The sequence below is a fragment of the Leopardus geoffroyi genome, chromosome C3 (assembly GCF_018350155.1).
Source record: "Leopardus geoffroyi isolate Oge1 chromosome C3, O.geoffroyi_Oge1_pat1.0, whole genome shotgun sequence".
Lineage (NCBI taxonomy): Eukaryota > Metazoa > Chordata > Mammalia > Carnivora > Felidae > Leopardus > Leopardus geoffroyi.
The window spans coordinates 67,313,223-67,382,372 of record NC_059338.1 but is presented as its reverse complement, the minus strand read 5'-3'; the positions used below and the strand labels follow the sequence as shown (position 1 = coordinate 67,382,372).

Here is a 69,150-nt window from a genome sequence, read left to right as displayed (position 1 = left end):
ACTGTGGTTTGGATTTGCATTTCCCTGATGACTAATGAGGCTGAACCCCTTGTCATGTATTTTGGAAAATGTTCTTTGGAAAAAGTGTCTGTTCCGGTCCTCTGCCGTTTTTAATTGGATCATTTGCATTTTTGGTATTGAGTTGTGGGAGTCCTTTATCTACGTGTTGAATATTAACCAATGGGGTGTTTAAAAAAAAAAGAGAGAGAGAGAGAGAGAAACCGGGCAATTCCTCAGGGCATTTACGGAGCTCGGTTCATTGTAATACATAAAAGCACACTTTGTTCTCCATATACCCGCAAAACCTACTTTACCATAAGTGTTTTTTCTGGCTTTTAGCATCGGTGCTGGTGAGCTATCTCGTTCTTTCTGCCTCTGGGGGGACAAGGTAATAACAGAACACAACGGCATTACTTGCCCTCTCCTCCTGCTCGGGAGCAGAGGCCAGCGCGCAGAGGAACTTACGGTGTCGAGAGCTTCTGTATGGTCCCAGCTCCCACCGAAGATTTAGTGGCCCGCCGTGTGAGTTGGTCGCTCAATTCAATTCCACCGCCATTCATTTCTCACCTCCTAAGTGCTGGAGAGGAGAGGTGGGCGGCAAGGGACCGGACGCAGAGACAGCGACATAAACAGGCGAGGGTCTGTGCGCCAGATGCTCCAAATCCGTAACAAATACAAGTATCTTAAACCATCTCAGACCAACTCCGGCTGTGGCGGCGCGCACACGCACACGCACACGCGCACGCACACGCGCACACGCACGGCATCCCGTAGGCATGTAGGAGAGACCGGAGCGGAGATGCCGGGTTTGGGAGGGGTGTGCGTGGATAAGCTGATTGGGGACACACGTTCGCGCACACGCGCTACTTTCTAGAATGGCCCCGAGGAGCAGAGCTCGGGGTTCAGGCAACAGCGCGAAGTCCATCCGACGTTACTGTTAAACGCGTGTGCAGCCAGGGGGCGCCTGGGTGGCTCAGTCGGTTAATCGCCCAACTTCGGCTCAGGGCATGATCTCGCGGTTTGTGGGTTCGAGCCCCGCGTGGGGCGCTGTGCCGACAGCTCGGAGCCTGGAGCCTGCTTCGGACCCTGTGTCTCTCTTTCCCTCCCCCGTTTGCACTCTCTGTCTCTAAATAAATAAATAAACGTTAAACACACACACACACACACACACACACGCAGCCGGGGGTGGGGGGAAGGGGTGGAAGCCGCAGAAGATAACGGCTGGGGAGTCGTTGGGCTTTTTAATGCCAGGCTGAGGCATCCAGACCTCAATCTGCACAGAAGGAGAGACCACAGAAGGCTCTTTCTGTTTCTGTTTGCGTTTCTGTTGAAATACAGCCGCCGCACAACGTTGCACTCGTTTCAGGCGTACAACATAGGGACTGGACAAGTCTACACTGTGTCCCTGTCATGCTGTGACAGGCTGCCACCTGTCACCCTGCAGCGATTACAATACCCCCGAGTCTTTTCCCTGCCTGTGCCTTCTGTCCTCGTGGGCAGAGCAGGTTTCAAACAGAGAAGGGACACGATCAGACGCGTACTTTAGAGCAATGACCCTGGAGACTCCTGGACCCTGGACTCCTCTTTGACTAGTATGGAAACAGGCTCAGAGAGGTTGAGTGGCTTCACCCAAGTCACACAGCAAGGGGGGGGGTCAGAGCCAGGATTTCAGCTCTGGCTCTGATTCTGCAGCATGGAGACCTACAGTGAGTCTGCTGTTCCCAGGGAATGGGGCACCGGCGGGGGTCAGAGAACAGGTTTGGGGCACCGAGGAAGCAGAATGGACAAGCGGCTACCCAGAGAAATCACCGCCTGGAAGAGAGTAGGTCATGGAGCGAGAAAGGAGACGTTTGGCCAGTCGGGCGACTTCTTCCCGCCAGAAACCCCCAAGGTCACTGCCAAGTACTGAGCGGGGCGTGTCCGGGGCTCCCTTCAGTCGTGTCTTTATCATCAGAGACCTTCTTGCCAGATGTGTTTTCTCCACCTTTCCGCGGGTCTGTCTGCACCCCCCTCCCTGCCCCCGCCACAGGCCGCGCCGTGAGTTTGTGTTCGTGATATTCTGCTGTTATCTGCACGAATCTGGAAGACGCTTGTGTGTTTGCGTCACAGACCTGTGCAAAGAGAAAAACCCCAGAAAAAGGCCAGCTGCTGCCATGGACTTTACGGAATGCAGGTGCAGGCGAACACGTGAGGTCCGTGCCCGGCCCAGAATCCCATGACGGGTCTTCGTACCTTGTTTGCACGTTGAAATGGTCATTTGCTGTCCCCGAAGCAGGGGCCCTGTGTGGTCATTTGCACGCCATCTAGGACTTTCTTCAGGGCTTTCTTCAGTGGCTTCCTGGAAACACCATTACCTTTTCTATGAAAGCTCAACACTCACAAGACGTCAAGACCTGTAAGATGTCCAAGCTGCCTGCCCTCAGGGTGTCCCAGTTGCTCTCAGGCCCCACCCCCCTCCCCCCAAAGCTCGTTTAACCTGCTGGATTCCCTAACCCAGTGACCGCCTCACCTCTATCTACCCGTGGCCTCAATTTGTAAAGCCGAGGGTCATCACAGATCCCCGTACTTTGTCATGCCCCAAATCTGATGGCTGTCCAAGGCCTTTACACCTCTCTCCCAGCCCTTCTGCCCCCAGGGCTAACGCCTGGTTTCAGCCCTCCCCACCTGGCCCCCTCCGCAACCCCCACCTGTACTCCACAGCTGCCAAGGACCTCCCTGAAACCGACTTAGTGACGTCAGATAGGGGACAGTCAGGTCCCCAGACTGGCCCTGCCGACCTCCGCCCCTCCCCCACCGGACTCAGCCCTGCTGGCTTCTTCTGCTCCTGTGTCCACCTCCTTATCCACCCCTGCCTGCCTTGCCCCAGCATCCCTCGCTCTCCACCAGCCCTCCATGCTTCTAGCCTCCAGATAGTCGGTGCTCAATACGGATTTGGCCAGGGAACGTTTACTCATTGTCACTAGCTGAGTTGGAAGCTTTATTTTTCCTAACTTCAAGTTCTCGTTTTTGGGTGGGGATCGTGTCCTATTCGCTTCAAAACAGCAGAGTTTAAGCTTTCTCTCCCATCGCCGTTCCCAGCCTAGAAAGGCTCTGACCTTTGGGGGCGCCTGGCTGGCTGAGTCAGAAGAGCGTGGGACTCTTGATCTTGGGGTCGTGAGTTCGAGCCCCACGCTGGGTGTGGAAATTCCCTAAAAATAAAACAAGCCTCTGACCTTCGTTATTCCAAGTGGGAAATAGAGAGGGGTGCTCTCTAGGACTACGGAGGCAGCTGAAACTCTGTTTATACCCAAATCTAATCTCAAATTACGAAAGGTTTAACGTGGGGGTAGAGCTAAAAGCAGCAGGACAGGGGCGCCTGGGTGGCTCAGTCTGTTGAGCATCTGACTTTGGTTCGGGTCATGATCTCGCGGCTCGTGGGTTCGAGCCCCGCCCCGGGCTCTGTGCTGACAGCTTAGAGCCTGGAGCCCGCTTGGGATTCTGTGTCTCCCTCTCTCTCTGCCCTTCCCCGGCTCGTGCTCTCTCTCAAAAATAAGTAAACTTGGGGCGCCTGGGTGGCGCAGTCGGTTAAGCGTCCGACTTCAGCCAGGTCACGATCTCGCGGTCCGTGAGTTCGAGCCCCGCGTCGGGCTCTGGGCTGATGGCTCAGAGCCTGGAGCCCGTTTCCGATTCTGTGTCTCCCTCTCTCTCTGCCCCTCCCCCGTTCATGCTCTGTCTCTCTCTGTCCCAAAAAAAATAAATAAACGTTGAAAAAAAAAATTTTTAAATAAGTAAACTTAAAAAAAAAAATGTTTAAAAAAAGTTACTCAAAAGCAGCAGAATAATCTTGAGTCCTGGAGAGTGCGGAAAACGTAGAGGCACACAAATGTTCTCAGTTTTAATAGAGTCAAATGTATCCGTGTTTCCTTTTGAGTTGAGCGGGTTTTCCTGTCTTAAGAAATGTTTCCAACTCCGAGGTCAGAAAGATTCACGTGTGTTTCCCAGTCGGAGTTTCTTATGTTTTGCTTTGGTATGAAAGTTCTTCACTTGGTGTTGAGTTTTATTATAGACCGAGGGAGGGATTCTGCTTCATCCTTTTTCATGCGGATAATAATTTCATCCAGCTCCATTTATTGAACAGTCTCTCCTTTCCTCACTGTCTTAAATGTCACCTCTGACGTCCGGCAGCTTCGTACCGGCCCGCTCTATTCTGCCGGTCGGTTGGTGCCCCGGCCACGACTGCAGAGCTCTGATTACTATCATTCAAAATAGGCCTCGGTGTCTACAGGGACAGATGCGTCTGGCAAAGCTTTTACAAGCATCTCGTCTCCTGTTCACAGGAGCAAAAACCCAAAACAACCCAAATGCCCCTCAGGACAAGAGTAGCTAGACAAGCTGTGGGTTTCTGTTTTGAGTTTATTTATCTCTTTTGAGGCCGAGGGAGCGTGAGCAGGGGATGGGCAGAGAGAGAGAGAGGGAGAGGGAATCCCAAGCAGGCTCCGTGCTGTCGGCTCCGAGTCCGACGCGGGGCTCGATCTCCCCAACCACGAGATCGCGCCCTGAGCCGAAATCAGGAGTCGACCGCTCGACCGATTGAGCCCCCCGGGCGCCCCCTTGGAGCAGCTGTGTTTTATCCCCACGGTGCAAAATGATTCGACAGTTACGAGAATGAACTACAGCCACCCATGACGATGCGGCTGAACCTCAGCAATCCGTTAAGTGAGAAATTAAATTCCGCAAGATTGCATTCAACACAACATACCCTGTGCGTCAAGTTAAAGATGACCGAAATAGAAACGTACTTTTCCGGAATACACCGGCATGGACTAAAATGGTGTAAAAAGAAAAAAAGCAAGGGACTGAGAGCAGAGGATTTGGGACGAAAGGTTCCTTCAGGTGGAGTCCCCGGTGTCCGCGGGGGCTGGGTTTGGGGGTGCCTGTCGCGTGGTTACAAAGAACTCAATAAACGCATGCATGAATGAGGAGGATGTGTTTAGCCCAATGCTGAGGGCAGAAAGATTAAATAAAATAAAAGCTGTAGAAATGGGCTTTGCGAATGTATGTTGAGTTCTCAATGTGCCAGGACCGGGGGCACCCCGCGGGCCTGGTCGGTACAGCGTGTAGCTCTCGATCACAGGGTCGTGAGTTCAAGCTCCACATTGGACGTAGGGCTTCTTTTAAAATAAATAACTGAGGGGCGCCTGGGTGGCGCAGTCAGTTAAGCGTCCGACTTCAGCCAGGTCACGATCTCGCGGTCCATGAGTTCGAGCCCCGCGTCGGGCTCTGGGCTGATGGCTCAGAGCCTGGAGCCTGTTTCCGATTCTGTGTCTCCCTCTCTCTCTGCCCCTCCCCCGTTCATGCTCTGTCTCTCTCTGTCCCAAAAATAAATAAACGTTGAAAAAAAAAATTTTTTTAAATAAATAACTGATAGGGGGCGCCTGGGGGGGGCTCGGTCAGTTAAGCATCCGACTCTCCGTTTCGGCTCAGGTCATGATCTCACGGTTCCTGGGATCGAGCCCCGCGTCGGGCTCTGCACCGAGGGCATGGAGCCTGCTTGGGATTCTCTCTCTCTCTCTCTCTCTCTCTCTCTCTGTCTCTGCCCCTCCCCCGCGCGTTCTCTCTGTCTCACTGTCTCTCTCTCAAAATGAATACACTTTAAAAATAAATAAACAAACAGATAAACAAGGACCTAAATACCTGCTCGGAAACGGCCTGACAAAGATGTCATAAAAACTGGCAGACCCGTGCGATTTAAAAACAATACAAAAACATCACGCTGTCCTGCGTGCGTAGACAGCACGCTCCTGGTGGGTAATACAGGGTTCTCTGCCCAGTGTCCCTGTCTATCGCTTCCTCTCCCTACGGCCCCAGTTAGCAGGGGAAAGAATTTCTAGTTTCCCCATGAAGACACGGAGTTGGGAGGGTTGTTAGTGCGAGCTTGGGGTCCACTCGAGGTAGACCATAGCACATCCTTCCCCACCTGTCTCCCTCTATCCTTGCGTGCCCTTCCTACGGACCAGCGGTTCTCGAACCTCCGCGCCATCCAGAGGAGGTGTTCGAACGGAGTGCTGGGCCCCATCCCCAGGGTTTCCGATTCTGCAGGCCTGAGAATTTGCATTCCTAACAAGTTCCCGGGGCTGCCCGAGACCACGTTCCAGGGTCCCAGATCGAGGCACTTGGGTCGTGACAGACCCTGGGATCCCTGGACCTCGGGCCTTCTACGAGAAGCCATTAGAAAGTGTGGAGTCCGGGGCGCCCCGGGGGGCTCGGTCGGTTGAGCGTCCGACCGCTGACGTCGGCTCAGGTCGTGAGTTCGAGCCCCGCGTCGGCCTCTGCGCGGACAGTGTGTCGCCTTCTCGGGACTCTCTCCCTCCCTCTCTCTCTCTGCCCCTCCCCTGCTTGCACACCGTCTCTGGGCCTGTGATCGGGACGCACAGTCAGCTATCCATGGAGGGATTGGGGTCCAGAGGTGATAGGCCAGCCGTGATAGCTCAGGAGGCATTTTCCCGTCAGAGTAACGCAGGGAGGAGGCACGCCTGAGTTATCAGCCGCTCGCGTTTGCCCAGAAGAGACGTCCTCTCACGGAAGCATGGCCTGAATTGGGCTCAAAGGGCATCCAGAGAGTGAGCATCGAGTCCGGGCCTCCTCTGCGGCCTGTTTTCCTAAAGTCTGTGTCAGGAGCCAAGGGCCACGCGCACCGACGCGCAGGGACGAACCCAACAGTGAGCCCTTGAGGCCGGAGCACGAGCCTGGTTCACCGACGCCAGACTCGGGGTCAGGGCCGGCACCTTCTCCCCGAGGGTCTGGAGCGACGTTTTCACCGTGGGCCTCGTCACTGCCGCCACTGCAACCGAACGGCAGGCTTTCCGGCCCACGGGCCCTGGCAGGCCAAGGACTTCTGATCTCACGCGCTAGGCTAACCGAAGTCGCCCCTTGCCAACAGGGAGGTGGCTGGAGCCAGCCTCGCTGCCGAGAAGCCAGGTGGCCCGAGGTGAGGACACTCGACGTTTTCCAACACCTGCGAGGCAAGCTCGAACAGCATCTTGTGGTGATTTACTGCTTAATTATAACCGTACCCACGTCTGCCCGGGCCTGCACCAGCTGGGGACGTCTTTCCCTGTCATCCAGCACGAGGCAGTCACAGCGGCAGCTTCTGAGATGACCGTCGTTTACGGTTCACGAGTTATTTCTAAAGAGGTACCCAGCCAAGTCAACCAAAACAAGGATGCGGGAATAAAGCAAAGAAAAGAGAGAGAGGCAGGTTGTTGCCAAAGGAAACGGAGGCTGGCGGGCGCCTGGGGGGCTCAGTGGGTTAAGCGTCTGACTTCGGCTCAGGTCACGATCTCACGGTTCGTGGGTTCGAGCCCCTCGTCGGGCTCTGTGCGGACAGCTCGGAGCCTGGAGCCTCCTTCGGATTCTGGGTCTCCCTCTCTCTCTGCCCCTCCCCTGCTCATGCTCTGTCTCTCTCTCTCTCAAAAATAAATAAACATAAAAAAACTCAAATTAAAAAACAAACAAACAAGAAAACGGAGGCTGGAGAGGCCCTGAGCTTCGGCGTGATGCAACATTCTCCAAGCTGGGCCACGGATGGGTTTTCGATCGGGATCAAGAGACCCCTGGAGCTGTCCCACGATGGGGTGCAGGAGTGGGGAGGGGGGACAGAGACAGAGAGACAGAGACAAATACATACTTCCTGGAGAGCACAAGTCAGGCCAAAATCTCTACTTCCAAAGTGCCTCTGGGCTTCGATACCCTGAGCACAGAGGATCAGACGCGGGAGAGCCAGGGCGTAAGACTGACCAGGGTGACCCCAGCAGCGAGGGGACAGCTGGCCCTGAGTCCACTGTCTCCCAGCCGGAGCATGAAAAGGAGCATCCGGGTTTCAGTCTTGCTCCAGAAGCCAAGCGTTCGTCACCGGGATTTGGAGTTCCCTCCAGCCTTAAATTCGATTTTCCTGCACGTCCCCAGTGGCGTCGAGAGGTGCCCCCTCGGTGGCTCTGGACCCTCCTCCCGGTCTGGGGAAACCTGAGGCACGCCAGGAAATGTGGTCTGAGGCTTTGAAGGAGTCACGGGAGCCGTTGCCGTCATTCTGGAATCTTCCAAAGTCCCTTTCATCTGAAGATCTCAAAGACCCACGTAAACATTAATTATTCTCACAGGACTGGTTGGAGGTAAACAGATATTACGATCCTATGAGCCTCTCACCGATGCTTCGTCTACACCTGCAGACGTCAGTTCCCATCCTATTATTCACTTCACGAAAAAAGTAACTATTTTCCCGCAATTTGTAGGGAAAACGAACTTGCCTATTAAGTACGTAGCCGTGGGCCAAAGTCTCTGGGCTGTACAAAGAATTCCCCCGCCCTCAGGGAGCTCACAGCCTATTAAAGAGATAAGATAAGTACATACAATGAATAATAACATAAAAATTATTTTAAGACAGGACGCGATTAGTGCGAAACGAGAGGTTTTCCGTGGGAAAGAGCATCATGGCTGCTGGTAGTCCAGGAGAGCTTCACGGAGGAGGATTTGGACTGGACCTTGGATACTCCGTGTGTGTGTGTGTGTGTGTGTGTGTGTGTGTGTGTGTGTGTGTAAGTGAACACGTGCATTCCAGCAGGGGATGAGAGCAGGGACAAAGGGACTGAGGTAGGAACGTGCCTGACTCCTTTAGATGCCAGACGGCTTGATATTGTCACAGCTAGAAGAACAGTGAACAATAAGATGACAGACCCAGGGGGCCCGGGACCAAATAGTGAAGAGCCTTGATAACAAATTCTCAAGATCTCGTGACCCCCCTGGGTGGGTCAGTCGGTTGAGCCTCTGACTCTTAATCTCAGGATCGTGACTTCGAGCCCCATGTTGGGTGTGGAGACTACTTAAAAACATTCTCAAGATCTTGACTCTTATATTGGGGTGCTTGGGTGGCTCAGTTGGTTAAGCATCTGACTTCGGTTCAGGTCACGATCTCGCAGTTCATGGGATTGAGCTCCACATCAGGCTCTATGCTGGGCTCGGAGCCTGCTTGGGGTTCTCTCTCCCTCTCTCTCTCTCTGCCCATCCCCTGTTCTTTTGTGCATGCCTCTCTCTTTCCCTCTCAAAATAAATAAACTCAAAAACGAAAATAAAAAATAAAAATACAGTCAAATATTCTAATACCTTCTAAATAGTCAAATATCCTTAGCTCAGTAAATTTCTAGAGTCAGAAGTAATAATAATAATCGTACACAGTTGTATGGTCCTTTTAAGCACTTTACCTGTATTGACCCATTTAATTTTTTTAAAAAGCTATTAACAAAAGGCCAAACGTGATGCCAAAGTAGCAGGATAGAGAGATATAACCATAGGAAGCTGGTTGACTAAAGGTTCAGGTAATGGGATATGGGATTTTTTTTTTAAGTTGGATTTTCTCAACAAGTCATTTTTTCAAAAAAAAATTATATACATATATATTTTTTTTCCTGTTGTATATGACCTGTCATTTATAAAATGACAGAACCCTTGGGGCACCTGGGTGGCTTAGTTGGTTGAGCGTCTGACTTCAGCTCATGATCTCGAGGTTCACGAGTTTGAGCCCCGGGTCGGGCTCTGTGCTGACAGCTCAGAGCCTGGAGCCTGCTTCGGATTCTGTGTCCCTCTCTCTCTGCTCCTCCCTCGCCCACGCTCTGTCCGTCACCCTCTCTGTCTTTCAAAAATAAATGATTAAAAAAAAAAAAACCTTAAAAGAAACCCCAACAGAAACCTTGATACTTACAAATCGATGAATCTCATTAGTGTATATTTGAAACACGGACATACCGTGTGCATACGGACTTTATATTCTTGCAAATGTAGTTTGAGCCAGATGATGTCACAAAATACAGAGGATAAATCTGGGTCCAAACTGAAGTGAACCACCCCCAGGAAATTCAATACAGACTGCAGATTTTAATTGTTTCACTGTCTTTCCTCAACCTTTTTGGGGGAGGACCCCTCCATCCCTCTGCCCTGTTCCCCCCACCTCCTCACCTGCCTCCTTCCCCCCTGTGTCTCCCTCGGCCATTTCACAAACGCGTCGCTTCGCGGCGTCTCATCAGGATTGCTTTTGTACGTTTGGGTACGAGGTAAGCAAGTGGATAAAACGTCAAGGAGAGTAGACCGTATCGAAGATAAGAGCCATTCCAAAAATAGTTGTCTGCCTCTCAGGGTTTTTTTTTTTTTTTTTTCATGCCAGTAATGAAGCTCGCTGCCTTTAATTATAGTTTGAGACACTGTGTTGAAATATTTAATCTCAGAGTAATGACTGGATTTTAGTTTCCTAATTGGCATCCGTGCGTTCAGCATCTGTGCCAAAGCCCGAATCTGAGAAGCAGCACACAACCCAAGACACGGACTATATACCTAAAACTTTCTGATACCTGGCGCCTTAGCTCGAGGGCAATCATGTCATAACCAAGGAAGGAAGGATACATATCACATATTTTATGATTCCACTTATCTTTTAATCACTAACCAACAACCTGTTCGAGGGTAGGAGTCAAACAGAAAGCCTGTGCGTGATCAGCGTACAATGAAGAGTAATTATAGCCCCGAAGGACCCTTGGCCTCGGAAACAGATCTTGTGCTCATTCTCAAATGGCATCTCAGCTACCTGGGAGTAGTTCCCAGAAGGTACTGCCCCACCCACAACGGGGTGACTTATTTAAGACCTTGTGAAACCAGCTTGAAAGGGCTAGAAGGGGAGGTTGGGTGGAGAAGTCATCGGCTTGAACTCTGCCCACCGAAATTCTTTCCTGCCGCCCTGGGAGGAGAACCACCAGATGCCTCGCTTGAGCCTCTTGCTCCGATCGCTGCTAGCTTCGTAGCATCTGGAGCAAGACACCAGTCTCCGTGCACAACAGCCTCTTTGGAGCGGGCCCGATACTTGCTGTGGGCGTGGGACCTACATGCTCACATTCCCTGAATAATGTATGCTTCCTTCCGCGGTGTTTATCCAGCCTAAAGTTACACACCGTGGGGGTGGAGGTGGAGGCGGAGCTAGAGGTGGAGTCAGCTCGTAGCGCTGCTCTCTCTGCGGCCTAGTCTTGCAAACGTGGGAAAACAAATCCCCGACGGCAGCAGCCCTCTCCACTCAGGACAGGGTCTAACCAGCCACGCTGGGAGCTTTGGCGCTCCGTGTGCTCCCGGAGGCCACGGCCCGCACGTTTCTCTGAAAGTGCAGACCGCGCTCTCTCCTGCCACGCGTGAATAATAGCGCGTGGGACGGACACGAGGCCGGCGTGGGGACACGGTGAGTAACCACGGGAGCCACTCCCAAACACCGAACCATCCTGCTGGTTACTGAATAGGGTCGCCGTGGCAGGCCTCTGGGGGCCACCAGATGCGGGCGGACGCCGGGCGCCCACGCTGACCCCTGCGGCCGCCTGCGTGTCCCCTGCATGTCATACGCCGCATCCTAAGTCCCCCGGGGCAGAGCCCCCAGTCTCAGCTTTTACTCTTTCCACCTTCAGATGAAGGGGCCCGATCACGTTCCGGACGCCGCGCTCCATGCTGCTTCGTGAAACGGGATCTTTCTCCTCGCGTTACAGAGAAGAAACTGACGCTCAGGGGACAGACTGCCGGGAAGAGACGGCGCCAGGAAAGAACCCACGCCCATCTGACTCCAAAGGTGACACTCTTACCACTTCCTCATTTCCATCCCCCCCGCCAGCTCTGGCGGGAGTAGACCAGCAGTGGGGACGCCAGCCCCCAAGAATCACGCGCTCTGCTCAGGTCTGCTCCGGTATCTGGAGGAACACAGCAGCAGCAGGTGGGAAGAGGAGCTGGTTCCTCTCGTTCCGCTTTCTCCACGGCGACACGGGCTGAAAACCCCCCGTGCTTCCCCCTGCACCCACCGCAAGAACCAGCATGGCCTCGGCCCGAACGCAATCGAAGCGGTTGCCAGAAAAACGCGTGCGGTTCGGTTTGGGCCGCTGGGGATGGAGGGCCCAACTTTCAGCAGGATTTTTAATCCCAACCCAGGAAGCGTGGGATCATGGCCTGAGCCGAAGTCAGACCCCTGGCCAACCGAGCCGCTTAGGTGCCTGGAGAGTGTGTTAAGGCACTGTGGCAGGTTTACAGATTTGACAGTGAGAAAACCCACTCTGTTCTCATGGGGTTTACGAGCAAGTGGGAGAGAGGAACATTCAGCAAATAGTAATACAAGTAGGTGTGAGATTCTACGTTGATGATAGAGTGTCATTCACATAATCTAAAAACCCAACAGGAACATCACCGCTCATTTTTATAAACACACGTTGGGGGGCGCCTGGGTGGCTCAGTCGGCTGAGTGTTCAACTCTTGATTTTGGCTCATGATCCCCGGGTCGTGGGATCGAGCCCCATGACGAACTCCACGCTGAGTGTGGAGCCTGCTTAAGATTCTCTCTCTCCCTCTGTCCCTCTTCCCCATGCACTCTCTCTCTCTCTCTAAAATAATAATTAAAAAACAACAACCACACACATTGTATAATAAAAGCATAAAAATATGAATGGCAGAGAAACGCAATGAGATTCTTGATTGCAGTTTCTCTGACAAGGGAAAAGAACAGGATGGGGGAGGGGAACGGTGTTCAAAGTGGATTATAACCATATCCGTTTTGAGTCTGGTTCATCTGCAAAGAGAAGGGAAACATTTGAAAGAAACATTTGTTAACACTCCATTCTGGCTCATGACTGTATAGGTTCCTGATATGGTCTCTGAATTCCTCTCAATTTCTCTTGTCAAAATAAAATACGTTTACAAATGTTGTACGTCACAGCCACGATTGACTGCTGAAAGGGCACTGTGGGAGGCTATGGGGGTCTTGGGGTGGGTTGGAGGCATGGCCAGGAACTCTTCCCAAGGAAGGAGCAGAGCCTGTGGGAGTCGGGAGGGTCTCCCCCAACCCCAGGAGTTCTAGAGTGACACGGGAGATGATTCTGGAAATCCAGATGGCAGGGACGTGGACGGGACAGTCAGTGATGGATATGAAGGGGAACGGACGGACTCAACAGAAACTGAGGAGGTCAAATGGCCGGACCTGGGCGGGGACTGCAGGGGAAGGGAGAAGAGGGAGCCAGACAGGGGCCTTCATGTTCAGCTCTCGCCCTCCTGCGGGTGCCGGCGTCCCTTGAGCTATGGAATGCCGAAACGAGGCCAAGTTCAGCGAGGAGCGCCGTGGATTGGGTTTGGGACTTACCGATGTTTTAATTTTTTTTTTTTAATGTTTATTTTTGAGATAGAGAGAGACAGAGCATGAATGGGGGAGGGTCAGAGAGAGGGAGACACAGACTCCGAAACAGGCTCCAGGCTCTGAGCTGTCCGCACAGAGCCCGACGCGGGGCTCGAACTCACGGAACGTGAGATCATGACCTGAGCCGAAGTCGGACGCTCAACCGACTGAGCCACCCAGGCGCCCCGGGACTTACCGATTTTGAGGTGCCCGTAAGACATGCACAGAAAATCGGGGTACAAGTGAGAAGGAAATGGAGATAGATAGGGGCCACCCCAAAGCCAGCGACACCGCTTGACTGATTGTCAGACGCGCCCAGGCCCGGCCTTTCCTCTGTGACGCGTCCACACGGCCACTCTCAGGTCGGCAGCTGAGCGTGCAAAAACCCGCTTCATTACACCGTGAGGATTCCTGGGCTATTACCCGTCTACACCCCGGCAGCGTAACCCTTCCCAGCTTAGTTCTGCTTGACTAAGGTGTTGAGGATTCTGTCTGGATTTCCGTTTTCCTCCTGTCCACCACCAGGCCCGCTAGGCTCTCTCTCGAATCCTTGCGGGTCCCTTTCAGCTGGACTCCGCTGTGGTCTGAACGTCTGTGTCCCCCTCCCAAATTCTTCTGTTGCAAACCTAACGCCCAAGGAAGTGGGGCCCTGGGGGGCGATTAGGTCCCAAGGGCGGAGCCCTCATGAGTGGGATTAGTGCCCCCCCATAAAAGAGGCCCCGGAGAGCCCCCCACCCCTTCCACCTGGTGGAAGCGGGTCTCCATCAGACACAAAAACCACCTCGGTGGGGACTGCGGCTGGGGCCCAGCCCTGCGGGGGACCCTGGGAGACAACCTCGGACACACCTCCAAATTTTCCTGCCCGAGGGGTGAGGAAGTGAGGGACCCCCCCCCCCGCCACATCCCATCAAGTCCACGGGGGTCAAGTCCAGGCATGTCTGTCCGTCACGTGGAGGGAGAGAATTACACGTGGGTGGAGAATTACATACAGGTGCCTGGGGTAGGGCAGCCTTGAGAACGTCCTGGAATGCCGTATGGGGAGGAGATGCGCCTCCCACGAGGACTGTCACACCCCGGGTGACAAACAGACTCTGAGGTGGCCCCCGTAACCCCCACGTCCCAGGACCCACCCCCTGATGTAAGCCACTTTCCACGAGGGGGGGCGGGACGCACCGTGACCCGTGATCACCGGCAGAATGTGGCAAAGGGGACGAGGTTGCGTTATAAAGCTTCCCGTCCTCGATGGCCTTGCAGAACAAGCTGCCACACTGCAAGACGGCCTGTGGACGGACCCAGGCGGCAAGCCGCTCGTTGGGGAGGAGCGTGGCCTCCAGCCCACCGTCCGCAGAGAGCTGGGCCCCGGGGGTCACGGCGGCGAGGCACGGAGTCCTGCCAACAGCTGAGCCCGGACGCGGGTCCGTTGCCGGTCAAGCCTCCAGAAAAGCGCGGCCCGTGGACACTGGGACCACGGCGTCTTGCGGGACCCGGGCCTGACCGCACCTGCCAGGCCTCCCGATCCCCAGGGCATGAGATAGCCACCAAGCGTGGCTTTGAGGCTCGGGGTTTCTGGTCATTCACTGCACATCACGGGAGCCAAACGCGCTTCCTCCTCCCCTGCGCCTCCCGCCTTCTCCTGGGGCCTTTCCTCCGCGTCCACCGCCAACACCCGTTTTCCTTGAAACCAACGTCTCGCTTTTTTTTTCTTGTTACAGAAATAATACATGTGTATCCTACAACGTTTATAAAATCTCTATAAGCAGGGCGCCTGGTGGGGGGCTCGGTCGGTTGAGCATCCGGCTTCGGCTCGGGTCATGATCTCCCGGTTCGTGAGTTCGAGCCCTGCGTCAGGTTCTGTGCCGGCAGCTCGGAGCCCGGAGCCTGCTTCGGATTCTGGGTCTCCCTCTCTCTCTGCCCCTCCCTCGCTCATGCTCTCTCTCTCTCTCTCTGTCAAAAATAAATAAAACATTAAAAAAAATTTTTTTAATTACTAAAGGGGCGTCTGGGCGGCTCAGTCCATTAAGCACCTGGCTCTTAATTTCAGCTCAGGTCATTCTCACAGTCTGTGAGTTCAAGTGCTCTGTACTGACAACGTGGAGCCTGATTCAGATTCTCTCTCTCTCTCTCTCTCTCTCTCTCTGCCCTTCCTCTGCTAGCACTCTCTCTCTCTCTCTCAAAATAAATAAACTCTAAAAAAAATGAGTAAAAATTAAAATTAAAAGACTATTTTTTTTTAAAAAATCGGTGAGGGGCGCCTGGGTGGCGCAGTCGGTTAAGCGTCCGACTTCAGCCAGGTCACGATCTCGTGGTCCGTGAGTTCGAGCCCCGCGTCGGGCTCTGGGCTGATGGCTCAGAGCCTGGAGCCTGTTTCCGATTCTGTGTCTCCCTCTCTCTCTGCCCCTCCCCCGTTCATGCTCTGTCTCTCTCTGTCCCGAAAATAAATAAACGTTGAAAAAAAAATTTTTTTTTTAAAAATAAAAAAATCGGTGTAAGCCAAAAGAAACTGGCGAAATTCACTCAACCTTTTCGGAGGTAAGTTCAGACGCTCGCACGGGGCTTTCCCTGTGAGTCCCACGTGCATTTATTCCTTTTCACCCCTGCTCTGGATGAACCTTTGCCCAAATATAAGTTTCTAGTTAGAAACGATTGCATGCACATGGATTGTTGCTGGGCTTTCCCGAAGAGGAGCTCACTCCAAACACCCACCTACTTGGAAAGAGAGGGTATTCCCAGAGAGAAGAGCTCCCGAGGGACAGCAGAGCCATCGGTCAACATTTGTTCCGAGGGGGTCTCAGAATGCTCGCAAGAGGACACACGAACCAAGTGTCTAAGGCCGTGGATCCTGGACGCGTTTTCGGTAAATAAAGGGCTCCCGAGCTGGGAATTCAGGGGCGGAATGTAGCAAAGGAGGGACAGCAGGGACAGCGTTGTTTTGTACCCTCCCTTCCCTTTTGTGTTCGGTCTTCACCCCCCGGCAGGGGACAGCACACTCTCCCGCGGGCTCCGGGCTCTGAATCTCCAGGTGGCGGCTCTAAGGCATTTCCTCTTTTCTCTCTTCCTCCCCAGCTGTCCCTCTTTCTGCCGCTCACAAAGCGGTTTCAATTCTACCGGGATGTGGCCTCCGTGAGGCCACCGGCCCATCAGTGAAGCTCCAAGAGCTTAGACCTAGAGGCGAAGCCCCATGCGCTCACCGTGACGTACTGTGTCGTCGTCGCTCTGGGCGCTCTCTGTGTCCCCAGCGCTGCAGGCAGCCAAGAAGAGGATGTGAGGCTGGAGAGGGGCCAAGGGGGAAGCCAGGAGCTCAGCCGCCTAGGGTGGTCGTAATAATAAAGACAGTGACAAACGTCGGGGAGGGTGTGGAGAAATCCCTGTACCACTGGCGGGAACGCAAAACGGTGCAGCCCTTCGGGGAGCAGCCTGGGGGTTCGTCCAGAGTCCCCCCACCCCCAGAGCTACCGCACGACTCAGCAATGCCACTGCTAGGTAGACACCAGAGCGTCTGTTGACAAAAGTCACACGGACACGAATGCACCCAGCAGCCTCGTGCATAACAGCCCAGAAATGGAAACAACCCAAATGTCCGTCAACTGCTGAAAATGGAGAAGCGTATCCCATTCAGTGAAACTGATTTGACCATTAAAAAAACAAAAAACAAAAAACAAATCACAGTCCCGGGGCTCCTGGGGGGCTCAGCCGGTTGAGCGTCCGACTTCGGCTCAGGTCACGATCTCGCGGTCCGTGAGTTCGAGCCCCGCGTCGGGCTCTGTGCGGATTCTGTGTCTCCCTCTCTCTCTGCCCTTCCCCCGTTCATGCTCTGTCTCTCTCTGTCTCAAAAATAAATAAACGTTAAAAAAATAAATAAACATTGGGGCGCCTGGGTGGCGCAGTCGGTTAAGCGTCCGACTTCAGCCAGGTCACGATCTCGCGGTCCGTGAGTTCGAGCCCCGCGTCGGGCTCTGGGCTGACGGCTCAGAGCCTGGAGCCTGTTTCCGATTCTGTGTCTCCCTCTCTCTCTGTCCCTCCCCCGTTCATGCTCTGTCTCTCTCTGTCCCAAAAATAAATAAACGTTGAAAAAAAAAATTTAAAAATAAATAAATAAATAAATAAACATTAAAAAAAATTTGAAAAAAAAGAAAGAAAAGAAACACAGTCCTGATACGTGCTACGATGTGGATGAACCTTGAAAACCGTTATGCCACGTGAAAGAAGCCAGACATCAGAGGCCACTGACTTTATGATTCCATTTCTACGAAATCTCTAGGCCAGACAAATAAATGCTTGGAGACTGAAAGCAGATTGGTGGGTCTGGGGCCACGGATGGGAGGATGGGCGTGGCTACTGATGAGGTCAGGGTTTCTTTCTGGGGTGATGAAAACGTTCTCCAAGCATGTGGTTGTGTGCACAGCTCTGTGAGTATCCTAAGACCCCACAGCTCTGTGAGTATACTAAGACCCCTGAACTGCACGCATTAAAAGGGTGAACCTTTGGGGAGGCGAATCATAGCTCAATCAAACATTTTTTGGTAAACAACTGAATATCAATGTATCAGAATATCCTGCGGTTGTGTTTTTTTGTTTTTTGTCTTTGGGGGTTTTTTAAAATATTGTTTTAGTTTATTGATTTTGAGAGATTGAGCGTGAGCACGACTGGGGGAGGGGCAGAGAGAGGGAATCCCCAGCAGGCTCCGCACCGCCAGCAAAGAGTCCCACGCGGGGCTTGAACCCACTAACCGCGAGATCATGACCCGAGCAGGAGTCAAGAGCCGACCGAGCCACCCAGGTGCCCCTGTCTTGTCGTTTTTTTAAGCGTTACACGGAAAACGTTTATTTTTCATTTACCACTCGCGTTTAAATTACGGGAAGCTCCGGGGCAGAGGCACGTTCCTCTGCCGGCTTAGTTTGATCTCCAGTCACCGCGTTCTGAGCGCGTTCCAATTAACTCGTCCCTTGGCGCAAGATGCGCGCTTCTGCGAACAGGTGGAAAAGACGCCCGCGCCCTGGGGTCTCCGGACGGGACTCGGGCCGCTGACCCTGCATCCTGCAGCCGACGCTTGCTTTTTGGAAAAAGAGGGCCGTCCCCCTCACCCTGAGTCCACCGGGTGGTGTAGCCTCTTCTCTCAGCGTTCTAAGACGCCTTCTCTCCCGTCAAGCCCACCCTGTCCTTTGTGTTGAAGAAATATCCCTGGTGCTACTTTCGCTTCGACTTGCCAATGCACGAAGGTTCATCTTTTGTTGAACGAGCGTATCTCGTCCTTTGCTGGCACCCGTTTAGTGTCTCGTGCAGAAGGACCTCATAGCCGAGGCTCCACCGATTATAGGACTTTCCGGCGCTGACCAAGGTGACCAAACTCTCGTCTCTAAGTGCCTCCCTGCCACACGGCCGGCCATCGCGGCCTAAGAGCACCTATGAGCCGTATTCCCTTCTCCTGGATCTTGACCTCTGAGAGCAAGGCTCTCCACGCGCCCCGAGGCTGCCCGTCGGGGTGGACACCCTACAGTGTCACTCACCTGAACACACAGAGGAGTCACACACGCTGAACGACACACGCTGTCAGGAGCCCGGAGGTGTTTACTCAGCACACGGATGGCCGTTCCCCACTGTTCCCACCGTGTCGAGGTTCAGTCTCCCCACGTCGGGGAGCTAATGACAATTGCCTGTTTGCCTCTCTGCTGAAGACACCGATCTGCGTGACGGTTCAGCGGGTGACAGCAGGGAAGCTGGGGACATTGCCGCGAGCCTGCAGCCCGCGCCTCTGTCAGGGCTGGTCATCGGGGCCAGGTTTCGCCAGTTCTACACCCGTCTGTGTGCATCTGTGTGTGTGTGTGTGTGTGTGTGTGTGTGTGTTTAGTTCCGTGTACGTCTCCATTTCCCTTTTATTTAGGCTGCTGGGCGCTGCTGGTTTGTGACCACAAAACAGGTGTGATGGCCACCACCGTCGAGAGCCTCCCATCACCCGTCTCGCTGGTACGTGGCCCTTCTGGCCAGCCATCCCTCCTCCCGTGCACCTGGCCCCTGCTTGCCATCTCTATAATTTCGTCGTTTCACGACGGTTAGACGAACAGAACGACACGCTCTCGCCTTCCAGGCTGACTGTCTCCACCGAGAGGGCTTCTTTGGCCACCCATCCAGGTGCCCGTGTACCCGCACCTCCTTTGGTTTAGATGCGGAGTCATATGCCACGGTACGGATGGACCACGGTGGAGGCCACCACAGTGGAGGCCATCGGTTTGGGCACTGGGGTGGGGAGGGGTTGTTTCCGGTCTGGGGCCAATACGAAGGGAGTCACGATGAACATCCGTGCGCAGGTTTTGGTGTGGATGTAAGTCTCCGTTTCCCTGGGACGGGTTCCCCGGGCGGTCACGGTGGGGTCACGTGGGACGTGCTGACTTAATGATGAAGGACCCAACCACGGTCCTTCGGAGACAGGCTGTTCCATGTCACACGCTCTCCGGCGACATCCACGTGGTCCGATTTCTCTGTGTCCTCGCTGGCATTTACTGTTGTCATCGGTGTTTCTTTTAGCCATTCTGATTATACATATATATTTTTAAAGTTGAACAAACATGCATCAGACTTTTGGCAGAGTGGTTATTTCTGGGGTTTGTGTGTGTGTGTGTGTGTGTGTGTGTGTGTGTGTGTGGAGGGAAGTGCTTAACACAATGGAGGATTTTTTACTTTCTATGTTGTATATTTTTATAGTGTTCAGATTTTGCCTAACTCGGGGCAATTTTGCGTAACTGAGCCCGGCCGGCTCAGCGGGTGACACGTTTGACTCTCGATCTCGAGGTCGTGAGTTTGAGCCCCACATCGGACGGGGAGTCTACTGAAAACGATGTCTTTTGTGGGTCACCTGGGGGGGCTCAGTCGGCTCAGTGTCTGACTCTTGGTTTCAGCGCAGGTCGTGATCTCACGGTTCGCGAGTTCGAGCCCCGCATAGGGCTCTGCGCTGGCAGCTTGGGATTCCCTCTCTCCCTCTCTCTCTGCCCCTCCCCAGCTCTCTCTCACGCTCTCTCTCTCTCAAAAGAAATAAACTTTAAAAAAATTTTCTTTTTTTGCATAACCCAGTGAGTGTTTGAAATCTAAAACTTAGCGAGGATTTTTAAAGAGGTAACAGGGAAAAAGTAAAGTATTATAAACTAGTCTGGGGAAGAGCTTGCCCGCAGAGGAAGGGAGAGGTGGGCGGTAGAGGGGAAGTTAGCCTCGAGGGAACGTTCTCTCTGATGGAGCCCAGAAAAGAAACCAACAAAAAGGGGAGAGGCTGATAGTTCCGGACGGAGGGAATGTCTGAGAGTTGGCTCTTCCCTGTTTGGCCAAGACCCTCCCTCCTCTGCCCTACTCTGCGTCCCTCTCCCTCCTGCATCCAGAATTCTCTATACAACTGAGAGGCAGGAGGAGGGAGAGGCGAGGCTTCCTGCTCTCCAGCACAACTGTACCCCAGTCTCCCAGGCACCCCTCACAGCGCCCCGGGACCACTGTCTCCCCTGGCCGGTACGGGGACCCAGAGCAGGAAAGTGAGGGGACACCCAGGTCTCTGAGCCCCAGGAACGCCGGGGAGGGTGGTCCGGTGGGGACGTCTGCAGGGGAGCAGGACCTGGTGCCCGATTCCCTGGATGTTCTTGATGAACCAGGAGGCCACGGTTGAGCCACGGAGAACCAGACCGTGCTGCCTGAAGATGTGGTCGCCTTGGCCCCCCCCTGAGGAATAAGGCCCTCGCTCTGCTCTCTTATTTAGGCTGCCGGGCGCTGCTGGTTTGATGACCACAAAACTAACAAGGGCTTAGGGACGCCACCCCCGGGGCCGGTCCGGTCCTATCATCCCTGTTCTGTGAGGCTGGACGGGGAAACTCGCCCCGCGCCTCAGCTCTCTCGGCCATAAAATGGGGGGATTTGCTCCAAAGTTTCAGGAGAATAAAAGACTTACACAAGGAAAGCACCTAGAATAACGCCTGGCCCTCGGCGGGCACCGAGGACACATCGGCTGTAATCAGTCCAGAGGGAGCGGCGGAAGGGGCCTCCCGGAAGAGGTGGAGAAGGAGAGAGGACCGAGGACAGGCGACGAGTCCCCGAGAGGAAAGCTGGGGCCCGTCTGAGGTTGTCCGTTCACGCCGAGACTGGTGTGGGGTGTTCGCTGTCTAACAAGAAATGCGCTGGGCCAGGCAGAGCTAGGACAGGTATGTCTGGGCTCCGTCTTCCGGCCACCCAGGGAAGGGGATGGCGGGGTGGCCCCACGAGGACAATGTGCTGATCCAGGCAGGTAACTGGGGCTGGAGGAACAGGAACCCACTGGAGCTCGCCGGGTCCAAAGAGGGTGTAGAGGGCAGGGCCCTATAGGAAATCTCACTTCTTAGATCCAAGAGCAGGGAAGGGGGGCAGGGGGGCGCGTGGGTGGAGCCTCAGGGGACCAATGGATGCAAGGGGAGACTCCCTTCTGCTCTCCCAGGGGTTCTGGTCCCTTCTGCCCCACCTCTCCCGGGGCTGCTCTGCTCATCTCTGTCTCAACCAGTGCCCTCTGCTTAATTTTCTCTCCCACGGCCACTCTCGTCTATCAGATGCCGGCAGCTAATTCACAGTGTAGCCCGCCAGCTGGGGGACCGAGGGCCAGACTCCCAGCCCCGGTCCGTCAGCAGCGGGCAGGGCAGTCCGTCCGCCTCAGCGAGCGCATCGCCCCTTGAGTTTCCCCGCAGGATCGCTTTGCGTTTCTCTTCTCGCGTCGCAATGTCAATGTGAAGACAGAAATTTGGGGCCTTTGGGTTGAGGCTTTTCGTGCTTGGTCAGACCTGTCCACGTTGCCCTCCCACCTCCTAGGCCCAGAAGATTCCGGCTTGGCCCTCTCCAGAAATCCTTTCAAAGAACACAAAGGCCGGCCCCCCCCTCCCCCCCACTACCTCTCACGCCCACTCCGCACAGCCCTGGCAGGTGCAGAAGTAGCCTGTCTCCCTGCGAGTGTCAGGTAGGGAAAGAAGCGGTCGGCCCTGCCTGCCCACTGTGGTCATGCGTCAAACCTCAGGCATGAGAGACATTGGCTCAGTAAATTCCTAGGGAGCCTCCTGGGCAGGTGGCCGTGACCCTCTCCTGCCAGCAGAAGGACCCAAGGGTACCGAATGCCACAAGGAGATGCCGCTGTCCTGCTGGCCCTCACTCAAGAGACAGACGTAGGCAAAATGGTCTAGTAGGTGACGTTCGTCCCCAGTATGTCCTCCCCTCCCCGCATCTCCCTCCAAGTTTCCAGCTGGTAGCATGCCTGGGGTGGGGGGGGGTCACCTGCCCTCCCCAAAGCCCCTCCCCTCCTGCCCTCCCCAAAGCCCCTCCCCTCCTGCCCTCCCCAAAGCCCCTCCCCTCCTGCCTTGGGAGCCCTGCTCCCCCAGAACAGGTGGCCCATCTCACGGAGTCCCCAGGTCCTAAACACACAGACCGGACTCCCCTTCCCCAGCAATTTCTGTGACTCTGACGTCATCGCCTGTAAACCGGGGGCAGGGGAAGGGATGATTTCTGTGCCCTTTCAATTCCAGCGCACAATACACGATGCCTGTTTTAATTAACCCTTTAATAGAACGAACAAATGACTGAATGAATCTTCAGGACTTTCATCAATACCTTTGTATTAAAACTAAATTTGGAGTTTATGTAATAGCGGCCGGGGGGTGGGGGAGGCAGGGGGGCACGGAAACCAGAAAACCACCATAAAAAGGAGCATCTGGTTTTTTCTCCGGCCTCCACCCTGGACCGGGCGCTGAAATGAGGCTCTTCTCCCAGGACAGGCAAAGCGGTCATCTGAACTCCCCCCCACAAAAGCCCCTAAATCATGGCTAAGAAGTTGTAAACTTTCGTACAGTGTTTCTGTCGGTCAGGACTGACGGACCTGCCTTTGTACAGAATGACGACACCTGCCAACAGAGACGCTTCCTGGGTCGGATAGTAACTCAAAAGACCCATTGTTTTAGCCACAGGAGGGCAGGGCATCGATTTTATTTGGTGCCCCGATATCTAACGCTGTCCTGAGACGATGGCACCATGGGTGGCCTTAAGTCACTGGCACCACAGTGGCCAGAGCAGGGCCCTCGAATAAAGCCATTGGCATGATTCGTTCTGGCTGGCAGCCGTCATTGCCCGTTCACATGTATGTATGTGCGGGAGCCAGGAAAATAATTCCAATTTCAAACCAGGGGTCCAGTTGCCAGACTGTAACGTCAGGCCACATGTCCTGGTGTTGTTGGTTGTGAAAATGCGCATCACAATATCATATGGTTCTAATTGTACTTAGAAGAATTTTTGCATGAAAAATCTTTCCACGATAAAAGCCATATAATCATATTACTAACATTTTGGAATATTAAGAAGAAAAAGATCCCACCCATAATACCACTAGCCTGGTGTGTAGGTAGGCATACACAAGTATATAATTTTCCCAGCACGTTACCAAAATAAACACACAATTTTATATCCTACTTTCTCCAACCAAATTACCCTTTTATACATTATTTTTTTTAACATTTCATTAATTTTTGAGAGACAGAGAGCTTGGTGGGGGGGGGGGTGCAGAGAGAGAGAGGGAGACATAGAATCCGAAACAGGCTCCAGGCTCTGAGCCCCACGCGGGGCTCGAACTCGCGACCCTGGGATCATGACCTGAGCCGAAATCAAGAGTCGGACACTCAGCCAACTGAGCCACCCAGGAGCCCCCAAAACCCTACCGTAGAAAGGAAAGTACAGGTACAAAATGGACAAGAAACAGAAGAGATGCTAGAGATATTAAAAACTGGCCGGGGGTCTCTTTAAGCCAGGTGAGCAGGAGAAAAAAAAAGATAACGCACACACCGCCTCGTAGGAAAAGTCTTCCTTCTCTGCGAATCCCTTGGAAGGCGCCGTTGCCCCGCGTCGCCTTTCGAGCTCTGCTCATAGATGTGCTACGTGGGAACGACTCTCGTTTTGCAACGTGGTCGTAAACGAGGGCCAGACACAGACCAATCGGCTAGGCTCTGACCCAGGGACAGGGACATCAGCACTCGCGGGCACCTGCGGAGTCAGGTCCTTCCCACAGGGTTTCTCCCCTAATAAGCCGGGATCAGGGCGCCTGCGCGGCTCAGTGGGTTGAGCGTCTGCCTTTGGCTCAGGTCACGGTCTCACGATTCGTGAGATCGAGCCCTGCGTTGGGCTCTGTGCTGACAGCTCGGAGCCTGGAGCCTGCTTCCAATTCTGTGTCTCCCTCACTTCCTGCCCCTCCCCTGCTCATGCTCTCTCTCTCTCTCTCTCTCAAAAATAAATAAACACTAAAAAGAAGAAGAAGAAAAAGAAAAAGAAGAAGGAAGAAAGGTGTTTGGTAAGTTTCACTGCTCACATGGCAAATGATTGATATTTACCCTCCTTACAGGAAGATTTTTGCATTTAGATACTAATCTCTCTGAGGGGCGGTGGCTCAGCCGGTTAAGCATCCAACTTTGGCTCAGGTCATGATCTCACAGTTTGTGAGTTCTAACCCCAAGTCGGGCTCTGTGCTGACAGTGTGGAGCCTGCTTGGGATTCTCTGTCTCCCTCTCTCTCTGCTCCTCCCCTGCTCGCAATCTGTCTCTCTCTCAAAAATAAATAAAGATTAAAAAAATTAAAAACAAAAAAAACAAAAAAACATTGTGGAGAAAGGTTAGGACTCGTCCCCTCCCCAACGCTCCCTGCCCCGGAGGCTTCCACAGAACCCCGAGCGCCTCCCGACGATGCGTCACCCCAGGCTGAGGGTCACCCCTTTCTCAATGGGGCAGGAGCCACATTTTTCCCTTTGTAGCAAATGCCTCACATAGAGAAGGTACACAGTAGGCACTGAATAGATGCTGTCAAACTGCCCTCGTCACCCCTCGTGAGCCACTAGAAGGCCCGGGAAAGACCTGTGGGCAGACCCTGGCCTCACATCTGTAAAAGGCGACTTTGCTGTTCCCACTTTGTCAGGAGCCGGGGTCACCTTCTCCCAGTTTTTATACTTCAATTTTTGCTGATGAGAGAATACAATCTTACTGCAAAAAAATTAAAATCTGAGGGCGCCTGAGCAGCTCAGTCAGTTAAGCAGCAGATTCTTGATTTTTAGCTCGGGTCGTGATCTCGTGGTTCACGGGATTGAGCCCCGAATCGGGCTCTGTGCTGGCAGCGTGGACCCTGCTTGGGATCCTCTCTCTCTGCTCCTCCCCTGCTCGCTTGCTCTCAAAAATAAAGATGAAAAAAGAAAAAGAAATTAAAATCTGGGAAGCATAGACTACAATAAAGTAAGAAACAAAAATCTAACCCATCCAAATACCCACTACGTTTTAACCGGAATTATTTGGATCGATGTTTTTTAATTTTCTTTTCCCATTTGCTAGCACATATACTGACTTCTAAATTTTCCAAGCACTGGGCCGATTAGGAAGAGGGATTCTATGCCCACAAATGAAAATTTGTAGGGGCCCTTAGTGCAACAGATAAACTTTTAGTGATCTCTCTCTCTCTCTCTTTTTAATTTAAGAGAGAGCTCACACCCTCGAGGGGCAGAGAGAGAATCTCAAGCAGGCTCCATAGTCAGCACAGAGCCTTACACAGGGCTCAATGTCACGACCGTGAGATCTTGGCCTGAGCCAATCAAGAGTCAGATGCTTAACTGACTGAGCCCCCAGGAGCCCCTTGGCGATCTCTTAGTGTTGGAGTTTGTTTCCTGCTAAGGTTAAGGGACGGAGGGACAGAACCTTGCCTCTATAACGACAAGAGATGCCCCATCAGTGACTCCTGGTAGGTAGCTGTGAATAAGCCACTTTGGTGTCCAAGATAGCCCAGAAGAGCCAGGAAAAGCTGATCACCCTTGGAGGGAGTGCAAAGGTATTATCGGGGATAACTGAGTCTTATATAAAGTGGGGGGGGGGGAACCTTTCTCCATGGAATAATGGACTTTTCCTGTCGATGCTGAGTAGCACTGGGGTGTCCTTGCCGAGTATCCGGAGAAGGACAGCTCTCGCAGGCCCAAAGATGGCCCAGGTCGATTCAGTCTCTCTCTCTCTCTCTCTCTCTCTCTCTCTCTCTCTCTCCCCCAGGGAGATGTTAACGCTCCTGTGGACCCAGCACAGAAGGATCTTCCCCCCTCCCTCCTGTCCCTGCAATCACCATCCTGCCGCAGAGACTGAGGCACATTGTGGGGCTTCGAGTAACCTGTCTACCTCTTCCTTAAGCCTCTTCCCTAACCCTCATGTAGGAGTACCGGGCCGTGCTATGCCCTGGGGGACACTGACTGGCTACCCAGCGGGGGACGGAAGCCAAATCAAGCATGACGAATCCTCCCAAGGTGACCAGGCCCTGCCTGCCTCCAAAGAGGGCACGGCGTGCACGTAAGAATGAACACGGCCATCGCACACTGTGGTCATACACGGCAGGTGACGCCTTCTGGAAACGGTAGAAGCAGAGTTGGTACAGTGAGCCCGGAATCTGTCAGTGCCCCATACCCATCCTTTCTAACTCTAAAAAAAAAAAACAAAAAACTTCCCAGGTGCCACTCGCTTGGTGATTCGAGGCGTGGCCCTGGGCCTCCAGCCTCCGAAACTGCTGTCACTTCTTGGCACGCCCTCCTCACGGCAGGCCGACACTGCCTGGTGGAACCAGGGCACCTGTCTCGTCATTTACGGAGAAGGTGAAGGTCTCCCGCGTCCAGGGAAGGCATCCCCGATGTACACAGGGGGCCCGGCTGCAATCCCACGGCCGCTCGGGGAGCAGGGAATACGGAGGGGACGCCACGAATCATTGACAGTGCGCCTGAAATCAATAAAACATGAATAGTGACCGCCCCAGGCCAACGGGCAGATTTCACGCTCACATCCTCATCCCGAGAAAAACATTTCCAACTGCCCTCTTCCCGCTGAGAATACAAGGAAACGTGTGCAAGGAAAGGCACATCTTTTCAGAAGCGCCTCTCCTACGAAATGCATCTCACGGTCGATTGCAAAACCCTGTGTAGTACAGTTGCTTTTTGTTTATTCTTCTGTCGTATACTTTTTGAAAAATGTTTTTTTAAGTTTACTTATTTTGAGAGAGACCAAGAGAGCAGGGGAGGGGCAGCGAGAGAGGAGAGAGAGAGAAAAACCATGCAGGGGCCACGCCGTCAGCGCAGAGCCCAACGTGGGGCTCACACTCACAAGCCACGAGATCCTGACCTGAGTCAGATGCTTAACCAACTAAGCCACCCAAGCACCCCTTATTTTTTTTTAAAGTAGGCTCCACGCCCAACGTGGGCTTGCACTCACGGCCCTGAGATCAAGAGCTACATGCTCAGGGCACCTGGGTGGCTCCTGATCTCATGGGTCGTGGGTTCGAGCCCCGTGTCGGGCTCTGTGCCAACAGCTCGGAGCCTGGAGCCTGCTTCGGGTTCTGGGTCTCCCTCTCTTTGCCCCTCCCCTGCTTAGGCTCTGTCTCTGTCTCTCTCTCTCTCAAAAATAAATGAAACATTAAAAACAAATAAAAAGTATCCAAGCCCTTGCTCCCTCTGCGATTACAGTCTAGGTGGAGAGACCACAAATCAGGAAGCAAGTCAGCAAAATATCAGCTTGTGAGCATTGCTGTGATATGATCCCAGGAAGGTGACAGAGGACAATATGGGCGGTAGGGATGGGAACACAGGAACTTGGGGTCGTGCCCTGAGATCTCAGAGCAGCCCAACGGTCTGTGGGCTATCGGGGGGGACAGGAGATAGGTCCCTTCGGCCCTAAGGACTAGGGCCCCTGGGAGGGCGGCCTCAGCAGCGTGGGCCAGACCTGTGCCCCATGGTGAGGGCGGCGCCCCCCCACTCACGGCTCCACGTGATATGAGCACAGCCCCTCCCATCCCTGCCTTAGTCCTGCGGGGCGGGGAGCAATCCCATCGTGGACAAGGACACGAGGAATACTCACGCCAGGCCCCCCGAGGAGCACTGGTGTGTCCCCAAATGCGGCCGCTAGGGTTGGAGGCAAGGAGGCGAAACAGGCTCCCGAGGCAGACCTGAATTTCCGTCTCCCTGCCGGGTACTTCTCTCCACTGTAGCGCACAGGCCCTTTCGGTGGTGACGCAGGCGCGTGTGCCTGCTACAGCTTTGAGCTGCATGATTATTTGTAAATACTTGACCTTTCAAAAGTTCATTGGATTTGGGGCGCCTGGGTGGCTCAGTCGGTTAAGTGTCCGGCTCTTGGCTGCAGCCTAGGTCATGATCTCACGGCTCATGAGATCGAGCCCCGTGTCGGGCTCTGTGCTGACAGCTCAGAGTCTGCTTGGCATTCTCTTCGTCTCTCTGTTCCTACCCCACTTCCGTGCACTCTCTCTCCCTCAGAAATAAATAAACTTTAAAAAAAAAAGAATTTAAAGAGATCTTCATTATAAAGTCTTGAGCGGGAATGGAATATGGCCATTTCAAGCATAAAACTTGATTTAAAATATTATGTTCACAGACACAAGCTCAATGCTGCCAATTGAAACCTTTGAAAACATCTTACTTGGGAGTGTTACGCTAGTTTCATGGTTAATATCTTCCTTAAGATGCAACCAGTTTTGTTTAGTGATTATGTAATGCAGAAAAATGAATAATGAAATTTTTTAAGCAATGGCTCCAAATCCCCTCCACTTTTCTTTCGTGTACCCTACAAACAGGATCCCTTTCTAAGAGTAAAAAGATAGGAGAAAATGGGAAATACCGCCTGACAAGACCAGTGAGGTAGCTCCCTGTGAAAACAGCCCCAAGGTGGCTGGGCTGCAGCCCCAAGGTGGGGGTTCCTTATACTATTCTTTCTACTTTGGTCATATCTTTGACAATTTCCAGGAGCGATCCCCATCCTGTGAGCGCCGATTGTCACCAGAGCTGTGGGAGCCCCTGTGTGGATTTGAGCAAGGATGCAACTTCAGCTGATTTACCTTCTATAAAGGTGAGGAGAGACAGAAGTGGGTCATCCTGAGGACTTTTCAGAGGGAGGGACCAGCAGGACCACGAGGGGGAGAAGGGGGGTCTCCAGGAGGATGCCTGTGCTTCCTGCTGTGAGGACTGAGTAAATCACGGTGCTCTTTACTGGGCAAGACTGAAGGGCAAAACAGTTCTGGGGACAGCACTGGGATCCAAAGCCTCAGGATGGATTTTTCGATAAAGTGCAAAGGAGAGAATGTATACATAAGAGATTTAATAGACAGATCAGCCATTTATTTGACTCCCACGATACCTACTGAAATATCTATAGATGAAATGATGTTAAAAAAAAAAAGTCTGGGATTAGCTGCAAAAGAATTCAAGTGGGAGAGGCAGGACAAGTGAGTAGATGAAATGCGAGACTGGTTACGAATAGCTCATTTTTGAAGCGAGATGATAGGTGCATGGGGGTTCATTACACTATTCTTTCTACTTTGGTCATATCTTTGATGATTTCCATGGCTAAGGACGTACAGCAAATTCGGAAAGGTCCCTAACCGGGAGTGGAGTTAGGGTACTAGACCAGCGGAGAGAGACAGATAAGCCTGCTACTATCCTAGACTTCACATTCTTTGGGGGAAGAGACAGATAATACACAAGTAAACAAATAAGATCACAGAGCCCGATGCGGGGCTTGAACCCACGAACCGCGAGATCATGACCTGAGCCAAAGGTGGACGCTTAAGCGATTGAGCCACCCAGGCGCCCCAGCCAAGAGCTTGAGAAGGAAGAGCCAATTCAGGACTCACCCTGGTGTCCCTTCAGCATCCTGTTTTTGCCAGGGCAGCTCTCCCGCTCCATCGCCTGGACTGGAAAGCCTTCTTCTGTCGGCTACAGCTTTCTGCCACTCGTAGGAGCTCCAGAAGACCCTCTTCCTGTCCCTCGTCCAAGCGCCTCTTCCTAGCAATGTTCCTAGAGATGATAAGCCCTATGAGGACAGGATTGTTGCTTGCGCAGTCACCGCTGTGTTCCCAGCATCCAGAATTGTGCCTGACGCGCAGCTGTCACTCGATATATATTCACGCAGCGAGAGTGAACTTCCAGAATCCACCAGGTAAGTAACCGGACACGTACCCGGGTGCTTATGTATTCCACTCCACAACTAGAATGAACTTGTGGCCTATCTTCACAGGGATAGATAACACTTCCATTTCACAGATGGACAGCTCAGTTGGTTCAGATCATCCAAGACCCGAACGATTTCGTGTAAAAGTCTCTCCCTTCCTTAGGAATATTTTTTACAGCCAAAAAAATAGACGCTCTGGAAAAATGGAGCCCGTGAAGGGAACGTTACCCACGTCATTTAACATTTCTCGAGGAGATAACGAATTTAATTGATGGGGCACAGCTTTCCTGGATCGATTCAACAGCAAATATTTCGCTTCCCTGAAAACAAAACAGAACAAGCAAAACAAAACTCTGCTCGGCCCCAGTGACAGGAACTCTCCGCTAGCAGCTCTGCCTGGGCTGTTTTTTGTTTTGTTTTGTTTTTTGCATGTGTGCTTTTAGGAGAGGCTTCCAGATCGCATGTGCTCTGCACAGCAACCACGGACACTTAACATCCATTAAATAATAATGAGACAGGAGGCCTGGAGTTTTTCTGCTGCTCCCAGGTCTGTCCCTTACTTAAGTGACCTTGGACAAACCCATTCCCTCCCTGCTCTCTGATTTCCGCGCGCCCGTTTCAGGGTAATGTTTACGACTAAGGTGCTTTATAAAATCTGGGGATCGCGATTGGCACTTCGCCCTTCGCCCGGGTGGCGTAGCTCCCGCGGTATCCCCCGGGGATGCCCGCAGGAGCCCCGGGGGAAGCGTCCGCGCACCGCCGTGCCGCGCTGGCGGGGCCGTCCCGGGGACGGTCCGGGCGTCCCGGGCCGCGGCGGGTCGGCTTCCCGGGCTACCGAGGGCTGGAAGGCGGGTGAAGGCGACCGTCCCCGCACCGCCCCTCCCTCCCGGCCGCCGCTCTGCGCCGCGCGCCAGCTGTGCGGGCCGCCCCGGCCGGCGGTCCCCGGGCTCCGGGCCGCGGCCGCGGGAGGCCCCGGGCGGCCGGCGGGGAGGTGCGGGGACCGACAGGCGGGCCGCGCGGCCGCGCATTGTTGTCGCGCTCGCCGAGCACAGCCATCTTGCGTCGGGCGGCCCGGCGCCGCCACCTGCGGGGAAAGTTGCGCGCGGGCGGGCCGTCCGCCCCGGGGCCCCCGCGGCCGCGTAGCACCCCCCCGGGCCGTCCCCCCCGCCGCCGCCCCGCCCCCACGCCGCCCGCAGGCCCGGGCGTTCACCGGCCGCGCCCGCCGCCCCTCCCCCACCGCCCCTGGGCGCCCCGACCCCGGGCTCCGGGCGCGGGATGACGTGGGCGCCAGCGGGGTGGGGGGGGAGGAGGGGGCGGCGGGCGGTGGGGGGGGGAGCCGAGCGCGGGCGCGGGGCCGGGGACGCGCGGGCCGGCGGGCCGGCGGGCGGGCGGGCGGCCGTCGCGGCGGGAGCCGGCGGCCCTCCGGCACGTCTTTTGTGTTTGTACACACTCGGCGCGAGGCGGCCGCGGGGAGGGAGCTGGCGGCGCGCGGGGGAGGGGCGAGCGCGCGCCAGCGAACGAACGCGCGGGGGGAGGGGCGGGGGCGGGGCGCTAGCGGGGGCCGGGGGCGGGGCCGAGCCTTCCCTCCATTGTGTGTGATTGGCTGGCGCGCGGCGCGGGGGCGGGGCGGCGTGTGTTGGGGGCCAGCCTCGGTGTCAGCCATCTTTCAATTGTGTTCGCAGCCGCCGCCGCGCCGCCGTCGCTCGCTAACGCCAGCGCCGCCTCTAGCTCGCCGAGCTCCAGCCGAAGGAGAAGGGGGGTAAGTTTCCCCGGCCGCCCGCCTCCCCGGGACCGGGCCCCGCTCGCCGCCCGCCGCCGCCCGGGCCCCGGCGCCGCGGGCACGGCGCCCCCCCCGGCCCCCCGGGCCCGGCCCGCAAACTTTTTGGCCCAGAAATGGAGGTGAGGAGCGAGTTTCCGCGTCCCCGAGGCGGCGGCGGCGGCGGCTCTCCCCCGTCTCTCGCCGCCTCAGCCCCACAGCAGCAGCCGCCGCGGCGCCGAGCCTCTCTCCCTCCTCCCCGCGCCCCCGGCTCCCCTTTCTTCGGCCAAATCCCGCCCGCCGCCCCTTCCCGGGACCCCAGACCCTCACCACGACCCACGCGGGCCCCTTCCCTGCCGCCCCCGGGCCCCGGGCCCCGGTTTTCGGGCGGGAAAAGGGGGGAAATCGCCGCCGCTTCGCACCCCGGGCTAACTCGCTTTTTGCTGCCTCCCCACAGTTGTTGCTGAGCTTCACCATCTTGTCTCTCTTCTCTGGTCACCGACCATGTTTTCTCCCCCGTCTCTCTCTCTTCCCCGTTTCGAGAACGGAGGAGAATTTTTTCAGAGAGGGACATTTTTTTTTTCTCCTTTTTTGGAGAAGCGGAAACTTGATGCATTGGAAATGCAAAAAAAACTTTTGCATTTTGGAGGGCGGCACGTGGCGGGGGATCGGGGCGTTTCGGAGCGGCTTGGGTGCGTCGTGCCCCCGGGAGGAAGGGGCTCCGGGCGCCGATTGTTGGCGTGTGGGTCGGGGCGCTGGGGGCCGCGGCGGGGGCGCGGGGGGCCGGGCCCAAAAGTTTCCGCGGGCCGGCGCGGGCAGCGATCACAGCCCGGCTGCGGGGCGCTCGGCTGCGGCGGAGCCCACGACGGCCGGCCGCGGGACCGGGCTTTGTGGAGGGCCGGCCGCCGGGCGCCGCTGTCCCCTCCCGCGTCCCCGGGCGCCGTGTTGTCAACACGCTGTGGAAACGCGACCCCAGGCGTGTTTTCAGAGCTTCGCCGGGGTCCGTCCGCGGCCGGGCGCCCGGCGGTGGGGGGCGCGGGGCGGGGGGGGGGGACCGGAGGCTTTTTGCCGAAATTTGACTCGACCTTTCTGTGTTTTGTGGCTTCGTTCTTTGGACTTGTTTGCGGGTCGGATGTTTGCAGACGTTTCTGATTTCTACTTTAATTAAAGAGAGGGAGGCCGAGGCCGTTAAGGGGGTCTTTTTGTTTTGCCGTCGGTCTTTTGAAGGATGGTCGGCGTTAGAGGTCCCAATTTCCGAGTCCCACAGTTTGTTTCGAGAAGTCCTGTCTGGGTGGCAGGCGTGATCTGCACCCTGGCGAATTATATAACATGACGGACATTGTTGGGGTTTTTTTGTTTTGTTTTGTTTTGTTTTGTGCTGGGCCTAATTTCCAGCCTGGTGGGGGCGGGGGCCGGCAGTGGCAGGAAAACTTGAACGTCTGGGGGGTCGTGTGTATGATTTTTGTTTTTGATGCTGGTAGGTAAGTGAGGAGGTCTCAGTACCATGGCTCGTACAAAGCAGACTGCCCGCAAATCGACCGGGGGTAAAGCACCGAGGAAGCAACTGGCTACAAAAGCCGCTCGCAAGAGTGCGCCCTCTACTGGAGGGGTGAAGAAACCTCATCGTTACAGGTATTTTTTTTTTTTTTTTTTTTTTTAAAGAGGAAATAGTGGGATAGAGTCCCTCTACGGAAGCAGCAATTGTAAAATATAATGAAAAGATGTATAACCAGCAGACTTTTTGATCTAGGGAAACCGATGTTTTTCCCCTTTTGAATATTTGCTAATACTTTAAAAACGTATGCGCGTGTGTGTCCCAAAACATAGTGTTGGGTTTTGTCGGAATGTTTTATTTTGAAGCTACCCAGAGCCCAAAGGAGACCTACTGAATCACCGATGATGTTAATGAGATAGATTCTCATTTTATTTAGTTGTTATGTTAGTAACGTGTGTTTTTAAAATAATAAAGTGCTTTTTAAGTACATATGTGAGGATGGACACTCGTTTTTGGCAAAATAATACATTTTGATACCAATTCTATTTTAATAAGACTCAAGGTGGGGTGTTTTGTTTGAGTAAAGTTCTCCTTCATTTACTTAATTGGTGTATTTCCTTGTTAGCAGTCTGGTGTTGAGCTCTCCTCAGCAGTGTTGTTAAGGGCATCTGCCGTTAGAGGGCAGAAGCTGTCTGTACTTAGCCTCTGCAAATGATTTTATAGTTACTCTAAAATAAAAGCTCATAGAGTGGAAGAAATAAGTCAGACTTGAGGTTCGTTTTTGTTGACACTTGGTAAAAAAAAAAAAAAAAAAAAAAAGATGCACGAACACTCTGCCCTGTGGAAGGCACACCATGCCGTCAGGAGTATCCAGACTTCATCATTCCTGACGGATGAGCCGTAGTCAAAGTAAACGTGTTCTGGGAAATGGGCCTTGAATATACCTGAGTGTGTTTTTAAATGAAGCCCATTGAGTGGTGTTGGTGCGTCTTTTAGAAGAAGCAAAGCTAGTAATACCAAATTGACAAGAGTCTGAATGTTGACTTTTTATTAGTGGCCTCACACCCTCCCAAGTAATGATACGTTATTGACGCCCTTATGTTAAGACGAAGAAAGTGAATGGGACTCGGATAAATGCCCTGCTCAGAATCTCCTTTCATGTTACGCTTTTTGCTTTCAAGGAATTGTTCTGTTACTCTCGACAGCTTTGAATATTCAGATCATAAACTGATGAGGGAAATTTCATACCCAAGCTAAAAAACAGAAAACGGGTGGTTTATTTTTTGGAAAATGACTGGATTTGTTAAAGCTAACCGCTTATCCTCGTATGTTTTTGTATATGTCCGATAACCATTTGTTTAATGTTGTTTTGTTTTGTGTTAAGGCCTGGTACCGTGGCACTCCGCGAAATTAGACGTTACCAGAAGTCCACTGAACTTCTGATCCGCAAACTTCCTTTCCAGCGTCTGGTGCGAGAAATTGCTCAGGACTTCAAAACAGACCTGCGCTTCCAGAGCGCGGCTATTGGTGCTTTGCAGGTAAAGTGGCGGGTGGGGACGGCTCTGAGAGTCGGCCGTCCTGCTGTGTACCAAGAACAGTGCTAAATCTTTCCACGTGCTTTGATCGGCACAGCCCGTAAGGTGGGCCATACCTTTGCTTCACCGTTGAGATGTCAGAAAGGTTAGGTTGCTCAAGGTCATACACACCGAAAATGCGACTTGAACCCATTTGGGTGACAGTCCTCATTTGAACCCATCTGGCTCCGAACGGTATACCGTTCGTTCCGGTATACCGTCTTTCAGTTTTTTAAACATTGTGTTGAGAACGGTGTCTCGAGGAAGAAAGAACCCTCTTGTTCGGTCATGGGTGCTGCGGGACATTACAAAGATGTGGGACTAAGGTCTGTGTTGGTCATCAGTTTTAAGCAGTGATCGCTGGAAAAGGCATGGAGAGTTGGTGTCTTTCTGGATGTGCAGAGGCCACGTGAGAGGGGAGCGCGGTGTCGGTGGGGAGGCTGTGCACTGAGCTGAAGGAAGCACCCAGCTAACTGGCATGGGCTTGGCCGTAGGGAGAAAAGGTGTGCTTCAATATCACACCGTACGCGTTAAGGGGCAGGGATGTCCGGACAAAGAGGATTATGGATTTCCGCTTAAATGGGAAGCACATTGAATTTAATCTCCACACCAGGTGTCAGAACTCTGAGAAGTACGGTTTTAGAGGTGGTTACATATCCATAATATTTGTGTCTTGTGCCAGCATTAAAACTTGAAATGCCCACGGGTAACATGCTTGATTAGGGGGGAGAATATAATTAATACCAATCACTAACGTGTAACCTGTTTTATATTGTGTTTGGCATGTTTTAGATCGGTGTATCTCAGACTCCTGCCTCCATGAGAGCAGGGGTTTGGAAGTGACTAAAAGTGCGGATTTCTAGGCACCACAGACGTGAATCAGAATCTCTGGGGGTGCGGGGACCACAGTCCACATACACTCCATTGGAGGATTGTGAGGCTGCTGTTGCCGTGGCAAGCTTTGGCTTTACATGTGAGGGAGATTTGATAGGTGGGTTCTATGCTGAAGTGCGATTGGTTGAGCTGTTTCTATGGTTAGTCTGAACTGGGTTTGATTGGTGGATTCCAGGAGTAGGCATCCATTAAATTCTCAATGAATTGAAATTACTGAAATTTCAAACTACTAAAATCTTCTAGCGCTGGTACTTAAAACTCTTTTTTCTCTTTTAATCGTTGTTTACCGTAAGGTCTCCTTTCGTCTATCACTACAGTTGCAAGTCACATTTTGCCCGCTGTATTTTCCAAGATTGTCAAGCATTTGATACAAAGCTGCTAGTTTTGGTTCCTAGTCCCAGTTAGCCAGGACTGTGCTTAAAGAACCCATTATACTGGGAAGTCCCAACGTGTTCGTGTTTAACGGTCGGTCTGTGGTAGAGCCTTGTAAATGGAGATTACTAAGCAATCTGGGCAAAACACTATTGTCTTTCCAGTTCATGTGTAAACTTCATGGTCACTGGCCCGAAGGTGTGTGGTTTAGGTTAGCAAGTGTTCCTGTATTGGTTTTGAGCACAATGTTTCCTTCTGCTGCCTGTACTCCAGCAGTTAGATGGCTCTTGTTTGGAAAGAGTAATCTTTGTTACCAGTTTTTTTGTGCACGTGTTTGCTTTCTGTATCCACGCACTTCAGTTCTCTTAAAGACAGGGATGGAGAATTTGCTGGTGGAAATAACAGAAGAGAGCAGTTGAAATAAAATTCAAAAAGTCACTTTATTTTTGGTTTAGAATCACATCACACAGTTGACAAGTTTCCTAATAGAACTAAATGAGACGGGGAGGTGGTGCGGGGGGGTGGGAGGTAAAGAAATTAGTCTGGGTTTGCCATACGATACTCAGGAACGAACGGACTTAAAATCTAACCTTTGTCTTTAACGTCTGAGAGTTTGGACTTGAGGTATCCTCGTGTTAAAAACGTAGACATTGGTGTTTCGAAATGGTGGGAGAATCAGACATTGAATATGGTCAACGCGTTGTAAATTAACATTTCCTTCTAGTTGTAAGATACTTTTTTCTTTTGCCATTATCTCAAAATTGGTTTGTTGGGCTATAAATTTATGTGGCAGTCTTTCATTCCCATTAGAGCCTTCCCGTTGAGAAGGTTTTAGGATCTGTGTAATAGAATTAGAAATATATGGGTCATGGTCAAATCCCCCGTGGGTATAGAATACTCTCCCAGAGCCGACCAGACATAACCCTATAAAACCAGTAGCCGGGCTCCAAGACAGAAGTGAGAATGGCCACGTGCCATTCGGAGCAGTACCAGGGAGCCCATGGATCATTCTGCTCTTAAATGGTCTCAGAACCACAGGACCTGTTGGCTTGTCCATCTAGCAGCTCACAGTGCTACGTTTTGCAGAAGCATTCTGGATGGGCGTGAGGCCGGGTGAAGCAAAATCAAACTGGTGTCTTGCCTGAGGAACGTCAGTCCTATCTGATGCGTGTGGTGAGCCCATCAGAGCCCACACTATGCCTTGGTCTCCACACCTCTCACCCATTCCTTAGAATGTTGTAAGAATGAATCCCTGGCTGTTAAGGGCTTTTGCCTTCATTACACCCTTTGGAATGTTTGCATGGAAAAGATGTAAACTTACTTGGGGTTAGATTTAAAAAGCAAACATTTGTTGAACATCTACTCCAAGGCAAGGCGTTGGGAGTAGAAAACAAGACTCTATTATAAAGTTACGTACATAAGAGGGTGGCTCTGGCTCTGCTGTACGAGGCCAGAGAAGCAACAGGGAGTCTGGAGGAAGGAGTTCAAGGCTTTGTGCCCTTGGGAGCTGGGAGTGGAAGTGCTTGCTTCCTCCTGCTCAGAAAGTCTGAGCTAGGCCTTAGTGGGTAGATAAAACCTGACTCTTAAATGCAGCAGGAGGCTCCTGGGGGGCCCAATCAGCTAAGCGTCTGACTCTTGATTTTAGCTCAGGTCAGGATCCCGCGGTTCCCCCACATCCATTAGTATAGAGATTCCTTGGGATTCTTTCTCTTTCTCTCTCTCTCTCTCTCTCTCTCTCTCTCTCTCTCTCTCAAAACTAAATAAACATTAAGAAAAAACGCAGCAGAAGAACATTGTAGGGGTTGTAAAATTTAGATGAAACAAGTTTTCATAGAAGAGAGACATAAGGCAAAAAAGTTGAAGATACATAAATGTGAAGGGCGTACTTTTTCATAAGATGATAATGTGAACCAGTTGAATTAATTGTTGCTGCGTTGATGCTTGGGAAAGCAAGTCTCCGTAGTTTTATTGCAAAATCACAAGCGAATCTGCCTATTCCTGTCTGCATATTTTGTGTTATGTAGCATAAGTGGCTGAAATTGCTCAAGTGTCGGGTGGCATCATTTTTAGCTTTATTGTTACCTAAGGGTTCCAAAATGGAAAATATTTTTTTTATTAGGACAAAAACAGCAACTACAGGAATCTTGGTTTTTCTAAGTATCTTGATCAGAGGAGTAACTTTTCTACAGAGAAGGCGACAAGGCCAGACAGCCCCGTTTAATGCTCCTGACCAACTAAAACAGCTGGGCGGGTGACTGGACTGGTAAAACAGTTTCTGCCTCTCGGAATGAGGAAGCAAATGTGACTTCGGCTAAAGGACTCTTTAGCTTTTCAGACAGCTGTAAGGTCTGCTAACCTGACTTGCCAAGTGTCCGTGAACAGTTCCTACAGCTGGCGGTTTCTGAGTGGTGATAGAGAGAGGGGGGTGCCTTCAAAGACTCCTCGAGTGTCATGAGAAAAACTGGAGGGATCCATATTAATACGAGAGGGGAAAAGGTCACTGCGGGTTGGGGAGCACAGAGGAAGGTGCGCTTGGAGGGGGCACATCTAGGCAAAACAGGTCCAAGAATGTAAACAACACCAGCGTGTTGTGCTCTGGGACCCGTGGGCCCCATGTGATAGAACAGAGGTGGAAAAGAAAAGGTTGATGGGGACCATGTGATGGAAGCCAGTTGTCCGCTGTGTTGGATTATTGGCAAGCAAAGGTTCAGGCAGATACTCCGGGGCGAGCGGGATTCGGGATGAGGAGGACGCTGGCGAGCAGACAGGATTAGAGTCTAAACTAGAGTTCCTGGATTAAATGGGATTCACCGAAGACATTTCGGTGGATAAGAGATGGTGTGTTAACAGGAGAAAAATCAAAGCTTAGTAATGAAATCGTTTGACTCTTGTGTAATTTGCTGAAGATTTCCAAGCTCGAGCCTTCCGCTTTTCCTAAACTGCCTTTCAGCCTGTCCCCCAGGTTTTAAAACGTACCCGTTTGGTGAACAGGTCAGCGTCTTCTGGAGCGGCTTTTCAGAGGTCCGAAAACCTCATCATCTGAACCGTACAGACTTCCCCGTGACGGGTGCTAATAACGCCATTGATGCCTTTTTCTTTGCTCCTTTGCAGGAGGCAAGCGAGGCCTACCTGGTGGGCCTCTTCGAAGACACCAACCTGTGTGCTATCCATGCCAAACGTGTAACAATTATGCCAAAAGACATCCAGCTAGCGCGCCGCATACGTGGAGAGCGTGCTTAAGAATCCACTCTGATGGAAAACGTTTCATTCTTTAAAAAAAAAAAAAAAAAAAAATTTCTCTTCTTCCTGTTATTGGTAGTTCTGAACGTTAGATATTTTTTTTCCATGGGGTCAAAAGGTACCGAAGTATATGATTGCAAATGGAAAAATCGGGGACAGAAATCAGGTATTGGCAGTTTTTCCATTTTCATTCGTGTGTGAATTTTTAATATAAATGCGGGGACATAAAGCATTAATGCAAGTCAAAATGTTTCAGTGAACACGTTTCAGCAGTTCAACTTTATAACAATTATAAATAAACCTGTTAAATTTTTCTGGACAATGCCAGCATTTGGATTTTTTTAAAACGAGTAAATTTCTTATTGACGGCAACTAAATGGTGTTTGTAGCATTTTTATCATACGGTAGATTCCATCCATTCACTATACTTTTCTAACTGAGTTGTCCTACATGCAAGTACATGTTTTTAATGTTGTCTGTCTTCTGTGCTGTTCCTGTAAGTTTGCTATTAAAATACATTAAACTGTACCTGCTTTTGGTCTTTATTCTCACCCCTGCCCGTGTAGTTCAGTCACTTGAACCGTTAAGAATCATTTTAGTGCCAAGCGGTTTGTCACCTCCCGTCTGAGACGAGACCGTTGAGAGACGGAGAAAGGATACGTTTTGTGTGGAAAGGAAGCTGGAGCTGTTGGTTTTCCTCCTGGTTTAAAATTTGCAGAGAGTAAATCTGTTCGTGAAAACCAGATCTTGACCCTTTGGATACGTGGTGCTCCAAACGGGCGAATCCCCACCCACCCGGCGGAAGCACATGGAAACGGGGAAACGTTCTTCCTGAGGCCTGTCCATTGACAGACCTGCGCCGTTGAACTTTGCTCGGCAAGTGTAACGGTAAGTGTGGCTCCGCAGCAAGTGTGGCTCTGCAGCGAGGGCCCTGGAGGCGCGTCCACCCCGAGGTGACCAGTCAGGCCTCGAGACTTGCTTCCCGGCCGGTTTCCCTCAGGGAGGGGAGCGCGCGTTCTGTGGCCGGGAACGCGGCCCTGGTGGACGCGCTGGTTCTAACGCCGCAGCGCGTGGAACTGCTCCCGAGTCCGGCGGAACTAGGTCATGGACGGGCCGAGAACAGTCCGGGAGAACGTTGGGCTGCTGTGCCGCTGGTTCACGGGCTCTTTCTTAACTTCATTTTCATTTTTTATTTTTTATGTTGATTTATGTTTGACAGAGAGCATGAGCGGGGGAGGGGCAGAGAGAGAGGGAGACACACATTTTAGAGCCTGCTTCCAGTTTGTTGACGTGGGGTCATAGTTTTGTGTTTGTTCTTAAGTAAACTCTCTGCTCCACGTGGGGCTTGAACCCTGAGGTCCGGAGTTACATGCGCCACCGACTGAGCCGGCCGGCCGCCCCCTAAGAGCCAATTTTTAATGAGCTTCCTCAGTCCGGTTTTGGCAGGCGCGCACAATAGGCTCTCGCCGCCTGTTCGTGGAAACGGACGGGAGAGCGGGCGTCTCCGATGGGGTAGGAGAGGCCGCGCTTTGAGCCGAGTCCTTTAGGATTTGTACTAAACTGTGCTTTACAAAGCTTTAGTTGACAATAAATTTCAAATATTAAAAAAAACAAAAAAGCTTTAGCTTTGCCAACTAAAAAACCTGTTTCTGCCTTTCGCATGAAGGGGTCACAGTACCCGTTAACCCATCTGGTTGAGTGAGGAGGCCTTAACTGCTGCGGTCCGGGCACGAACATACAGTAAGTCGCAGGTTATAAAACGGGGCGGTTAGAAGCCGCCCGGGACCGCATAGATGAGGCTGGCGCTCTGCGCTTGCTGTGATGGGCTCGTCCCGATATTCCACGGTCTGTCAACATCTGACGTGTTCTATTCCGAGGAGGCAGGGAATTCATTCCTACTTACAAAGGAGGCGATAAACTTCAGGAGGATTATTCTTCGTTACCGGTGTGTACGACTCGCACAGTTTTAGTTCGGGGCCGTTGCCGGCCCCTTGGTCCCTGGGTTCATGTTCAGTAGCAGGCTGGTAATCCTCTCCCACGCTACGCTTTGGAATCCTTACCTGACAACGCCACCCGGGAAAAGTGCCCAATCGGATTCGCCCCCAAAGTGACGGGCGGGGGGGGGGGGGGGGGGAGGGGGGGGGCTGCGGCTCAACTCCATACGCCTGGTTAAGGTCAGTCTTCCACGTCTTCAACAAGCTGACCCACTTTGGAAGACCAAAGTAACTTGCCAAAACAGCCAGTTAGCGCCTCTTACGCTTCCAGAAAATATTCCTAAAGTCTTACAGAAGAAAAACCCGACATTACAGGGTAAGATACAAATAATTTTAGGTTCGGTAGGTCTTGGGAAATCAGGGGAATACTTGAACTAGGAGAACTTTGGGGCAGGAATTTGGAGACCGTTCTCTTAAGCAAGTGGAGCGAATGTCACCTGGCTGATAGACTTGGGTGAGCGGGTGCCCGAAAGTGCCCAAGTTCTTTCCCCTCCGATCTGCACAGTCTAAAACCCGAGAGGAAATAAATTCCAATTTGCAGGCTTGACCCTATCAAGGATCTGCTAGATGCTGAGGATGTAAAAGCATAAATGCCCCCAACTCAACAGCTGGGACGGGGTCACCCTTCTCTACCGATGTCCTACATGAAGAAGCTTGTCCGAGGTCACAGTTCACCCAGACAGGATTTGGTCTCCAGTTGACTCCGTCCAGGGCCTCACCCTCCCACTGCCATGCTCTGAGCGCCATCAGCGTTGTTATTTTTGCTGCGAGTGACAGACGTTAGGGAAAGTCTCTGACAGTGGGAACAAGTCAGGAAAAAGGACAAAACTGGGAAGGAGGGGGACAGATGATAGAAATCACAGGAAAACCCTCTGCCTTTTTTGCCACGTGTTCCGTCTCCAGCAGTCCCCTAAATTCCCTCTCACTCATCTCCGTAAATCCCATTGACTCCAAAAAGGCATCCGAGCCTTTGCAGTGACACTCCTGCCCCCTACTCCAAGCTGCCACCTTCCACCCGGACCACGGCAACACCTTATATCTGCACCCCCACCCCTGGCCCTTCACACAGCCTCCGGAGAAATGCTGCTAAAGCCAATCATTTCAGGACGTCCCCAACTTAAAAAAATACCGAATGGTCAGGGCGTCTGGAGGGCTCTGTCGGCTGAGCATCCAACTCTTGATTTTGGCTCAGGTCATGATGTCACGGTTTGTGGGTTCAAGCCCCACGGCGGGCTCTGCACTGACAGTGTAGAGCCTGCTTGGGATTCTCTCCCCCGCCCCGTTCTTCCCCCTCTCCCCTTGTGCTCTCTCTCTCAAAATAAATAAATTTAAGGTTTTTTTTAATTTTATTTTGAGAGAGAGAGAAACCACGAGTGGGGGAAGGACAGAGAGGGAGACAGACTCTGAAGCAGGCTCCAGGCTCCGAGCTGTCAGCACAGAGCCAGATGTGGGGCTTGAACTCATGAGTCGTGAGATCATGACCTGAGCCCCCTAGGTGTCCCCCCCCCCGTTTTTTTTAAATATCGAATGGCTTCCATTGCACACTACCACCTAAACTCATTGGCTCATGAGTCCCCATGTGACTTGGCCTTCCAGTCTGTCCACCTGTCGCTTACTAGGCTGCAGCCAAACCCCTGCCCACCTGCCTTTTTGTCACCCCCTTGGCTTTATTTCCTGAGGATGCATCGAAACCTGAAATGCCCTCGTTCGCCTTTTTATTGGCCATGCCGGCTAGCACGAGCTGCAAGATCCTGGCTTCGCGAGTTTTCCACGGTAGCCCCAGGGGTGGCACAGAGTAAGCCTGTATGAAAATCGGCCGGAGTTCCGCTAGAGGGACGGGGTGTTGCCGCTTTCCTTGCGATTTTAACACTTCTGAGACCTTCACGGACGGGCTGCTGTTGGATCAGATCCCCACTGAACCTCATGTCATTAGGCGTGGGGCTCTAAACGAACCAGGACCAGGAGGGTGTACCTTCACCATTGATAAGGGGAGTCAAATCGATAACATTAGTGGCGAAACCCTAGGCCAGAAGCATTCTCCTAAAGTCGTCGTGAACACTTTTCGGCGCTATTAAACGTCTCTTGGAAAGTTCTAGTCAAGGAGAAAATATGTTTTTGAAAAAGGAAATCATTTGCAGGACGCCTTCATGGTTCAGAGTTCAGGCTCTGGGGGCGACGGGGTGACTCCGTCGGTGAAGCGTCCGACTCCAGCTCAGGTCATGAGCTCGCGGTTTGTGAGTTTGAGCCCCACGTCAGGCTCTGTGCCCACCGTGCGGAGCCTGCTTGGGATTCTGTCTCCTCCTCTCTCTCTGCCCCTCCCCCACTCACTCTGGTGCACTCTCTCTCTCAGGAAATGAATAAACATTTAAAAAAAATTTTTTTTTTAATTAAAAAGAGTTCAGGCTCTGGAGGGGCGCCTGGCTGGCTCAGAAGAGCACGTGACTCTTGATCTCAGCGTCATGAGTTTGAACCCCACCTTGGGTGTGGAGATTACTAAAAAAAAATTTTTTTTGGTAAAGATCTCAGGAGCTGAACTGCCACTCGAAGCCACTCTCCTAGCGGTGTGACTTTGGAAAACTTGCCCAGTCTCCCATGCCTCATTCATGACGTAGGAAGCACCTACTATGTGCCAGGCGTTGTGGTGGGAATACGGAAGTGAGCAAAACAACGTCCCCAGTCCTCGTGGGGAAAGTAGACGATAAAGAAGCAAAACACATTTAAAAAAATATGGGGCGCCTGGGTGGCGCAGCCGGTTAAGCGTCCAACTTCAGCCAGGTCACGATCTCGCAGTCCGTGAGTTCGAGCCCCGCGTCAGGCTCTGGGCTGATGGCTCAGAGCCTGGAGCCTGTTTCCGATTCTGTGTCTCCCTCTCTCTCTGCCCCTCCCCCGTTCATGCTCTGTCTCTCTCTGTCCCAAAAATAAATAAACGTTGAAAAAAAAAATTAAAAAAAAAAATAATAAAGTAGGGGCGCCTGGGGGGCTCAGTTAGTTAAGCAACCAACTCTCAGTTTCAGCTCAGGTCACGATCTCACGGTTCGTGGGTTCGAGCCCTTGCATTGGGCCCTGGGTTCTCTCTCCTCTCTGCTCCTCCCCTGCTGTGTCTCTCAAAATAAATAAACATTAAAAAAAAAAAAAAAAAAAAAAAAAAAAAAAAAGACCTGCCTGAAGGAAAGGAGAGCCATTTTATTTTTGAGAGAGAGAGAGAGAGAGAGAGCGAGCAGGAGCAGGGGAGGGGCAGAGAGAGGGAGACACGGGATCTGAAGCAGGCTCCAGGCTCCCAGCCGTCAGCACAGAGCCCGACGTGGGGCTCGAGCTGAAAGTTGTCCACTGGAGATTGGCAACATGGAGGTGATCGTGATCTTGACAAAACAGTCTTGGTGAGGGGCGCCTGGGTGGCGCAGTCGGTTAAGCGTCCGACTTCAGCCAGGTCACGATCTCGCGGTCCGTGAGTTCGAGCCCCGCGTCGGGCTCTGGGCTGATGGCTCAGAGCCTGGAGCCTGTTTCTGATTCTGTGTCTCCCTCTCTCTCTGCCCCTCCCCCGTTCATGCTCTGTCTCTCTCTGTCCCAAAAATAAATAAACGTTGAAAAAAAAAAAAAAAGTTTTAAAAAAAAAAACAGTCTTGGTGAAATAGAGGGCGCGAGACCCGATGGGAATGGATTCAAGAAGAGACCGGGGCTTCGATCAAAATAATTGCACTCGCAGGCGCCTGGCTGGCTGGATGGAACGCACGACTCTCGATCTTGGGGTGGTGAGTTCGAGCCCCACGTTGAGTGCGCTTAGAGCTGACTTGAAAAAAATAAATAAAAAGAGAATCGGAGGGAAGGAATTGGAATCAGCAAGAATAGGGAACTCCAGAAGTTTTGCTTAAAATGCAAGGAGATGGAAAGTAGCTAAAGAGAAAACAGGACCGCGGGTTGGTTGGTTTGTGTTTTTCTCCCTGTAAGATAAGAGAAATAGAATGATTGTTTGCTACTGAGTCTCTTCTATGTGTTGTTGGGGTTGTGAGGATTGTATGAATCAAAACATGGCAAGTGCTTGGAACTGTTTCGGGCACGTAGTAAATGCTCAATAAATATTCACTGCTAGTTTTGTTATAAAATTATTATTAACAAATAATACTTATCCTGAAAGCCTAAGAGTTTCAATTACAAAATTATTGGGTTTAAAAAAAAAAAGTTTAATGTTTGTTTATTTTGGAGAGACAGAGAAAGAGACAGAGCATGAGCAGGGGAGGAGCAGAGAGAGAGAGGGAGACCCAGAATCCGAAACAGGCTCCAGGCTCTAAGCTGTCAGCAAGGAGCCCGGCACGGGGCTCGAACTCACAAACCGCGAGATCATGACCTGAGCCAAAGTTGGACTGGACGCTCAACCGCCTGAGCCACCCAGGTGCCCCACAAAATTATTGGTTTTAATGAGATCTCAGTAAGATAGCAGGCTATAAAATATACAAAGGTCAACAGAATTTCTATACATTACCAATAACTAGTTACAAATTTATAATGAAACTAATTGTTGGTTATAAGATCAACATAAAAACTGTAATGTAAAAAATTCTATCTACAATGTCCACTTCTCTATAACACACCAAAAAATAAGCTTAGGAAGTGTGTGAGAATTATTTTTAAAAAATCTTTTTTGAAGACCATAGAAAAGATCTGAATAAATCAAGAAAGATGTATGTTCCTTGATGGAAATGCTCAATACTGTAAAGATTTTAGATTCTTCCACACTGAGACAATCTCAACAAAATTTCTAACAAGATTTATTTTTTTTATTTTTTTTATTTTTTTCAACGTTTATTTATTTTTGGGACAGAGAGAGACAGAGCATGAACGGGGGAGGGGCAGAGAGAGAGGGAGACACAGAATCGGAAACAGGCTCCAGGCTCTGAGCCATCAGCCCAGAGCCCGACGCGGGGCTCGAACTCACGGACCGCGAGATCGTGACCTGGCCGAAGTCAGACGCTTAACCGACTGCGCCACCCAGGCGCCCCCTAACAAGATTTTTAATGGAACTTGGTGCTAATTCTGAGTTCATCCGGGAGAGAAAATATGCATGCAAGAATTAAGAAACTTTAGGGGCGCCCGGGGGGCTCCATCGGTTAAGCATCGACTTCGGCTCAGGTCACGATCTCATGGTTCATGAGTTCGAGCCCCGCGTCAGGCTCTGCACTGACAGCTCGGAGCCTGGAGCCTGCTTTGGATGCTGGGCCTCCCTCTCTCTCTGCCCCTCCCCTGCTCACACTCTGTCTCTCTCTCAAATAAAGATTTAAAAAATTGAAGAAAAAAAAAGAAATTTTGGAAACTTCCTTGAAACAAATGTCAAAGTATATTATAAAGCTATAAGATGTAAAACTAATAGCTGCAGAAGGTAAGCAAATAGATCAATGGAACTAAAGAGTCAAGAAACAGAACCCAGACTGTGTGGGAATGCAATATATAATATAGTGTTAAAAACTTGGATAAGAGGGGCGCGCGGCTGGCTCCATCCGTGGAGTGTGCAACTCTTGATCTTGGGGTTGTAGGTTCGAGCCCCACCTTGGGTGTAGAGATTACTCAAAATAAAATAAAATCTTAAAAGAGGAAGAAGAAAAAACTTGGCTAAAGGTGACCCGTCGAGTTTTTAAAGCGAAAGAGAATTGCACTATTCACGAGAGAGCATGTTTGTTTGGTTTTTTTTTTTTTTACTTTTTTTAACGTTTATTTATTTTTGAGAGACAGAGACAGAGCATGAGTGGGGGAGGAGCAGAGAGGGAGACACAATCTGAAGCAGGCTCCAGGCTCCGAGCAGTCAGCACGGAGCCCCACGCCGGGCTCGAACTCACCAACCGTGAGATCGTACCTGAGCGAAGTCGGACGTTTAACCGACTGAGCCACCCAGGCGCCCCTCTTCACATGTTTTAATACGCTTCCCCAACATCTCCACAATAAACCTACAAATGGCAGCATTGTTTTGTATAACCGAGACATCTGAACAACCCAAATGTCTATCAGTGGAGAAATGGCTAAATAAAATTTTATGGAGTGATACTAAGAAGTGCCGTGTAGCCATTACACAGAACGAGGCAGAGAAACCTATAGATGCTGACGTGGGAAAAGGTCCAAGCTCTACAGTGACACAGAACAAGCACACTGCGGGTAGTAGGTTTCTTTCTAGGAGTTTAACAACAAAGGCAGTGAACACACACCCCAGAACCTCTGTAGGTACGTGCGTGGAGATGGCCATATTACACACACATATTACAGGCCTGGGCCTGGAAAGGTCTGGACACGCCCGCCGGGCGGCTCACCGCCCCAGCCCCAGGGGGACCTTGGGACAGGGCAACCACTCGCTCAGGAGCAAGGCCTCAGACGCCGCCGCCCAACTTGTCACAGCGGCGGGAAGGACGTAAGGAGCGCCGAACACCTGCTCGCTCTAACCGCGCCTGGCTCTCCCGGGGACCTTCGGGGCCGAGCGCCACCGTGTGCGCCGCCGAGATGGCAGAACCCGGGCTCAGAGCGTTCCCACCTCCCCAGCCCCGCCCGGTCCGCGTCTCCGTCGCGTCCCTGGTTCCGCTTCGCGGGAGCCGTCCTGTCTGGACCCCCAGGTGGCATCCTTTTGCTGTCACCAACGCGTGCACTGCGGCACATGCAGGCGGCCTAGCCCATACCCGCGGGCGGGACACGTAACCTCCACCAGCCTCAGTTTACCAGTCTGAAACACAGGGACCACGGGGACAGGCAGGAAGGGATTTCATGGGGCTTATTAGGAGTGAGCCTCTTTTTTTTTTTCTTTTTAAGTTTCTTTCTTTCTTTTGAGGAATCTCCACCCGCAAGGCGGGACGCGAACTCACCACCCCACCGGGAGATCAGGACTCCCACGCTCCACCCACCGATCCAGCCGGGCGCCCAGGACCGAGCATTTTTAAGACGTAAAAGACACGTGGTACAAGAACCCTGGGGTTCCGGACGGCACCTCTTTGGGTTTGCGTCGTGAGTGGATGAGATCGTGGAGAGGGTGCTGGCGGGGCCCAAAGCGGAGGGCGGCCGTGCGGGGTGCGTACACGACGCGACAGGACGCGCGACAAGTGCTCCGCGCAGCCGGGGTCCCCGGGGTCCCGTCCACCTCCGCTCGGGGACGCCGGCCCTCCACGCCCTCCAGCCCCGCACATCGCCCCCACGTTCGCAGGGCGCACCGGGGCTCTTCTCCGTCTGAGCGCTTCTGCAACCGTCTCCCGACCTCTGCTTGCGGCCTCCTCTCCCCTGCTCTCCCCCCCCTCCCCTGCCTTCCTCTTTCCTCCCCTCTCCTGCGGACTTCCCTCCCCTGCCCTCCCCTCTCCTCCCCTTCGGACTTCCCTCTCCTGCCCTCCCCTCTCCTCCCCTTCCCTGCCCTCCCCTCCGCTCCCCAGCCCTCCCCTCCGCTCCCCAGCCCTCCCCTGCGGCCGCCCCTCCACTCCCTGGCCGCCTCCCCTGCTTTCATCTCCCCTGCTCTCTCCTCCCCTCCCCTGTGGTCTCCCCTCCCCCCTCTTCCCCTCCCTCAGGTGTCCCGGAGACCTCCCCACCCAGCCAGCAGAGCGGGCCAGCCCCCGCCTTCCTCCAGGCCCCCTCGCCTCTCCCCCGCACTCCGCGGGCTGCAGCGGCAGTCCCCAGACCACGCCCCTCGGGATCCACGCCCCTCGGGATCCCGCCGCGCCCTCCCTGACCACGCCCTCCGGCTTCCGGGGCGTCCTCGGGCCACGCCCCTCCCAAGCGCAGCACCCGAGACCACGCCCCTGGAGAGTCTCGCCGCGCCCTCTCAGACCACGCCCTCCGAGACCACGCCCCTGCGCTCCCGCCAGGTCCCAGGCCACGCCCCTGAACACGCCTCTCCGAGTCCCGGCCGCTGCGCGCCCGCCTAGCGCTCCGCCCTGCAGCGCGCCCCGAGCGAGTCTCCCACGCGACCGTGGGCCTCGGCCGCCCGGAGCTGGACGCGGGCTCGCTGTCCCCGCAGCCCCTCCGGCCACAGGTTCGGGACCCCGGCCCGCGAGCTGCAGCCGCGGCCCTGAGAATGCCGCGCCTCCTGCCGAGGGCGCCCGGCACGCGGCCCCTCGGAAGACAAAGCTGCTTAGTGCTCGCCGCGTCCCGAGCAGGTGGGAGAGAATGGTCGCTTCGGCGGCGGAGGAGCCCCCAGCAGCCGCGTCCCCCGGCGGGGCTGGGGGCAACCCCGGGGCAGCCCCCGCCCCCAGCCTCCCCCTACCCGCCGGCTCCCTTGCGCCGGGTTCGGCTTCGTCATTCCCGGGGCCGCGGCCTCGGGCTCAGCCTCTGCTAGGAGCTGGGACAGAGGATGACCCGGCGGCCCCCAGATCCCTGGTCGGGAGAAGGCTCGTCCTACGGGGACACGCGGGAGGGAAGGGGCTGGGACTGAGCGCTTGGCCAGGGTGTCATTCCCGACCGCCTCGACGGTGAGCAGGGCTTACACGGGTCAGGACCAGAGAGAAACACCCGGCCGCGCTCGGGCTCAGGATCAGATTTCACTTAGGAACCAGGCTTGCGGAGTTGCGGCAAAGAGGTCGGTTAGGAGGTCACCCCAAGGCCTGCGGAGCTGCCCCAGGGGAGGAGGGAATCCCAAGTCCTGGAGAAGCCAAGTCTTGGGGTCAGGGAAGGTGGACGGGTATATAGGTGGCCTTCCACAGTCCCACGGTGGAAACTCCCAAGGGCTAGGGCGCCTTAAAGGCTCAGCTCCCATTGTCTGGGGAGAGGGCGTGGGGAGGCCGGAGGAAGGGACCCCAGCACAAGCATCACCTGCAAGGCAGCCTTGCCCAGAGGTCTTAACAGGACCATTTTGTACATCAGAGACTCCCTCCCCGCCCCCCAACCAGACAGAATCAAGCTATTTTTCCAAGGAGAGGGCACATCCAGCCAGAAGGTGCTTCCTCCCTTTGGGGATCTCAGCCCAGGATCTCCCCAGAGCCTCCCTCCCTTCCCCTCTGCAGGGGCGGGGGGGGGGGGGGGGGGGGCGGGGAGGGGCGGGGGGCACCAAGGAAGTATTTCCCACTCTGGGGGAGTAAAGAGCAATGGCTGAGACCCAGATTTCCGGGGACCCAGGAACCTAATGTTGAAAATGGTTGACAAACCCCTTTCAGGGGGAGATTTGGCCTCGTATTCGGGGTGAACAGAGATGTGCTTGACTATCTTCTCCACCACGAGCCAAGCACCGTGCTAAGCTTTCACGCAGCCCTCACAGCCACCCTCCCCCCCCCCCCCCCGGGAAATAAGCATTGTCCCCCCTGTTTCCGAGACAGGGACACTGAAGCTGCCGGTGGTGAGATGACAGGCCCCAATCACACAGCCATTAAGGGGCAGAGTCAGAATTGCAAAGCAACCTTGACCGCCTTCAATTTTGGCAGGAGAATGACCCCAGATACGGTATCTAGGAAAGGGGTGAAATACTCAGTAGGTTTTGTGAGGCTGCTGAGGACGGACACGGACCCACTCTCAGGTCCGGTGAGCGGTGGCTTTCCGGCTGGACCGATGGGGACCGTACCAGGGCGTCTCTGCCCCGGCCCGGGTCCGAACCTCCTGCTTTCCAGCTGCCCCAGCAGGCTCCACTGGGAGCACTGGGCAGGAGGCCAAGGGGACTCCTCCCCCGTGGGCCTCCCGGGTTCCTTCTTGGGCCTCCAGGTCCCGGGCATGCCACCCCCAGTCTGAAGTGTTCAACCTGGTTCATAGTCTGTCTGGCCTCCTCGTCACACGGCCGCATCCCCAGAGACATTAGCCCTGCGTGGACGGGGCCTGTTTCAGGAGCCCGCCCCCCAGCCGAGGCTCAGCGCCCACAGAGCAGCACCCTCTCGGAGGTCCCTGTGTGAGAAGTTTCCACATTCTCCTAATTCCTGCAGCCCTGGGAGGGTGGCCTTTTCCAGCAGTTGCTCCCTTCATGAGGCCTCACGGTTTTCTCCTTACCTTTCCGTTACTAGCTAACGAGTTTTTCTTACGTGCTTAACACTCCTGTGGTTTTTTTTTTTTTTTTAATTTTTTAATGTTTATTTATTTTTGAGACAGAGAGAGACAGAGCATGAACAGGGGAGGGGCAGAGAGAGAGGGAGACCCAGAATCCCAAGCAGGCTCCAGGCTCCGAGCCGTCAGCCCAGAGCCCGACGCAGGGCTCGAACTCACGGACCGCGAGATCGTGACCTGAGCCAAAGCCGGACGCTTAACCCACGGAGCGCCCCCCAGGCATCCCAAGACTCCTTTAAAATAAATGTCCGTTGTGACACTTGCGGTGACTTCTGTCTCGGGACCAGGCGTGGGGTGTCCGGGGCTCTCCCGCCCCCTCCTGCCCAGGCCCGAGTTTTGTGGCCGCGGGAGGGACAGCACGACACAGTGGGCTCTGATTCAGAGCCTCCGCTGGACCCCAGAAGCCAGGAACCCTTCCACAGCTTCCGCTGGAACCCTTCAATGTGGTGTCTCCCCACAGGCCCCGCAACTGGGTCAGTCTATCAGGCCAGTTGCTTCTGAGTGATGAGTGTGTGGTTAAACCAGTTAATTCCAGGGACATCGGCCCCTTTGCTGCTGCGCTTCGGATGTGAAGCGACTTCCTTGATCGGAAGCAGTGTCGCGTGGAAGGTTAGGACATGAGCGAGGCAGGCCTGTGTGTAGTGGTGCCGGGGGACCCCTTCTGGGCGGGAAGGGCAGTTCCGTGTCCAGGATCTGGGTAGAATCCGCGGGGGACAAATCTCTGCCCCTTCCACAAGGGGAAGGGACCGGTGTCATCAGCCTGCTGCTAGGAGGCTGGCCGGGCCCCGCGTGGTCGGTCTCCGCCGCTGGCAAAGGGACAGCAGGTGGCCCCGTCGGCACTGGGGAGGGGAGGCCACGCAGAGCCCCACACCTGCCACCACAGCCGCTCAGTTGCCTCGTCCCTGGGACAAGACGCTGACTGATGCCCAGAGGACGAGTTTCCTCACCGGTCAGGAGCCTCTTCGGCAGTGGATACCCTCCAGGGGGCAGTCGCGTGGGACACAGGTACCCTGACATGCCTTGTGCGTTTGGAGAGACCCGTCGGGTCCTTCCCCCGGCCTCCTTGTCACCAGTGCCCACCATAGTCCCTCCCTCCCCTCCCCCCCCAGCGGACCTGTGCGGATCCACACTTCTGGCCGTCTCTCAGTCCAGACAAATGTGCCTCGGAGCGCTGTCCCCGGGGCAGGATCCCTGTCACCGCCGTCCGCCAGGGCTTCCCCGGACGAGGGCTGGAGGGCTGCCTCTGTCCCCTTGCTGCCCATTCCTGCGGAACCATCCGTAAACTACACCCGAATTCTTTCCCTCTCAGCTGATTACAGGAATTTTCTTTTCTTTTCTTTTCTTCTTAAGTTTATTTTGAAGGAGAGAAAGAGAGAGAGAAACCCAGGCAGGCTCTGCGCCGTCAGCACAGAGCCTGATGTGAGGCTCGAACCCACGAACTGTGAGATCATGACCTGAGCCGAGATCGAGAGTCGGATGCTCAACCGACTGAGCCTCCCCACCACCCCCTCCCCAAGGCGCCCCCAGGCCCGAGGATTATCAGATCTGCTACATCACCCGGTCCAAACAGAAGAGGACCTTGCCCCGCCCCCTGCCCTGGCCGCAGAACCTTCTCGTTTGCTCCGGTCCTCATTCGAAACTCTGGCCTCCTGTATTTCTTTACAACGACCCCCAATTTTTTACCTGCATGATCGCAACCTCACCCTTAGCAGTGGCGTCTGGGATGGACTGATTGTATTTCTCCTTGTGTGTAAGTAAAACAAATACTTGATTGAAAATAAGAAGTTTCCATCTGAATGCTCCCTGAAATACCCAGGGCCCTGCAGTCCCCCCTGGGGACACGCTCGCAGGGGCGAGGGGGGGCAGGACGGGCACAGCTGTTTGACCGCACTTTTCAGTGCTTGTTTCTTGGAACCAGCTGAAATCTGACTCTGAGCCCTTGGCCACCAAGGTGGGCAGAAATTTGATTTCGGCTGTTATGCCAGATGGGCCACCCTAGGTTCTTCTAGAACTAATGCCAGTCCCACATCGGGGGAGGGGGGGTCTAGTTACCATCCCCCGAACCTGGATGGACTCACGGCTCTCCTGTAGTCAGCGGAAAGCCACGGAAGTGACTCTGTGCCACGGACAGTGACGCAAGGTGCACCTTGTGAGAGCCCGAGGCACCGGGTAGGCAATCTGACGCCCCTGAAGTGACCAGGCCCCAGGAGAGCCCTCTTCTGGGACCAGGCGTAAGCGACGGAGGCTTACGGGACCCAGGTCACCCCCAGCCCGGAGCCCCAGCCATCTCGGGGTAAAAACAAGCGGCCTCACTGTGGGTTTGTTCTAAAAAAAATTTTTTTTAATTTAATGTTTATTTATTTTTGAGAGAGACAGAGACAGAGCGTGACCAGGGGAGGAACAGAGAAGGAGACAAAGAATCCGAAGCAGGCTCCAGGCTCAGCCATCAGCACAGAGCCCGCCGCGGGGCTCAAACTCAAACTGTGGGTTTGTTTTTTTCTTTTTGAAAACTCCCGCCCCGCAGGAACCATCTGCCTTCAAGACAAATGGTTCTTTTGTGCCACCAAGTTTGGGGGGTTTCTTACACGGCAGTAGGTGTGGGAAGGGTGGCCTTCTTTAGGTGACCGTGGGGTCACTCCCTCAGGACCCATTGTCCCCTCGCCCCCAGCGGAAAGCTGCCTTGTGTCCAGGCTCTGGAGGTGGACATCAAGGCTCGGGGCCAACATTGCCCACACAGTCCCCACGTCGGCACAGTCTTGGGCTCGGGGCAGGGGCCTGTGTGACTCATTTGGAGCCGATGACAGTGGAGAGGATATTTGATGGGAACTTTTGCATTTCAGATTTTATTTTTAAGTAATCTCCACGCGCAGCGTGGGGCTCGAACTCACAACCCCGGGACCGAGAGTCACACGCTCCACCCACCCAGCCAGCCAGGCGCCCCCGATGGGACCTTCTGAGAAAACAATGAGGATTTCTCCCTCTTTGGAGACAGATTCCACAGGTGCCCCCACACACGTACACAGCCCCCCACCCCACGGCCAAAGAAGAGACGCTGACGAATTTGCCATGACCATGAGAGGGAGCCAGCTTTCGGAGGAAAGTTAAGAGAGTCGAAACCAGATTTGAGGCAGAAAACAGCAAGAGCAACAAACCAGGCCCCGAAAGGGAGAGCTGCGCCCCTAAATCAAACCCAGCCTGAAGCTGTCTCTAAGTGACCGCAGGTGAAGCCAGGGGCACGTTGTCGTCTCTCAACCAAGGAAACGGGTCACGAGGAGGCATTTAAACTAAACACGCCCCATAAGAATTCCAGGACTTGGGGCGCCCGGGGTGGGGGGCTCAGTCGGTTGAGCATCTGACTCTTGGTTTCAGCTCAGGTCACGATCTCACGGTTTTGTAGGTTTGAGCCCCACGTCAGGCTCCACACTGACAGTGCAGAGCCTGCTTAGGATTCTCTCTCTGCCCCTCCCCTGCCCGTGTTCTCTGTCTCAAAATGAATAAACGTTAAAAAAATAAATAAAATGTTAGGGTAAAAACATTCTTTCTCCATCAGGATGCCCTTGCATACAGAAGTGAGCCCTGCTCCGCGCGAGGGACGTCGGCGTGGGAAGCAAGCTAACAAAAGCACGAAGAATGAGAGAGGGGCAGAGAGAAGTAGCCAGGGCCTTGGTGACATCAGAAACCTCTGGAAGCCCTCTCCACCTCTGCACTGCTCAGTTATTAAGTTAATACACTGCCACGATGTTTTTTTTATCTAATTATTTATTTTTTAGTTGTTTTCAACGGGCTTTCTTACTTATTCATTTTTACGTAAGCTCTGCACCCAACATGGGGCTCGAACTCATGACCCCGAAATCAGGAGTCTCATCCCCCACTCGTTGAGCCAGCCAGGTACCCCAATAGGCTTTGTTTTCATTTCTCTATCATCTATCTATCATCTATCAATCACCTATCTATCTATCTAAAGTTGGTTTCACTGCTCAGCACAAAGCCCAGCGCAGGGCTTGAACTCAGGACCCTGAGATCAAGACCTGAACTGAGACGCTTAACCGTCTTACCCTCCCAAGCGCCCCTAAGCTTTGCATTTTTGAGTAGTTTTAGGCTCCCGGAAAAATTAAGCAAAATGTACGAAGGGTTCCCCTACAGCCCTGCCCCACACAGGCACGGCCTCGGTCGTTTGCTGCATAGCTCAGCCCACTGTCAACCCCCCCCCCCCCCACCAGAGTGGGACATTTGCTACAGTCAGTGACCCTGTGCTGACACATCGCAATCGCCCGAAGGCTGCAGTTTAGGGTTCATGCTTGGGCTGTACATGCTATGGGTCCACCATCATTATTATTATTTTTTTTATATTTATGTATTTTGAGAGGGGGGAGGGGCAGAGAGAGAGAGGGAGAGACAGGCTCCCAAGCAGAGATCAGCGCAGAGCCCGACACGGGGCTCGAACCTCGAACTCCCGAACTCCGAGATTATGACCTGAGCCAAAGTCAGACACTTAACGACTGAGCCACCCAGGCGCCCCTTGATAAATTCTCATTTATTGAAAGACCTCCAGTCAAGAAATAGAGAAGTAATTATTAGGATGCGTCTTTTTTTGCAAATATTTTCTCCCCATCTGGGGTTTCTCTTCTCGTTCACTTGATAGCATCTCTGTCCCAGAGCAGAAGGTTTTAAGTTTAATGAAGTCCGGCTTCTCGATTATTTCTTTCATGGGTCACGTCTTGGATGCTGCAGCTAAAAAGTCGTCACCAGGGGCGCCCGGCTGGCTGGTCGGTTAAGCGTCAGACTTCGGCTCAGGTCGTGATCCCCCAGTTTGTGGGTTCGAGCCTCATGTCGGGCTCTGTGTCAACAGCTCGGAACCCGGAGCCTGCTTCAGATTCTGTGTCTCCCTCTCTCTCGGCCCCTCCCCCACTCACACTCTCTCTCTCTCGCTCTCAAAAAAAAAAAAAAAATTAAAAACATTTAAAAATAATAAAAAATAAAATAAAATAAAAAGTCGTCCCCAGACCCAAGGTCAGCTAGACATGCTCCTAAGGGTAACTTCTGGGAATTTTAGTTCCACATTGTACATTTGGGCCTGGGATCCTGCGAGAGTTCGCTTTGGTGAAGGCTGGAAGGTCTGTGTCTCGCGTCCCCTTTTTTGCATGCGGATGTCCGGCTGTTCTAGCATCACTTGTTGGAAAGCACAATTGCATTTCGGTTTTTGAATTTGCAGACAGCCGTCCCCCGCCCCTTATCCTTGGGGCACGCCTGCCAAGACCCCCAGGGGACGCCTGAGACCTCAGCTGGTTCTGAGCCCCACCCACACTGGTACACACACACCTCCGAGGAGGTTTAATTTCTAAACTAAGCACAGCGAGGGGTGAACAACAGTAACTAATGATCAAACAGAATGATTATTACAATGTATTGTAATAACAGGCATGTGCAAACGGTTTCTCTCTCTCTCTTGCTTTCAGAATATCTTATTGTCCTGTGCTCCCCCCCGCCCCCATCTTCTGACGATGTAAGACGATGAGATGCCCCCGTGGTGAGGTGACGTGCGTACCTGACTGAGCACTGGGCTACCGTTGACCTTCTGAGGCTGAGTCACAAGAAGGACCATCTGATCCTGGCTGTGGTTGACCACGGGTCACTGGTCTTCGGGGACTTCCGGAAGTTTCCGTGAGCATTTCTGTACAGGTTTTGCGTGAATATAAATTTTCATTTCTCTAGGGTAACTATGCACGAACGGGTCCCTTTATCTTTTAGGTCAGTTTAATTATTTGTTTGTTTTGTTTTTTTTTTCTTTCTTTTTTTAAGGTTCTATTTCGGGGCTCCTGCGTGGCTCAGTCGGTTAAGCTTCTGACTCTTGATTTCCGCTCAGGTCCCGATCCCGTGGTTTGTGCAATCGAGCCCCGCATCCGGCCCTGCGCTGGTGGCGTGGAGCCTGCTTGGGATTCTCTCTCTCCCTCTCTCTACCCCTCCACCACTCACGCTGTCTCTGTCTCTCTCAAAATAAATAAAATTTAAAAACTTAAAGTTTACATACTTATTCTTCAGGGAAGGACGCTTGCTCGCGGGGCCCAGGCCCCAGGTGGGGAGAAATCCCAGCAGCCCCGTGGCAGGTTCACGTGCAGGTGCGTGGCCACAGGTGCAACTGAGGTCCCAGCCAGCAAGCAGCATGTGATCGAGCCGTTGTCTTGTGATTCCGCCCCCAGCCTTTGAGTCCAGGCCTAAGCCGATGCCACAGAGGAGAGACCAGCTGTCCCCGGCAAACCCTGCCCAAATAGATTTGTGAGCAAAATAACTTGACGCTAAGTCCTGGGGCGTTCATTCTGCAGAACAGGCAACCACAGCAGGACCCCTCTTCTGTCCCCGGCTCTCTCCTCCGGGCCTCACGTGTCCCCCCGCCCCCACCGGGGCACCCAGCTAAGGCCAGAAAGGACAAGGTAACTTACTACCTTGCCAGGTGTGTCCCCAATACCCTCTCCCCTCCTCTATAGTCACGTGGCCCAGTTCAGGTTAGCCCGTGCGGCGGGACCACATTGGGCCGCATCCCTGGGAGCGAGCTACATCTGCCTGCTTCCATCCCAGACGACGGGGTGTGAGCGGATGTAACGCAGTCTGCGGACGTCAGGCCTGGGGCACGTGCCTGAACGCGGGCTGGGACACAGATGGGCTGACCTTACGACCTCTACCCCTCCAGGGGGTGGAGGGACCACTGCACCCAGGAGACCGCGGTCCCTGAAGGACGACAGCAGCGGACCCGTCCTGAGCCGCTCTGCTCTCCCCTCATCAGTGCCTGGGACAGAAAGAAACCGCGATCTTGCCTGAGTCGCTGTCTCGGGGTTTCTCAGTTACCCCAGCTTAGCCTCCACCCAAGTAATACCGGAAGTGAGTGTCTCAAGCCCGGTGAGGTGACCATCGCTGAGACGCAGGGCACAGGAGAGCCCGTCTGCTTCCTTAACATGGGACAGGAAAAACACAGGCAGGAAACATAGCTGGACACTCACCTGCTGTGAGGAGCCCCGCGTAGCAGGTGCCACCGAGAGGGCCGCGGGAAATCGGAAGGCGGAGAGAGAGCCTTCAGAAGGAGCTGTGAGCAAGGGTCCTGCGAAGACAGAGACCGAAATCGAAGGCCAGAACCGGGGAGACGGAAGTGGGGCCAAGGGCAGTCCAGATAAAGGAAGGAGAGGCACAGGGCTGACGCGGGAGGGCGCTCGATCCTTCGGGGGAGACGCGGAGGCCACGGTACGCGGTTCAAAGGGCTCAAAGGGCTCGGTAAACACCAAGGAGCAGGTGCCGTGGGGCTTAAACCCAACGTGGCCAATCCTAAACGGTTCTTTCCTGTTTCTACTAGGGAACTGTCTGCAAACAAATCTCTACTTGATGAGCAGCTTAAGCATAATTACACCTCGTGTGTTACGTGCATATTTCACTGCTTTATTAAATCCTTCAAACAACATAGTTCTGGGAGGTGTAATTAACCTCTTGAGAACATTACCTCGCAACACAATAAATGAACCATACGCTTTGGTTAGTCTTTCCAAAGACCCCTCAGTCTGGGCGGTCTGCAGTGGCACTGAGTGGGGCCGTGTGGAGGACCCCATTCCCCACACCTGAGTGATTGGGCCAGAGAGGGACACGTGGCCCAGGCAGGGCCAATCAGTCCTTCCCTACGATCCACCCACAAAGGCAGGAAGGGAAGTTTGCCGGGGACCTAATCGCAGGACTCTAAAGAGGGGCTGCCCTACGGGGGAAGAGAGCCTGTTGTCAAAGCCGAGCAGAGATGACAGATGGACAGAGACCCAACGGTGCCGAGTCCCCGGAGCCCCTCCCCCACCTGTTCCCGGGCTCCTGCCCGACTCTCGGGCTAGTGCATTCCTCCCCAAGTTGCATTTCTGTCACTTGCCACCAAGAATCCTGGCTCAGCGTGACCCTTAGTGCGACATCTCAACAAACTTCCAAACCCTTGACTGCAAAACATACTAACATTTCACGAGCCACGTCCCCCAGGGGGACAAGCTGCCAAATAGCTATGACAAGGCCCTGACCATAAGATGCATCCCGGTTTCAGAAACAGAAGAATAAGGGGGAAAAAAGGACTCCCTAGAACGGATAAAATATGGCAGCCGTGTGCCCGTGGATGCGTCACCGAGTCTCTGTCATCGTCAGTGTCCTCATCCACAAAGCAAGGACGATCATACCCACGACACAGGATCGGGAGGGTTAGAAATACAACACAGTGGAACTGTCTACACACAGACGTTCTTAGCAGCGTTACTCAAGAGTCAAAAACTGGAAACACCCTCAACTGGTTGGATGGGTAGGCGGAGCGGGGGCCAGCCGGGCTCCCCAGCAAGAAGCAGGAATGACACCATGCTGTGCCACGATGTGCCTTGGAAACATTCTGCACCGGAAAGAAGCCAGACGTGAGAGACAGCACATCGTAGAATTGATTTATGTGAAATGTCCGGAAAAGACAAATCTATAGAGACAGAAAATAGATGAGTGCTTGTCTGGGGCAGGAAGAAAGCAGGAGCAACAGAGAAGGGGCGTGAGGGATCTTATCTGCGCCACAGACGCGTTCTACAAACCCACCCACCGTGACGGGCACGCGGCCAGGCGATCTACTAAAAATTGGTTGGGGTGTAAACTCGAAATGAGTGAATCAGACAACATGGAAAACACGACTCAATAAAGTGATTACTATTATTATTTTTATTTTGAGAGAGAGAGAGAGAGGCTGAGCAGGGGAGGGGCAGAGACAGAGGGAGACAGAGAGAATCCCAAGGAGGCTCTGCGTCCATAGCCCAGAGCCCGATGTGAGGCTCGAACCCACAAACCGTGAGATCACGACCTGAACTGAAGTCAGGAGTCGGCCGTGCAACCGACTGACCCACCCAGGTGCCCCGATAAAGTTATTATTAAAGAAATAGATGTCGGGGTGCCTGGGGGGTGCTCAGTCAGTTAAGTGTCCGGCTCTTGGTTTCGGCCCAGGGCACGATCTCACGGTTCTCGAGTTCTAGCCCCACATGGGGGTCTGCGCTAATGGCATAGAGCCTGCTTGGGATCCTGTCTCTCCCTCTCTCAGCCCCTCCCCTGCTCGCTCTCTCGCTCTGTCTCCCTCTCAAAATAAATAAATAAAAGATAAAAAAAAAAAAAAAAGATGTCAAGTGTCTAGAACAGACACGATGGGTGCTCAAGAAATGACAACCCTCCTCTGATCCTGGGGTCCAGGTTCCTGACTCCACAAGGCCGCGCCTTCCTGGGCAGCTGGGTGGGAGGTGTGCTGTTCTTTGACGTGCTGCAGGGGCTCCCTGGGGGGCACCCAGAGGAAGCACTGCTTCTCGAAACTGCTGTGGTCAGAGACCGCAGCAAGGCCCCGTCTCCAGAGAGCCGACTGGGGAACCTCCCTCCACCCTCCGCCACCCCCACACACACAGGCCGAGAGGCTGGTGACCTACGGTGTCTCAGATCTTTCCTGGACTCAGTAAAACTCACAGGAACACCAAGAAACGAGGCTCATTTCACGTCCTGAAAAACGAGTCGCGTCCCCGAGACTCTGCAACCCAGGTGAACCTTAGGCTTGTCCGCCTCCTGAGGGCGGGGCAGCAAGGACGAGCCTCGGGACCTGTCCGCCCGTCGGTTTAGTGACCCTCAGCGTGTCCAGATGCTCGGACACCGCCAGGAACTTGTGACACCATCCCAGAGAGACTCTTCTCGGAAGGCCGTTCAGCACAAGGCGGGACTCGGCTCCAGGAGAGGCCCTGGCCTCCCTTCCCTCCCCCTGCCCAGCCACTGGACAGAAACGCGGGCTTCGGGCTCAGGGAGCCCGCCAGGAACCACGGCGCTCTCTCTCTGCTACAGACACCCAGCACGGGTCACCTTGTGGTGGACGACATTCTGGGATGCTGTGAGTGGCCACACCGCGCTGGTGGCTTCCTTCCCGGGGCTCCTTCCCGGCACCTGTTGGGGCCGATGGGGAACTGAGAGGCAAGGGTCAGAGCGCCAGCAGCCATCTTGTGTCACGAGGCAGCCTCGAGAACGGTGAAGAATTAAATGAGAATTAAATGGTGAAGCCCGGGTTCCTGTAACCGTGGGGCTGCCATCCCATCCTGGAGTCCCTGCCTCCCGACTTTTTACGCAAAGTCATAGACACTCCTAACTCCGTTCAAGTTGATGTCGTGTGGCATGAGCCGCGTCTTCCTGAAACACAGCCTGCCCGTCAGATAAACTTTTCATTCACTGACTTCCACACGCAGGACGATCCTGGGTGCTAATCAACGGTCCCCTAAAACGTTCTGTGCGAATCATCTCTCTGCAGATTTAGTCGCTGTTCCCCGTGGACTCACTTTATGAGTCTCAGGGAGGCCTTTGGGAGTCGGTATTCCATTGGCAGTGATGCCTTGCCCGTGTTGGCACAAGGCTTACAAATGCATCACTCCCCGCTCGGGTGGGCAATGACTAAACAGCACTCGAGAGTCCTGCAGCGTCACTCGAAAGAGAAGAATCTTTCTGCCAGATCGGTGTAATTCCCACCCCTAACGTGTGTGCGACCTTGCAGTCAATAGAGCAGCCCACGGCTGAGGGGAGGTGACCCCGGGTCCACCCTGGAGGGTGGGGCCGGCGTTTTGGGTAGATGTGGCCTCAGAGGCAGGCCCCCAGCCCAGGCCAGGGGGCCTAGGACGAGCGGGCTCACCCGAAGGCCCTCCCGGTCCTCCGGTGACTGCCCACCCTTGAAGCGGGTGCGTTGCAAGCCGGGAGGGTAGAGGCACAGCCCCTGAGCAGGTGCATCCGGGGCCCCTGAGCTGGCTGAAACGAGCCCCTGGGGAGAAATTCCCAGAGAGCGCATCCTCCCTAGGACATCCACGGCCTCGGGTGTTATTAACAAGCATTTTAAAGGGGTCCGAGGTCAGATCCATCTAGGAAAAGTGCCCACACGATCTCTCCAAGCCTTGCCCTCGCCCCAGTCCCACTGTTCCAGGACCCTGGGGGTGGGCGAGCGCAGGGCACCCTCAGGGGGACTCTGCCCACCACGCAGGCCGATGCTAGGTCAAGGCGCCGCTTCTTCCCAAGTCCCAGCTTCCTTTCGTTACCGACCACCGAGCACCGGGCACCGCGCTGGGCTCTGCTCAGCGCCCCGGGACCCAGGGTCGTAGGACGGCGGATGGCCAGTGAGGCGCGAGGCAGGGGCTCCAGGCTCGGCGAGGGCGGCGCCCGTTGGGGTGCACAAATCCTCACGTGGAGGACTGCCAGCTGCACCCCTCCCCAGCACGCTCCCCGAAGGCGGATGGGAAGGACCAAATTCCTTGTGTCCAGTGGGGCGCCAGGCCCCGCCCACAGCCCGAGAAGAGGAAGTAACTCTGGGGGCGGGGCGGGGCCAGCTCTGCCCGAATGGGGGAGGGGAGAGGGGAGGAAGGGAGAGGGAGGAGGGGAAGGGAGGGGAGGGGGAAGGGTAGGAAGGAGGAGGAAAGGAGAGGGGAGGGGGGAAGGAGAGGGGGACGAAGGAGGAAGGGAGGGGAGGGGGAAGAAGGAGGAGGAAAGGAGGGGGAGGGGAGGAGGAAGGGAGAGAGGGGAGAGGAGAAAGGGGGAGGGAGGGGCGCCCTGGGGTGCACAGGAAGCAAAGGAGAAATGCCACTTCCTTCTCCCCTGGCTACTTCCCTGTTTTGTAGTCAAAGAGGTGAGCTCTCCTCGCCCAGCTCAGTCCCTGGAGGCCGCTCTTGAGCTGAGTTGTGAGTTCGAGCCCCACACTGGATTTAGAGATGACTCAAATCTCAAAGGAGAAACAAAGGCGGGCAGGATTGGGGGGGGGGGGGCAACACCCACCTAGGGGCAAATCAGGTGGCTTCCGGCAGCACTGGAACAGCACTACCCAGCGGCCTGGCCACCCATCCGGACACCCACCCATCCGGCCACCCGCCCGGCCACCGCCAGGCCCCAGGCCCCATGCCCCAGCTCGCTGCCTTACCCTAGGTCCTGTGGACGCTTCACGCCCCACAGAAGGCCTCTGCTCTCTGTCCCCTCAAGGACGTGACTCCAGCCGCTGTCCCCTCTCCACCGGTCACCTCGGGTGGCAGGGACAGTGCCACCATTTCTCCCACTTCTCGGGCCACAGGAGCGCTTTCCAGCTCACCTCCCTCCCAGCTACCCGCTCCTCTCCAAACTCTGTGGTGGGCCTCCCCCTTCCTCCTGGCCCCACCCTGGGCTCCCCTCCTTGCCCCTCCAGCAAGGCTCTTGCCACCTCAGCAGTGACCTCGTGGCCGCTGGACCACGTGCTCAGTCCTCATCGTCGACCTTGCCACAAGGGACAGGATGCTCACTCCGTCCTCCTGGCGACACCCTCTCAGGGGGTTGTGGGACACCACACCTGCCCGCATTCCCACCCGGCTCCCTGCTCTGCAGGCTTTCCCTCCCTCTGACTGGCTGTGTTATGGGGGGTCCGCAGCTCAGTCAGTCCGTGGACCCCTCCTCTCTCCAAGTCCCTCCCTAGATGGACACTGTCCAACGCAAGCCTAATATGAACCGCATGTGTCCTTTAGCATTTTCTAGGGGCGCCTGGATGGTCGGTTAAGCGTCTGACTCCTGACTTCAGCTCATGTCATGATGGCGGGTCACGGGATGAAGCCCCGAGCAGGGCTCCGAGAAGCCTGCTTAAGATTCTCTCTCTCTCTCTCTCTCTCTCTCTCTCTCTCTCTTCTTCCCCACCTGTGCCCCCTTCTCTCTCTCTCAAAATAGAATCTAAAATAAAATCAATTTTCTAGGAACCAGGTTGGAAACGTAAAAAGGAAACAGCGAGATTGATTTCAAGACTACATTAACCCTAGGGGCACCTGGTATTCGATGTAAAAATTATTGAGATACTTTACTTTCTTGTACTAAACCTTCGAAATCCAGTTTGCATTGAACACCTGAAGCATCTCTCAATGTGGACACTAAATTTTCACTGGACTTTTTAAATTTATTTTTCGTAATCTCGACACCAAGGCGGGGGCTCAAACTCACCACCCCGAGGTCAGGAGTCCCATGCTCTTGCAACTGAGCCAGCCAGGCGCCCCTCATTGGAAACTCTTTTTTTTTTTTTTTTTTTTAATGTATATTTATTTTTGAGAGACAGAGAACGCGTGCGGGAGGGGCCGAGAGAGGGAGACACGGAATCCAGGCTCCGAGCTGTCGGCACAGAGCCCGACGCGGGGCTCGAACCCCTGAACCGTGAGACTGTGACCTGAGGCGGAGGCCTAACCGACTGGGCCCCCAGGCGTCCCTCCACTAATTTCAAGTGCTCAGTAGCCACAGGAGGCTGGTGGCTCCCGCAGGCCACAGCGCAGAGCTAGATAATCCCAGCAAACTGTGGCTGTCAACGCCAGGAGGGATGGCGGCCCGCGCACCTCCGCACTGCAGACCCGTCGGACCGGCGTCTGCTCAACCCTGAGCCTGGATGTCTATCGGGTGCCTCGGCCCGGCCTGTTCAAACCGGGCTCCCACAACTAGCAAGGCGTTTTCCCTGACCAGTTAATGACAACGACTCTCTTCCGGTTACTGAGGCCCAAACCGTAGTGCTCCTGGACTCCCTTCCCTCTCTCCTACCTCCTATCTGGCGCGGCCATAAGCCCTTCGAGAGACTTCCAGAATCCCACCGACCACTTCTCCTGTCCCTGTCACCCTCCTCGGCCACGCCCGGTCGGCTCTCCTGGGATTGGGATTTGTTCTGAGGACCTTCCGTCTGGGCCGGCAGCTCCGGGCGCGGCTCCTGCCGTCTGTTCCCCACTCAGAACGCTGCCTGGAAAAGAAATCACACTTGTGCCCCCCCCTCCGCTCAGAAGCCTGCAGGGCTCCCAACTCCCCTAGGAGAGAGTCAGCGGTGGCCCACAAGGCCATCCAGCGCGTGACCCGGCCCTGGTGCCCCTCCACCCCAGCTCCTGCTGCTCCCGCCACAATGCCCCCCCTCCATCCACCCTCTCCCCCCCGCCCCCCCCCGCGGTTCTGGAGCGCGGTGGGCCACCACGTGTCTCTCTCTGCATGACTGCCTCCTTCAGGCCTGTCCTCAAACTCCACCGTCGCCTTCCCAGTCACCTACCTGAAAGCCACCTCTCCTGTGAGCACATTTCCTATCCCCCCCTTCCCTGCTGCTTTTCCCCTAGCCCTCGTCGCCAACATGTGGCGCATTCCACTGAGGTTAGTCTGTCTCTGCCATCACAACCTCCGCTCGATCCCCAGTGCCCGGAACGGTGCCCTGGAACCTCTGAGGCCCCGCATACACATTTTGAACGAACGGATGGAGTCGCAGGCGGGGAAAGCCCTGGCGCAAACCCGGGGGCGGCGGCTACCTTCCGAGGCCTGGAGGCGGGGAGGCCTCGCGCGCCGGAACTGCCCTCTGCGGGAGGGCGGCGGGGCTGCGGGCGAAGGGGTTGCGGGGAAGGCGGGGGCGGCGACCGCCTCCGGGCCCAGGGGGTCCGGGCAGATCCGGATCCGGACCCGGAAACTCGGAAGCAGCAGAGCGCGGCTTTCAACGCCAGGTGGGGGGGTGGTGTCGAGGACCCTGAACGACGCACGGCCCCGCGGGCGGGCCGGGCTTTGTCCCGGGAGGAGGAGCCGCGGACCCCGGGCCCCGGTGGGCCCAGGGCCCAGGCGGCCCTCCCCCCGCTCCGTCCTCCGTCCCGCCGGCGGGGCCGCAAAAGAGGCGCGTGGAGGCCGCGGGGGCGCGCGCGGGGGCGCGCAGGGCCGCGCGGAGAAGGCGGGCGCTCGGCCGGGAAGGGCGCCGGCGCGGGGAGGCCTCGGAGGCGGGGGGAGGCGAGCGCGGGGGAGGGCGCGGGGACGCGCAGGGCGCGGGGCCGTGCGCGGAGGGCGGGCGCGCCCCCGCGGGGCGCACAAAGAGGCGCCCCTTCCCGGGCACCTGCGAGCCGCGCGGGGCTTCCCTGCTCGCGGCCGCCGACCCCCCACCCCCACCCCGCGGCCGGTATTTATTTGCACTGGTGGAGGGGGGCGGGGCCTCCGTCTGGGACGAGAAAATCTTTCCAGGAAGTTTGCTCCTATTAATACTCGAGTTCCTGGCAGCTGCTCTCTGCGCGGGGGGCGGGGCGCAGTCCTGGCGCCTCCCGGGACCGTCCCCGTCGGTGCGGGTTCACGGGAGCGGGGCGGGGTGGCCGGGCCGCCAGCTTTGGGCGATTAGCGGGCGGGGTGGGGGTGGGGGCGGGGGCGGTGGGACCCCTTCCCGGCCGGGGGCGACCTGGAGGCCCCAAGGTCCGGACGCCCGCCGCGACCTTGGTGCAGCCACGGCGCGGGAGGACGCTGCGGCAGCCGCTTGACCTTTGAAACTTGCGTGCTTCTCGCCGCCACCTTGCAAGCTCAGCGTCAGCTCCAGTCTGCAGAGGGGACAATGGAGCTCAGAGAAGTTCGGCACGCTGTCTGAGGTCACGACGCCGCCGCCCAAGCGAGGGCCCAGGTTTCTGACACGTGTCTCGCGGGACGCGGTCCCTTGGAAGCAGGCGTAACAGGATTGATCCTGTCGTAGCGGCCAACGGAATCGGCCCCCAAAGGGGCACCGCGGGAAGCTGCCGGCCCGCACGCGGCACCTGGGAGCCTGCCGGGTGTCGTCGATCCCCTTCGGGCGCCGCAGAGAGGCCTGCGCGGCGCCCATCACCACCCCCCCCCCCCCCCGGCGCATCAATCACTTCGCCAAAGAAAATTTGTTCTTAACATCCCTCAGGTGTATGTGTAGATGAGATCGGAAGCGGTTGACAGCCGCCTCAGGAGTCGTGGGCTCCTGACAAATGCTAAGGGACACGCACAGCCACATGGCACTGTCTCTTCCCCAGTATTTTCTTTCTTTCTTTTTTAAACGTTTATTCACCTTTGAGAGACAGAGCGTCGGCAGGGGAGGAACAGAGAGAGAGGGAGACACAGGATCCAAAGCAGGCTCCAGGCTCTGAGCTGTCAGCACAGACCCCACGCGGGGCTCGAACCCATGAGACCATGACCTGAGCCAAAGTCGGAGCCTTAACCGACTGAGCTCCCCAGGCGTCTCTCTCTTCCCCAGTATTGTGAAGGCAGCCGTGGACACAAGGGCAACCTTTCCGCTCTGGGGTATCGGCCCCCACCTGCTCAGGGACTCTGTCCAGCTCCGCGTGGAGGTGGGTCACCACTCCAGGGCCACACTTGGAAACTTGGGCCAAAGGAAGTTTGGCTCGTGAGCCTTCTTACTCTCGTCGCCAGGGTCCCCTCCCCCTCCCCGCCTCCTCCGCCACCCGTGTATCTCCCAGGTGGCCGGAGGAGAATGGAACACATCCGGGCATTTTCAGGTGGGACCTGCCAGCCAGAAAGTCCTCCCCGACGCGCCCTCGCAGGAACAATACTTAAAGCCCCCTGATGGAGCACGGAGAGCCGGCTGTCGCATCTGTCTCCCTGGGACACCGGGCTTAGTGATCAGTGGGGGGAATCTCAGCCCTCTGCTGGCTGCAGTCAGCTGAGGAGGCTTTCTGGAAGCTTAAGTCCTCAAGCATGGCTGCCTCCGGGAGCTTCCCCCGCTGCCCTGAGCTGGACCCAAAGGGCCCTGCTTCTGTTTGCATTCATGCTACCAGAGCGGTCCGTGGGGGTGGGGGGAAGGGGGGTCCGCGACACAAATGCCCACTCCCCACTTGGGTGGCCCAGGCCCACCAGCTGCCTTCACTTTTGGTAGCATCAGCTATTTTAATGCAGAGTTAGGCACACAATCCTTGCTAAAAATAAATACAAAGGAAAACCCCAAAGTAGCTGAGCCTATTTCAATACCTTTTACTTTTCTTGTCCCTGGTTCTTTTGTCTTCTCCTTGTAAGTCTGGAGCTGCCTGTCGCACAGGGCCCACCCTGAGCCTGAGCAGCTCGGGGCTCCCACCCTTGTCCTGTGGCCGCACAGCCCAGACGTGACCATGGGCAAGAACAGAGTCAGAGGGACTGAGGGAAGGAAAGAAGGGAGCCCCGACAGCCATTTCTTGGAGCGCGGTTTATTTAAAAAAAAAATTTTTTTTTTTTACATTTATTTATTTTTGAGAGAGGGCACAAGTGGGGGAGGGGCAGAGAGAGAAGGAGACACAATCCGAAGGCGGCTGCAGGCTCCGGGCTGTCAGCACAGAGCCCGACGTGGGGCTCGAACTCACGAACCTCTAGATCGTGACCTGAGCCCAAGTCGGACGCTTAACCGACTGAGCCTCCCCAGCGGCCCCAGGGTAAAGATTTTTCTTGGGTTGCTGGGTTCTGATTGCCTTGGGCTCTAAATAACCCACGGACCGGACCGAGGTGGGGTATTTTGGGGTGTTGTGTTTCCCCCTCCCACTGACACAGAGAGGACAGACACCTTTGGGATATCCACTGTTCCATTTAATTAAACAAGGAGGCCACGAGACTGATGTGGCGGCAATCCCCTGGGGGCCCACCTGAGCAAACCAAAATCCTAGTCTGTAAATGCCTCAAGGTCCCAATATCCAAGTTGGAGACAGGATCACAAAGCGGGGGGCTTAGGCCATAGCCAAGTGCACCCTTTCCTTTCTCTGCTCTGCACTTCTTAAGTCCTGCCCCTGGCTCCTGGCCGAGCCCTCCTCACCACTTCCTGCTTGGTGCTGGGCCAGGCCAAACGATTTTTGCTCAAATAAATTCTTAAAATGCCTTTTTTTTTTTTTTTAATTTTTTTTTTCAACGTTTATTTATTTT

General features: G+C 54.4%; 2 protein-coding genes and 2 long non-coding RNA genes across 4 annotated transcripts; 3 read left to right on the top strand and 1 right to left on the bottom strand.

The window, feature by feature from the left end:
* Nucleotides 1-12,481: 12,481 nt before the first annotated feature.
* Nucleotides 12,482-16,913, bottom strand: LOC123585281. Its single transcript, XR_006706034.1, has 2 exons — nucleotides 15,911-16,913; nucleotides 12,482-12,607 (listed from the first exon to the last, which is right to left on the bottom strand). It is a non-coding gene; the product is annotated as an uncharacterized LOC123585281 (long non-coding RNA).
* Nucleotides 16,914-31,824: 14,911 nt separating this feature from the next.
* On the top strand, nucleotides 31,825-40,051 carry LOC123585279 (histone H3.3A). Its single transcript, XM_045453263.1, has 4 exons — nucleotides 31,825-31,951; nucleotides 33,430-33,580; nucleotides 34,828-34,981; nucleotides 39,395-40,051. Exons 2-4 carry the CDS (start codon nucleotides 33,453-33,455, stop codon nucleotides 39,521-39,523), a joined length of 411 nt encoding a protein of 136 aa, XP_045309219.1. The 5' UTR covers nucleotides 31,825-31,951; nucleotides 33,430-33,452; the 3' UTR covers nucleotides 39,524-40,051.
* A 3,190-nt stretch (nucleotides 40,052-43,241) lies between these two features.
* Nucleotides 43,242-57,267, top strand: LOC123586589 (vegetative cell wall protein gp1-like). Its single transcript, XM_045455814.1, has 4 exons — nucleotides 43,242-43,290; nucleotides 48,926-49,625; nucleotides 56,702-56,796; nucleotides 56,946-57,267. The coding sequence occupies exons 1-4, from the start codon at nucleotides 43,242-43,244 to the stop codon at nucleotides 57,002-57,004; spliced, it is 903 nt and encodes a 300-aa protein (XP_045311770.1). The 3' UTR covers nucleotides 57,005-57,267.
* A 10,139-nt stretch (nucleotides 57,268-67,406) lies between these two features.
* LOC123585276 lies at nucleotides 67,407-68,213 on the top strand. Its single transcript, XR_006706031.1, has 2 exons — nucleotides 67,407-67,598; nucleotides 67,767-68,213. It is a non-coding gene; the product is annotated as an uncharacterized LOC123585276 (long non-coding RNA).
* The last annotated feature ends 937 nt before the right edge of the window (nucleotides 68,214-69,150 follow it).

What these genes read in the sequence shown, in the direction of transcription:
- LOC123586589 (XM_045455814.1), top strand. Translation starts at nt 43,242, where the DNA reads ATGCCGGCTAGCACGAGCTGCAAGATCCTGGCTTCGCGAGTTTTCCAC. An exon ending in GGCTTCGCGAGTTTTCCACG is followed by an intron (nt 43,291 to 48,925) that starts GTAGCCCCAGGG and finishes TCCGCTCCCCAG; the next exon opens with CCCTCCCCTGCGGCCGCCCC. An exon ending in GCTCGCCGCGTCCCGAGCAG is followed by an intron (nt 49,626 to 56,701) that starts GTGGGAGAGAAT and finishes TTGAATTTGCAG; the next exon opens with ACAGCCGTCCCCCGCCCCTT.
- LOC123585279 (XM_045453263.1), top strand. Translation starts at nt 33,453, where the DNA reads ATGGCTCGTACAAAGCAGACTGCCCGCAAATCGACCGGGGGTAAAGCA. An exon ending in AAGAAACCTCATCGTTACAG is followed by an intron (nt 33,581 to 34,827) that starts GTATTTTTTTTT and finishes TTTTGTGTTAAG; the next exon opens with GCCTGGTACCGTGGCACTCC. An exon ending in CGGCTATTGGTGCTTTGCAG is followed by an intron (nt 34,982 to 39,394) that starts GTAAAGTGGCGG and finishes GCTCCTTTGCAG; the next exon opens with GAGGCAAGCGAGGCCTACCT.